This window comes from Balaenoptera musculus, chromosome 3, assembly GCF_009873245.2.
Source record: "Balaenoptera musculus isolate JJ_BM4_2016_0621 chromosome 3, mBalMus1.pri.v3, whole genome shotgun sequence".
Taxonomy (NCBI): Eukaryota; Metazoa; Chordata; class Mammalia; order Artiodactyla; family Balaenopteridae; genus Balaenoptera; species Balaenoptera musculus.
The window spans coordinates 93,114,171-93,186,259 of NC_045787.1; the positions used below are offsets into that span (position 1 = coordinate 93,114,171).

The 72,089-nt window shown below is 39.3% G+C and overlaps 1 protein-coding gene across 1 annotated transcript; it reads right to left on the minus strand.

Annotated features, from left to right (window-relative positions):
- Window positions 1-19,061: 19,061 nt before the first annotated feature.
- TRIM36 (tripartite motif containing 36) lies at window positions 19,062-54,926 on the minus strand. The gene is made up of 10 exons (XM_036847599.1): window positions 54,679-54,926; window positions 52,348-52,582; window positions 44,177-44,502; window positions 42,498-42,644; window positions 38,118-38,213; window positions 28,856-29,109; window positions 28,497-28,621; window positions 24,851-25,141; window positions 21,637-21,934; window positions 19,062-20,184 (listed from the first exon to the last, which is right to left on the minus strand). Exons 1-10 carry the CDS (start codon window positions 54,703-54,705, stop codon window positions 19,830-19,832), a joined length of 2,154 nt encoding a protein of 717 aa, XP_036703494.1. The 5' UTR covers window positions 54,706-54,926; the 3' UTR covers window positions 19,062-19,829.
- Between the last annotated feature and the right edge of the window lie 17,163 nt (window positions 54,927-72,089).

Genomic DNA, 72,089 nt, shown 5'->3' on the forward strand with positions numbered 1-72,089 from the left:
TGGAAGGGTGGCCAGGGCAAGCCCTTTGAGGAGATGAGCCTTGAGCACAGCCCTGCCTACAGTGAGGAGGGAGCCACCCACATGGCTGGGGAGGAGGGGAGGGGCTGGGGGAGCACAAGTGCCAAAGCTGGGAGGATTTCACTTGTCATGTCCCAGGAGCAGGAGAGGGAGGAGGGAGGGGCAGGGCTCGGAGCTGAGGGCAGAGGACAGGCCACGGGCCAGCCCATGCAGACCCATGGGGCCACCCAGAGGGTGGCTGGAAACACAGGTTGCTGGCCACCCTCAGAGCTACTGCTTCAATAGGTGGGGCCTGAGAATGTGCATTTCTACCAAGTTCCCAGGTGATGCCGATGCTGCCGGCCTGGGGACCACGCTCTGAGAGCCACTGATGTGGAGCCTTGCACATCATGATAAGGCTTTGAATTATGTTCTCAATGTGTCAGGAAGGCACTGGAGGACTCCAAGCAGGCGATGAAGGGAAACTGTCTGTACGGGGCAAGGGTGGAAGTAGGGAACCAGCTGGGGAGCAACGACACCAGCTCAGGCAGTGATAGTGAAGGTCTTGAACTAGGGTGTCTGGAGTGGGAGGGGGAGGGGGAAATGGTCAGACTCAGAATATACTTTGAAGGTAGGACTGACAGCACTTGCCAATGGACTGATGTGTGTGAGAAGCAAAGAGAGAAATCAAATGATGACTCCTTGGTTTTAGAGCAACCTGCTGAGTAACGGTGGAGGCATTTGCAAAATTGGGGAAGACAGCTTTGGGACTGGGGTTCATTTTGAACATACTGATTTTCTGAGATGAATCAGAAAATTTGAATCCAAGCAGGATAGCAAGTAGGTAAATAACTTACATGTCTCAAGCTCTGGGAGAGGTCCAGACCAGAGGTATAAATTTGGGAGGCACCATTTTCTAACCAGTACGTGCAATGACACGGCTGGATGTGATCACTAGAGAGTATAAACCAGCAACAGCCAGTACTGAGCCCCGCGGCACACAAAGGAGATGGAGAAGGAACCGCTGATAAAAACGAAAAACCCAGGAGAATATAAAGTTGTGGCAACCAAGAGAGAAAGTGTTTCCCTGAGAAGGGAGTGACCCAGTCCTGGTGACAGAAGAGGAATGATGAGTGGCCGCTGGGCTTAGCAACCCGCACATGGAGTAGTTGGGTGGTGGGAGAGACAGGGCTCAAAATATATGGAGAGAGAAATGAGTCTGTGCAAAGTTCCCATTTATAAGCAGGGTGTTCATTTTCATCAACACATTGTCAAAATGGAAATTCTCTCCTGTCAAGAATATACTTGATATTGCTGTGAAGACAATTATTAATATAGGCTATTTATTTGTTTTTTTAATGTGAATCATGTAAGATAGAGTTTATCAGAGTCCCTATGTTTGTTGGGTACAAACCTGTAGCAATAATACAAACGATGAAGGTACCTTTATGTCAAGTTGTATGTTTTATGTATCCCAAGTACCAATAATAAAAACAAATGTGGGCTTCCCTGGTGGCGCAGTGGTTGAGAATCTGCCTGCTAATGCAGGGGACACGGGTTCGAGCCCTGGTCTGGGAAGATCCCACATGCCGCGGAGCAGCTGGGCCCGTGAGCCACAGCTGCTGAGCCTGCGCGTCTGGAGCCTGTGCTCTGCAACAAGAGAGGCCGCGATAGTGAGAGGCCCGCGCACCGTGATGAAGAGTGGCCCCCGCTTGCCACAACTAGAGAAAGCCCTCGCACAGAAACGAAGACCCAACACAGCCAAAAATAAATAAATAAATATATAATAAAAATAAGTAAATTAAAAACAAATGTTGGTCAATTATGCTAGAGGAAAAACTAAACTGTCTTTATATTCTCTCTGTAGAAAATTATATTACAGAATTTTGTCATGTGAGGAAACAAAGAACATGCAGAACCAAGAAAGGTAAGGGACAAGTTATATAAAAGTGAGTCAGACACTTAAGTAATAAAAAAAACTTTTTTTGGATTTTGTAATGTTTGTGATCTCTACCAGCTTTTTAAAATTCTTAATTCGTTGTGACTTATTTTCTCATTCCACATATTTATTTTCATGCCTAGTTTTGTATTCATAATTTGATACTCTTACAGAGGCTTCCCCACCCAGAAAATTGTATAAGCTTCAGGTCCACAAAACGTGTATGCATCCCTGAACGGAGGGGACGAAAACCGGAATGGGATATGTTCAAGAAATGATGGGAAGCATAGAAGTACAGACAGCAAGTATGAAAGCTCTTCAGTGGCATAGGAGTAAGGCCGGTGGGCGAGGGCGGGGAGCGTGGAGGAGAGGTTACAAAAGGAAAGTTAAATCATGGGAGGAGTGCCTGGGAAATGACACCACAGATGTCTCACATCAATTGGAGATCCTTGGCTGTCACATCTTCTGGAGTTTTCAGTGATGGATAACAAGGGAGTTGGGAGCTTGGAAGATAGACCACACACAACTGGGCATCACCAAAGAGCCTGTATCTCCAGAATTTCTCCTGGTACCAGCCTTACACTCTGACCTTGTGTGGGCACCAGAGAGAAAGGGAGGTTTGGCAGGAGCTGTATTCTAAATCACCTCAGGCACACAATTTCAGTGGGTTTTTAGCCATTGTTAAATGGAATTTGATTTTTGTTTAAGTAAAAGAGCCTGTTCCATCAAAGTCTTATGGGCATACCCAATATATATCAGAGATTAAAACACAGAGATCAAGGAGCTGCCAGATTTGGTGTCTGATGAGGGCCCACTTCCTGGTTCATAAACAGCTGCCTTCTTGCTGTGCCTTCACACAGTGGAAGGGGTGAGGGAGTTCTCGGGGTACTTTTGTAAGGGTACTACCCTCATTCATGAAGGTTCTGTCCTTTTTACTCCTTACTAGCCAATTCCCTGTTACTCCAACCCCCAGTAATAGTTAATATTTACGCTTAACTTTTCCTTTTCAAAATACTATGTGGTCTTTGTCTCCCGGTTGGACCCTGACCGATACAGGTGCTCAGAGGGAGGAGCCATTCTAATACACTCGCTCTCCCTGATAACAAAACCCAGAGAAGCCTTCAGCCTGGCCAGTTTTCCAAATTAAAAAAACTGAATCCAACATCCTGATGTTGTGTATAGAATCTGACACCAGCGATATTTAATACAAGGTACATAAAAGGTATAAAAAAGATTTTCTTCCATGAAGAACAATAGGTTCCATATCCTAGTGGCAAAACTCATGCCACAAAGTAAGCAAACACTTATCACAAATGTGAAAGAAAACCTTGTGAGCCGAAACTCATCTCTGAAATGAGCTGCTCCTCCTAAAGGTGCCGCCATCTCTTATACTCACAGGAGATCTCAGTCCCTGGAAATGTCCACGCTTGGGTTCCAACCAGTACCCCAATGGGCAATAGTTACTGTTAGTTACAGGTTTCCCTTACACCGCATAATTATCATTAGTTCTTTTGAGCATCCACTAATAAGTCAAAATCAGGGCAATAGTCTGGGTCCTTGGGCAAACAAGAAAAACTCAAAAGTGTTCAGCTGTGGTTTGAGGAGGGGGCACTCCTGGCTGGGCTACATTTCAGCACTAGGGGGCACTATCCTCATTTAGAATCTTCTCTCCCCTTAAACACACCTAATACATCTTTGTTGTGGCTTTATTCCTCCCAGTTAGGGCATTTGTCCAGTTAAAGGGAAGAATCCCAAGAGTAAAAGAAAATAAAAGGCCGTTCAGAGTTCACTTGGGGACTGTGAAAGACTTGCTCTCCAACTAGTTTCAAAACTCCCAAGAGTGGTCACTGAATTCTGATTTTTACCTGAGCAGTTAGGACATGTGATTTCCGCTGTGAATGACTCCTGGTCTTACCCATTCAGCACTGCCCCCGCCCTCATCATAACTTGTTCTGCTAACCCCAAGGCACCCCTGGCTCCCACCTAGCAGGTACATGGACCACAGTTTCAGTTCAACTCCCATTGTGATGATGAGGAAACTGAAAATCAGTTACTCTTCAGAGCTTCCAGATCCAGCTCTGAGACCAGAGCCAATGGTCTGGAGAATCCCCAAACACTGCTCGTTCCAGTGAAGTTGTATTTAAAAACATCGTAATAGAGTTGACAGAAAACGATTCCTCCAGGTGGTGTAAAAAACTTCTCCAACAGAAAGAATTGAGGCTCTATTTCCACCATGGTAATTCAGCTGATTGCTGGTACACGGATCATGTTTGGAGGGGATAGCAATTTGCATCTATATCACGGCAGTTACACTAAACATTTACTCTTTGCCAAACGCCAAGGCGAATGCAGAGAGTTCTGCAGTTCATTTACTGCACAGCAGTACTCAGCTCAGGGGCCCACACTCAGCACTGCCTCTTTTGATAACCGACACAATGGTGTCATCTGCTCACCAAGCTGTGTACCCCGCAAGGCAGTGTCTGTGAGGAGGAGGGTGCCTCTTCTAATTCACACAAAAGCACCCCATGGACTGGCAGAGGGCCTCGCAGTGGAAATGGCTTACACGGTTTATCTTAACCCTCATTTAATTACTGCAGCCTCATGAGGTGGCTCTTATCATGCACACTCCACAGCTGAGGAACCCGCCTCGTTCTAGGTTTCCCACATTACACAGCCAGTAGGTGGTAAAGCAGGAATCGAACCCAGGTCTGCAGTGCCTAAGCATCTACAAAGACGTTCTGGTGCAGACGATGAAAAGCTGTATGGTTACCGGTGTCAATCTGACCTCACAACATTTACATACAGTCCCAGGGAGAATAGTCGCCATGGGATCTTCCCCAAGTCCCCGTGTGCCCCTTCCTCTCAACTATGCGCCAAAATAAGCATGTAAAAATGAAACCAAATAAATTGGAAGGCTGTTGCATTAGCTATTTCACCGTGAAACATCACATATAAGAAAGTACATAAAACAAATGTATGTGCCACTAGAGATGATCATACTAAGTGAAGGAAGTCAGAAAGAGAAAGACAAATACCATATGATATCACTTATCTGTGGAATCTAAAATATGGCACAAATGAACCTATCTACAAAACAGAAGCAGACTCACAGACATAGAGAACAGACCTGTGGTTGCCAAGGGGGGCGGGGGGAGGGAGAGGGAGGGACTGGGAGGCTGGGGTTGGTAGATGCAAACTATTACACTTAAGATGAATAAACAACAAGGTCCTACTGTATAGCACAGGGAACTATATTCAATATCCCATGATGAGCCATAATGGAAAAGAATATTTAAAAAATGTACATATGTGTATAACTGAATCACTTTGCTGTACAGAAGAGATTGGCACAGCATTGTAAATCAACTATACTTCAGTAAAAAAAAAAAGAACAAATGTATAGTTTAAATAATAAAGTGAACACTCCTATAATCACCACCTAAGTCAAGAAACTACCAGCACTTCCGGAGACACCTTCCTATTAGTTCCTTCCCAGTCATAACTTCTGCCCACATCCCTAGAGGTAACCTTCCCCTGACTTTTACGTTAAGGGTTTATCTTTTTTGATATCCACATATACATACCTGAACAATATGGTTAAAGTCACTTGGGCCAGAGTCTCTGTTCTAGGCATTTGAAATGAGATCCTTCCCCTCATGGGGCTTATGTTCTAGCAAATTTGTGTCTGTTTTTGAACTTGATACAAATATCATGCAGACATATAGCACCGTATTTCTTCTGCACAACATTGTGATATTCACTCACTTTGTTATATGTTAGTTGTAGTTATCTTTCATTGCTCTCTATAGTATCCCACATACAAATGTTTCATAATTTATGTCTTCATTCTGTTGTTGATGGACACCTGGGTTGTTTCCAGTTTGGGACTATGAGCTTTCTCATACATGTATCCAGAAGGACATGAGAATGAAATCTCTAGTACATAGACCTATGAGTAGAATTGCTAGACCATTAGATATGCAAATCTTCAAATTTATGACATAAGAAAACTACTTTCCAAAAATGGTTGTACCTATCTACCATCTCACCAACCATGTATGAGTTCCTAGTAATCCACAATTTTGCAAGTACTTGTTATTGTCAGACTTTAAAATGTTTGCTAATCTGATGTGTTAGTGATATCTCAGTGTGATCTTGTTTTGCATATCTCCAAACATGTATTGTTGGATTTCCTCTTTTGAGAAGTGTCTCTTCTAGTCTTTTGCTCACTGACAGTGAACTACAGAAGCAAACCTGATCTTGAGTATACGTCTGATACTGTCAGTCTACAGGCTGTCATTATAATTTAGATGGTTGTTTTTTTTTTGGCCACACGATGTGGCACACGGGTTCTTAGTTCCCTGACCAGGGATCAAACCCTTATCCCCTGCAGTGGAAGTGACGAGTCTTAACCACTGGACCACCAGGGAAGTCCCTAGATATTATTGTTGACATGATGACAGTTATACCACAGGCTGATGGGGTCTAGAATTTGCTGAGCACCTACTATATGCCAGACACTATGCCAAGGAAGCTACAGTGGAAACTCACCTCAAAAGGTAATTCCAAGGTAATTGTAAATAGAAACAAAACAACAATGTAAAGACAACTTTTTATCATCTAATTCAAGATATTAGTCTCGCTAGAAAAATAAAATTGTTAAATTACAATGAAAAAAATTCATTTTTCTTTGAACATACTCTATTGATAGGACATTTGACTACAGGAGAACAACAGCAACAACAAAAAAAATGGAAAACAGAAGAAAAACATCTTACTTCCTCAATCTACCAAGATCAAAAGAGAATCTCATGTTATCGAAGGGAGCCAATGAGTATATTCCACTATGTGAGAGAATTATAGAGAAACCCAGGGGCTTCTAGAGAAACTGGGACTTTGTGACATTTGCTCCCAGTTTGTGAAAGTAGGAGGGAATTAATATTGTGTATACACCAGGCATACATTACTTCATCTAATCTTCACAAACACTACAAGACAGGTGTTTTTTCATCTTATACGTGAGGAAACAGTAGTTTGAGGGGTTATGACACTTTGCGGAGGTTACTCCCTAAAAAGTAGTGGATCTGCGAATTGAACTTGTCTACCTCGCTCCAGAGTTCTTTACATGTCACCACAATCCCTAGGCAGTGGGTCCAGAAAGCATGCCAAATGAGGACATTGTTGCCAAAGTCCAGGAGACCAACTGAGTCAGAACTTAAGCAACACTGACAGGAGGCGGGGAGGTGGGGAGAATTTACCACAGAAGCCATTATTCTTTACAATTTATTAGGCTTTCAGAAGTGGGATGGCGAATTCCTGACATGATTTTCTGGTGCACTTTGATGAGCAGTTGAGGATACCGAAAGGACCCTCTCTCTAAATTATCTCTCTAACCCACTATTCTATCTTTTTTAAAAAAAAAATTAATAGCTCTCCTTTTAAAATGAATTGCCTAGTTGGGGAGAGCAAGGGTCAAGAGCCCTGGGAAACTGCAGCTTAGTTTTGAGAAACTCTTGAGACCTCCAGTGTCCATGGCAAGTAGGCGGTTATATAAATGGATTTGGGACACAGAGGAGAGGTACAGGCTGGAGAAAATAAACTGTGGAACCATGACTGAAGTCACGTGCAAAGATGAGAGCACCTAAGGGATTAGGATAATCCCCAGGGCTCCACTATGTTCCTAGTGTTAATCAATTAATAGGCTGGAATTGGAAAATCCTGAAACACCAAAAGCAAACACAGATGGTCGAAAATGACTCAAGATCCTCTCCCAGAATGTCAGTAGGAGAAAAATGCAATGATCTGGAGTCTCTATTTTTCCTCTAAAGACTTAACTGTTTCTAAGAGATCTGAGCTCTTCAAATTTAACTCATTTGCAATCCAGTCTCTCAGTACAGGAGACCAGGATAGGCAGCCTAATTTCAGTTATCTTTTTACAGTAAGAACCTAATCCTTCAGTCTGCATTTCTTTGTCATGCTGCACCCATGTCTTCTATTAATACAAGTGTAGATTCCTCAGATGTCTAGATCCAAACCTAAAGTCATCTAACTGCCAAAGGCTGTTTCATGTCCCTATTCACGGGGAATCTAGGTTGGAAACACTTGGAAATATCGTTAGAAAAATGATCATTTGGGCAAAAAATGTCAAACTCATGGGCCAACATAATCCAAGAATATTAAAAGCCATAATTTAAGTCCAGGTGAGTCAATTACATTCCTAGATAAATTAGGAACTGATGCAAATGATTCAAATAATTGCCCTTTATTTCATTTACCTCCCTCATCAAAATATTTGGACTATCTTCGATGTGATTATTTTGTTTAAATCAATACTTTTTTCACTTCAGTTGCCCCTAAATTAAACTATACATCAGTGGAATGCCAACATATAGAGAGAAGGAAGTTAATATAGACTGGAAACCTTTCTAGTTTCACAAATAACCTTTTAAAGTATAAAGTAATTTTACTAACTACATACAAATGAACTGTGAACAGGTTGGAAAACTGGAGAGAAGTGGTTGTGGCTCTTGGTTGAATTAAAACTGATGAAACAAAAAAGTCTTTGGAGGAGTTAGGGAAATGATCTCAAAGAACTCAACTGAGACTATTCACAGATTAAATTAAAATCTTTTCTGAAGCAACTTACATTTTAGGGAAAAGGCAAAGGGTACTGTAGACTAAGCAAATAATAAAGACAGATCTGGGGACTCTCACCAAGGTACACACATCTCTAATAATGGCAAGGCAAGGTGCTACCTAGAATAAATCTAAACTTTGTAGATAACGAGATTTTCCTTAACTGGAATCTAATAACTCCATCCATTTTAGAATTGATTATATAAATCTGAAAATTGTCTATGAAAAAGATTTCTTACCACCAGAATCCTTGCCAAACCATCTGCATTACAAACTTCACGGGTATGGTTTCTCTTGAAAATACTTAAAAGCTGAGTCTACTAAAGATACTGAAAAGATAGAGAACTTCTCATCTTCCCAACTGACAATACATCTCTTTAAAACTCTATGTGAGCCTTGAAAAACTCAAAGGCTTTCAGAGGCAGGGCAAGTTACAAAGGTGAGAAGTGATCCTGAAATGGAAGGGTACATGCCCTGCCCCAAAGCAGAAAGGCGTTCAAATTCAAGTTTTGTTTTGTTTACAAGATAGGTATTTTTCCCATTTACAGTTGAGGAAACAAAACATATACAGGTACATTCCTCCTGGAGTGGCCACTTTCAAACCCATGTAACAAGGACATTCTCCGAAGCATTATGTACAAGAGACTAGAAAATCTAATGACCCAACAATTAAATTCTATGCAGTCATTTAAAACTTGTTTTCTAAGAGTTAATGATAGAACCTATTTTTTCAATTTTTGTCATCATTTTACTTGCAAACATTTCTCAGTATTTAAATGGATTTAACAGGAAAGTTGGATACTGTTTCAAGAGTTAGATTTTGGGATAAGTTTTGAATTCAAATCCCCCCTCTGCCACCAATTAGCTTTGAGACCCTAGGGAGGTTATTTAATCTCTAAGTTTCCTCACCTGTAAAATAGGTAAAATGATACACTCTTGTGAATGTTATGAGAATTAAAATAAGATCTACATAAAGCAATATGCATAAGTTCCTATAATACAGCAGCCAACAAATGATGATAAATAATAAATTCTAACGAATCTTTTAGCTAATCGTGGTTATATTTCGCAATTACCTCATTCTGGTATTACCAAGAATTACCAAGGACCAAGGGTTAGGATCAAGCAAATTCTATACAAGACACATTCTGGCAGATATATGTTGAGATTGGTTGGTTTGTTTTAAATAGATGTGTTCTATAACCCCTACACTTAATTTGGGACGTCCAAACTCACTCTATTATACTGTATGACCCAGTAGCTTGGAAATTTCAGTTGAATGTTTACCCAAGTGCCTGAGCTGATTCAAAGCTTTTTTAAAAGATAATTTTGGTCTTACCTGTAAATCTCATGAGGTCAACCTCAGATGACAGTTCCCATTCCACTCGAGCTGAGACTGCTAAGTTTACACTGCAAACTTTATGCTGTCATACCTCCTATCCCAGCTCCCCAGCCATACACGCACAGAGGAACCGTCCTGCTGTCTACACCCCGGCTACTCACACTGTGATCTATAGATGAGCACTGTTGGCTTCACCTGGAGCTAATTAGCAATGCAGAGTCTTAAGCTCCCTCTCAGCCCTCCTGAATAAAAATCTGCATTTTAACTAGATCCCCAGGTGACCCATATGCATGTTAACACTGGAGAAGCACTGCCCCACAGTACCTGCTGCTTTTTAATTAACAAGATCATCAGCAGGTTCCAGGAGCCACTGAGAGATACGCAGTGAACTGAGTTTATGAGACCCTGAATAGGTGACACAGACTACATGTCCTTTTCCTTTGTGTTTTATGTTCTCTTGCTCATTTTTATGTAACAGCAAAGAAACACACCTGGACCATATTATCGTGACCTCACAGAAAACTGAATTGTCTGACTGGCTGAATTATACCTCAAGTTAATTATTCATATACAATAGTTCCCCCCTTATCCACAGTTACACTTTCTGGTTTCAGTTACCCGCAGTCAACCAGAGTCCAAAAATATTAAATGGAAAATTCCAGAGAGAAACAATTCATGAGTTTTAAATTGCGCGCTGTTCTGAGTAACATGATATCTCACGCTGTCCTGCTGCATCCTGCCCAGGACCCTCAACCATTGACATTGTCCACTCCTGACATCTAAGATCAAGCACGATATGATCATGGCTTGATGATCCAGGATCACCCAAAGCAGATGATCCTCCTTCTCTCGTATGGTCAGAAGATCAATAGTAGCCTAATGATATTCACAACGCCTGCGTCACTCACATCACTTCATCTCATCATGTAGGCATTTTAACATCTCACATCATCACAAGAAGGATGAGTCTGTAAATAATATATTTTGGGAGACCACATTCAGGTAACTTTTATTACAGGATAGTGTTACAAATGTTTTATTTTATTATTGTTGTTGTTAATCTCTTACCGTGCCTAATTTATAAGTTAAACTTTATCATAGGTATGTATGTATAGGAAAAAAAACATAGTATATATAGGGTTCAGTACTGTTTGCAGCTTCAGGTATCCCCAGAGGGTCTTGGAACATATCCCATTTGGATAAGGGGGGACAAGGGGGGACTACTGTACCTCTCCAGTTTGGTTTTGGACATTAAAAGAAAATAACATCAGTTGAAAACTCTGAGTCCCCTAGTACAATTTTGTATTCAAATATATTCCCATCACTTGTAAAAGATATCTTATGAGGTTAAATACTATTTTCAGAAATGCTATTTAAAAGCAGAATGTATATGTGAAGTCACCATATAGTGAGTACTTACTATATACAAGACACTGTGCTAACTATTTTGTATACATTATCTTATTTACTTAGGTACACAGTGCTAGAACTATTTCACAGATAAGATGAAGCTCACAGGTTATGAACTTGTCTAAGATCACACAATTGCTAAATGACAAACCTCAGCTATAAATCCAAACCAAAACTTCATACTAAACACTACTGCTCTGTCCATGTGATCCACAAAATTCTCTGTGAGACTGAGCCATGTAGGCAGTAAATGCTGTGAGAATTCCTGCAGTCAAAAACACATCAAATATCTAATTTTGCGTAATGGAGTATCACCCAAACTTATTTGCTCATGGAGTCCCCTCCTTTCCCCCAAACCTATAAACTACTGTTAGATCACCCTTTAGACATGTACCACAATGTACTAACCTTTACAACATTTTAAAATGTTTTTAGAACTCTCTGTCACTCAACAGTTTTAAGGCGTATTAGGGACGCTCCAAGAAGGAATTCAAATGCTTACATGTCAAACATATGGGCAGAACTGGTAACCCAAGAAATTTTACCAGGAAAATAACTTCTGGAATACAAATATTTCCACTTAGTCAGACATGCTTTGTTTAAAATATGGAGGGACTATCTAGGGCACAAAGAATCCAAATGGGAAAACAAATTAAGGTGTCATACAGCACCTTAAAACACTCAGATTTTATAAAATACTGAATCTACTCACCAAATACATGTTCAATTTACCACTGATTTTCCAAAAAATATCTTCTACCAAACAAAGTACATCTATACACTATACCATAGCGCCATCATTAAAATAAACAAATAAAACCTTAAGAGTCAAGGAGGGACTTCTCTCGTGGCACAGTGGTTAAGAATCCGCCTGCCAATGCAGGGGACATGGGTTTGAGCCCTGGTCCGGGAAGATCCCACATGTTGCGGAGCAACTAAGCCCCTGTGCTACAACTACTGAGCCTGCACTCTAGAGCCTGCAAGCCACACCTACTGAAGCCCGTGTGCCACAACTACTGAAGCCCACGCGCCCTAGAGCCCGTGCTCCGCAACAAGAGAAGCCACCGCAAGGAGAAGCCCGTGCACTGCAACAAAGAGTAGCCCCTGCTCACTGCAACTAGAGAAAACCCACACGCAGCAACGAAGAACAAACGCAGCCAAAAATAAATAACATTTAAAAAAAAAACTTAAAAAAAATGAGTCAAGGAGTTATTTTCTAGAGCATTATAAAATGAAGATCTGAAAAAGATACTAATTATATGGATCCACCATTCCCAAAATAATACTTTATCTAGTTTCAAGATGGCAAAGTCCTATCCACCGCCTCCTCTTGAAAATCACCCCCAAAATGAACAAGAAACTGAAAAGCAAACTCAACTACAGTGCAACTAGGAGACATTATAACTGCAAACTATAATGAAAAGAGAACAGATGGAGGAATGGCAAATGCCTTAGTGAAGGAAGGTCAAATCTAAATGCTTGCAGAGGGAGCAGCCCATGAGAAGCAGGCTGATTAACTCACACAGACCCCAGACGGGCTCAGGAATTGCAGGGACCATGTACCACAAAGGCAGAGGTGAGTCACAGGGCTGAAAACCAAGGGAGACTCAAGGTGCTGGGATCCAGCAGTGATAAAAACTGGGTAAAAATCCTGCCCTCGTGAAGCTGCATTAGAGGATGCAGGCAAAAGTTAAACTTAAAAGTGCTTTGGAAAACAAAGCAGGGAATGAAAAGTATGGGGGGGGTGTGGGCACAATTTAAATAGAATGGTACCTGATTCTCATTGAGAAAGTGACATCTAAAAAAAGACAAAGGTAGGGAAGAACGTGTGGATACCTGGAACAGCAGGAGTAGTATGAAATGCTTCACTTTTTTTCAAAAGGCTTATTCTGATTTTTTAATCGAGAAAAAGTAACAGTGTGAGGGCTTGAGGTATAACATTGTTAGCCCTCACTCATATCGGTTGTCTTCTTCCTGAGCACTCAGAAGATAACACGCCCATGCCTATTAGTTAGCACCATGCAATTAGTTCTAGCCAATAAAACATGAATGGAAAGCATGTACTGAGGAATTATTATCTGCTGGGACTCCTCCATGCTCTTTCCCTGCTGTAGTAACTTTAGAAACCGTGAGCTCGGAAGGTGGTGTCACAGAATGTAGGGATCCTGATCCCTGTATCATCAGTGGAGGAGAGCTTTACTGATCTACAATAGATTTTGTGAGAGCAAGAAATAAATTTTGGTTAAATCCAGAGGTTTCAGGGTTTATTAGTAGTAGAACTTAGCTATCCAACTAATTCTTGGCTAAAGAAAGAAGACCTGTTAGGAAAATATTATAATGAACAGGTTAGAATGTTGGTAACGGTGGAGGTGGGAGAAGCTGGATTCTGGGTATTCTGAAAGTCGAGCCAACAGGGACTGCTGGAAAATTAGTATATATAAGGAACAGTTAAACCCCACCTTCCAGTTTCCCAGCTCCACCATATATTATCAGATGATGACCCTCTCTCCCACCTCTCTCCTCTCCACCTGAGCCTCTACCACCACCACCACCAATCACTTCAAAAGAAGATAGAAGAGAAAGTCTCTGAAGAAAATTGGAAGAGTTCCTTATTCAGGGACAGTAAGTCCTCAGTTCCTAAGGACCACTATTCCGACAGAAGATTGAAGAACTCTTCTTTGGAGAAAAATGGATATCCCCAGAAGAAAGACCTGCAGAGTGATTTGGGGGATCTGGGGGGTGGAATCCAACAAAAGCCACCTCATCACTTGATTAAGTGATAGTGAAGTCCAATAATCAATAATCAGCCTTTAGTGCTTCAATCTTTAATAGAAATAGCCAAAAACATGTAAACAATTGAGAAAATGCTCTAACAGGGAAGTCAGGAAAAAAGAGTGGAAAACTCAAAGGAATAGAATAACAAACGGAGGAAAAAATTTTTCAAAAAAATAATTTAAAGTCTAAGAGTAGTAAAAAAATACTGTGTCAGTGAAACAAGAACAGGAAGCTATCAAAAAGAATAAGAATATGAAGTAGTCTAATAGTCACTAGTAAGACAGTTGCAAAAAGGTAGTGATATGAAATTAAGGGGAAGAAATCACCAAAGAAATAATACAAGAATGCTTCCCAGAACTGAAGGAAATAACCAAATTTCCAAAACATGGAACAGGGGAAAATAACACACACTAAGAAACATTATAAATTTTCAAAACAACAGAGAGAAAAACAGAAGCTAAAAGCTTCCAAAGAGGAAAAACAGGTCACAAACAAAAAAATCAATAATCAAAATGGCATCAGACTTTAATAGCAAGACTGGGTGCTAGGACACAACAGAACAATGCCTTGAAAAATAGGAAAATGATTTCAAACGGTTAAGTGGGAGGTTAGAATAAAGAAATTTTAGAATGCAAGATTTCCAAAAATTCTACCTTCTCCAAACCTTTTCTCAAGATACTTACTGGAGAATATGCTCTCTAAAACTAGGGCATAAACCAAGTCAAAGAAAAACATAGGATCCAGGAAATGGGGTTCAACTCAGAAGAGAAGGATGGGTTATTCCTGGCATAAGGGCAAAAGGAAGCCCCAAGAGAGCTATGCAACAAGCTGAGGAACCAACTAGCCCATATTGGAACAGGATGACAAAGAGCTCTAAGAAAGATTCCCCAGGAAAAATAAAAACATAGAAATATGTTTGATCTGTGAAAATGCCATATTAGAGGCATTTTATAGAGCTTATGGAAGATGTAGGACAACTTAGCTAGAGAGCCAAAGAAAATTACGTAAACAAAATAGGCACTTATTAACTCCAAGGGAAAAAAGAAGTTGTACAAGAAAGGTAGACATAACAGACCTACTTAGCTGAATATTGAACAATATTTACTTAGAGAGTTAAACTCCTCATTTAATATTTTAGGATGTTGGTAAGTAATGTCTAAAATTATTAGGAGAAAATGAACATTACTATAAATGCAGAAAAAACAAGTAAGAGTTAATGTCACTGACTCTAGGGAGCTGGAAGGGGTAGAGGTGGGGGATTGGGAGCCCTCTGTTTTTTGGTATGCATCTTTTACCGTTATTGGGCTTTATAAACCCTGCATTTATTATTTTGGAGATATATAGATATACTATATAGATATTACTTAGAAGAGATAAAATACTTTTACAGCAGCTAACAGTACCCACCACTCTACCAAGGAAATAAAGTTAGAAAATCAATGTTGCTCCAATAGTCTTAATAACACATGACAGGTGTACTATTCCAAAGGACGTTAGCTCTGCGCTTAAAAGACTTAAGGTCTTTTAAGGAGACCAAGACTTAGAAACAAAGAAACCAGATCTTCAGAAGCAGTCATATAATCTGGCCAGTGAGCATAGATTCAAACTCATCTGAACCACATTCCAACATAAACAAAACTAAGGAACTTTTTTAGGTCTTCTAAAAGCATGCAGTATGGCATTTGAAAAACTAACAAACCACTGCATTCAGATAAGATAAACAAAGGAATCTAGGGGAAAAAAAGTATTTTTTATTATCCACAGGCCGTCAGACTATAGTCTATAATTCACTTAGGGCACATTTCAATTTTATTTTGACAGTATGTTACAAACTTACTTCTACATGCAGGCATCAGTCTAGCCAGAACTTTAAGGGCACTTTGTTCTTAACCATAACACTTATTCTTCTCTATCCGAAGATATTTCAGACAAGAGATGGCAAACTCAGAAAAGAAGCAAGTCCATTAGTCTCAAAGATGAATGATCTCAGCATAGAATGGCCAACGGGGAAGAGACATACTAAAAAAAAAAAAAAAAACAAAGCTAAAAGGAAAAAGTGCATTAGCTTTCTAAATCTTTAGGAATCAAAATGCTTCCTTTCATTTTTATGTGTTTTAGCATTTCAGAACATTATAAATACCCTCATTTAAGCAGCCAGCCAGCACAATGGCCCATAGCCTCCCTTCTTTTCCCTCAAATACACCAAACTCCTCCCCAATTGTCCCAGTTATCCTCCCTTTACGCCACCCGCACAACCACCACCAGATCCCTGCCTTCCCATCTCTGCCCCCAGGAAGATGATCCCTGCTGTGTGCATCTCTAGAGAGCACTTGCTGACTGGCTGCCAGTTGGGTTTGGTCAGCAGGCAGCCCCAGCAGATCCAGTGGAGGATCTTTCTTTCTGACTCCCTCCCTGTCTTGGGCACCACATCTTTGGCAACCGCTGCATCCCACGGCAACCCTTACTTCCTGTTCTCACTCTCCCTGAGATCTAGTAACACTATTTCCCCTTGTCCCCCTTGCTCTAGAGGCGGTAATGGCTTCAGGCTGTGGCTAGTCTATCCCAGCCTTTCACCACTGCTCGTTTCTTCCTTTCAGGCTGCCCATATCTCTAAGCAACTCTTCCATTAACTTCTTTTCAATTGAACCAGCTAGGGTAATTCTATTACCAGCCAGAACTCCGACCAATTCATTATCTCAAAGCCTTTTTGCACTTCATGTTCACTATACCTAACATGTTCTTCACTTAGCCCTTTTGTATACTGGCTCCTTAGAGATCAGGTGTCAAACTCCTATCACCCTCCTCAGAGGGGCTTCCCTGACCACCAAATCTAGTATTAGCTCCCACCTCAAGCACTCTCTTAGTCCCTTCCATTTTTATCATCTCTCTTTCCTAGAAACTAAGCTCCTAAAAGTAGGAACCTAACTAGGCTGTCTTGTTCACCTTTTACCCAGTGCACAGCATGGAGTCTAATAAGAGCAGGAGTTAAAAGACTTCTTGTGAAATGAGGTGGTTTCAAATCAAACTTTAAAAAAAAATTCCTTCAAGTTTAATTTTTAAAGCAAAAGAGTCCCAAGACAATCTCCAACTCTTAAGGGATGTTATTCCCATAAGCAGGTAAAACTCATTTAAAATGAATGCAAATGTTTGGTAGAACACCATTTCTTAAGACTATTCCCGCCTATAACACTAGTTCTAGATTGTTTTCTGTAGCAATCCAATGATTGATTATATTCCCACATGGGATACACTGTCAGGGCCTATCAGATAACGGGGGCTAGTCCAAAGATTTAACAGGCTCAGATGGTGTTCAATCCCCCAAAGGTAGCTCTAATTCCTACTACTTTCAAGAAAGCAATTGTGAATATGAGGATTAAGTTATTATACAGTATCATAGGGATATGCATGAGTCAACTCTTATTTTAAAATTAAAACCCATCAAGCATTTGTAACAATTCACTGCAATTCAAACTTAACTACCAGAGCCCCATAACCCAAGAGTATGAATGTGAACTAAAGGGCCACTCATCTAAACCAAAATCTGACCTATGATGGATCAGAAAAGAAATATTAGACAAACAGATCAGTTTAGACAGTTGATCCTTCTACAACACAGGTTTAAACTGCATAGGTCCACTTATACGTGGATTTATTTTCAGTAAACATGTTCTACAGTACTACACAACCCCCGGTTGGTTGGATCTTCAGATGTAGAACCGAGGATGCAGAGGGCCAACCATAAATTTATACTCGGCCTTTCAACCGCATGCAGGGTGGACACCCCTAACCCCTGCATTATGCAAGGGTCAACTGTAAATTAGTTTCATGTTACGCTTTTCTAATGATTATCTCCACAAGAATTAAAGCTAGTAAATGCCCAAAATAATTTTATATAGAACTTTAGCTCTAAGTTAATATATTCAGTCAAACATCTTTTCATAAACTGTTCCTATTTTCCATATAAACACAGAGAATTCCTGGAATGCAGATTTCAATAATTATACTTAACTTACTTTAAGTTTTTATTAAAAATGAAAGAAGTCCAAGAGAACAATTTATATGCAACTATACAATGTTTTAAGTGACTTTCCTATTCCTATTAAAGCTTTATATTTAAAATGTCTACATAATATGTGCTTCACAGGCTTAACACTACCAAACTTTACCACACATGTGACTTTAGCAGCTTTATTGCACAATGATCCACGTTAACACTGCATATTTGCTTAGTTCACCCTATGTCATAAAGTGCTATTCATAGGTGGGAAAGGAACAAAGCTTACTAAACACTGAAATTCTCCATGATATTTCCTACCTCAGTCAGGGAAAAGAAAGCTAATTTAGTGTTACCAACCTGAATAGCAGATTTCCATTTATATACGTATATAACCAGAAAGAAAAAAAAAAACCAGATCTAAGAGTTTTGTTTAGTCAATTAAAATATGTCAAAAGAATTTCAAGATGATTAATGCTAAATGCCTAACAGTCTAGTTTCTGAATACTCTAACTTTAAAAAAACTAACCAGTTTAAATAAAACCACCCAAGAAAGAATCTTTCAAAAATGAAGATAAAATTTAGATATAATGAGATTCTTCAAATTCAAAGAACTTTTGACTTTAAAAAAGGGTACACACAGACATTATGATTTTAATTATTATTCCTAAACAATTAAATTTGTATTTTTACTTGCTTATATGACAAATGCTTATTACCAATGAGCCATAGAAAATACCATACAACTGACCGGATAGTTACTTCACATTTTATAATATGTTTAATGACACTAAAAATGTATCAAGAACTTTTCAAACATGTAAACATAAACCAGGACAATCTGATATATAATATTTGTGCCAAAGAATGAAAATTACAAGACACAAAAAGAAAGCAAAAGAATATGACAATTATCAGTGTATCTTCACTAATATTTATGAAAAATAATGATTTGATATAAGCGCAAATATTTTCATAGAGAAACTAAAAAAAAAATTGAAGAAAAAAATTTCCCCAAAAATCATATGAAGTGAAAACCTTCGTGTGTTAGCCAAGAATTTTGTGTTCCCTGCAAGAAACCATGTTTCCTACACATGCAAGTATGGGCATTACAGCTAAGAGAACTCTTAAAAATGTCCTTAAGAATACAGTTTGTGGTCTTAAAAAAAACCCAGCAGTATTCATTTTCCAGGCAATATATTCTGAATATTAAATACATAATTTTCCATTTAAATATACTACCGTTTCTATGGCCTTTTTTTACCTATCTATACCTTTGTTTTCCGATTAAAAACGAATGCACAACACAATGCTTAGTACTAATTTCTATCCAGAAGGCATTTAAAAAATATCTTCTCTTAGGACATAAACATGATATAAAAATGAAAAACCAAACACAAAAGAAGCATAATAAATACTTTTGTATCCCTTCCCCCAACCCCGAAACAAGGAATGTAAGTATCAGCAACACAAGCTGACATAAATAAATTAGATTTCCCGGGGGTAAGAAGATAATCCAGTTAACCATTTCAGTGTTAACTATGAAAAAAGTATCTTTTTCCCGGTGTTTGTAAAAGGCAGGAAGCCTGTTTAGGCTTTCTGTTTTAAGAAGAAACATACACAAAAAACAAGTGTAGCGACCAGATACTTAGATGATATGTAATTAGTTACACAGGTTAACACCAAGGCATTACTTTGCTCACATTTTTTATCCTAAGTCACATCAGATGCTTAAACTACATGGTCTCTTGGTATTCTAGATATGTTGCTGTGATGGGTTCTTCAAGCTGAATTCCTCCACTGCCCATTAATGCAAATGCTGGATACATAGTATGCGAACAGTCCACTTGGCGCTCATAAAGGCATTTCATGTGATCCATATCATAGAAACCCACTTTGCCTTTATCGTAGTCGAGGAAAACCCCTATACTTGTTGGCATGGGGAGAACTCGATTTTCAGGTTCATTAGAAGAAGTAGGTGACCTGGGAATAAAAAATTTCTTCATGCCTATAGTAACTAACGTAAAGGGTTGTGAAGAATCAAAACAGGTATCCTCACTTCCGCTGTCATGCCCACTGTCTTGCTCGTATCTAAAATACAACACAAACAGACAAAGCAGAATCTTATCTGTATCAGCACAGGCTTTCAAGTAGCTTCGAGACATTTTCACAAGATAATATACATTGAGTTAAAATTAAAATCAATTGTACATCAAAACCTTTCTGGTAAACCATAATCAATTGAAAACATAAGGACTTCACATTGCCACTAAGAATTACGCCACAAACTCAGCCCCAAATTCTGTCATTAAGTAGCATCCATTTTTACCTATATACCTGAGAACCTAAAAGTAATAATTTTGGCCTATCAAAAATAAAGCAGGGGGAAGGGAACTGAAGGGACTTGACAAAGATTAAATATTTCTTGCACAAAAATCATATATAAAAAAATTAAAAACCAAGACAGGCCCCCTAATCCAAGGAATTTTCAGACTAAGTAAAATAAACGGGCACTGCAAAATAATGCAGGACAAAAAACCATGTTTCATTCTCCTGCTAAGAACTATATTTCCTGGTTGGGAGTTCTACATGGATCTATGATGCAAGCAAGTATTATAAAGGTTTTTTTTTCCCCCCCTTGATTATAAAACAGTAACACCTTGAAGAAAATTTTGATACAAAGTTCCTTCCATTTTTTCCCTATGCATAGATTGCTTCTTATATATTTGTGATAATACTACATCAACAACTTTAATCAGGTCTTTTCACTTCTAATATTTCTCATGTTGTAAACTTTTTTAGCATTATTAATAATAATCTACCAAGTAGACATGCCACTATGTTTAAGTGACTATTTCCCTATTTCAATTTTCGCTCTTATTTCAATTTCTCATCTTAGTGCAAAAAGTTTTTCCTATCACTCAGATTGTTAATCTGGGATTTCTGTAGACATAAATGGTCAAAAATTACTTGCCTGGACTAGTGCACACTATACCATCTAACAAAAATAAACTGTACAGTCTCCACTAAATAGTCAAACTCAAGAAACTGGAATTCTCTGCCATGGGAACACGTTTACCATGACCCAATTTTGTAAGTACTTACAGGACAGTTTAAAGAATTGTATCCCTTAACAAAAGAACAACTTAATATCAATTGTGAAATATGGCATTTAGAGGCATTTCACTATTTATGCAATTTTATCACATCATTAAGGTAACTGATATGAAAGACTTTGAAAATTCTAAATTGCGAAGCTCTACCATAATCAAGAGGTGTACCCAAAACAGACTTATTTCCTCACAGCATCAGAAATTAACTGCTGAATCTCATTATTCACTGTGTGAATACAAGACAACCTGACTCCTTTTCTTAGCCAGCCACATAAGCACAGCCAAAACACCTGAGTCTAAGAAATGTATACTCTAAATACTAAATACTCTAAATGCAACAAGTAAATCCAAGTCTATTTTCAGTCTCACCTTGCTAAACCAGGATGTTTACTTCCTAAAGAACTAAAGAATTATCAGTAGGAGAATCTACCTTGGACTGACTGCATCCCGGGGAGACCGGAGCCATTCTTGTAGTTTATCACTGGAAGCAACTCCCACTTTTACCAGGTATGAATATGGTTCTACACGGAAGGCCCAAAAGTGTTTCCCTTTTGTAATTCCAACATCTCCAATGATGTAGTCTAAGCTTGTGAAGTAACCCACTTGGATCCGCTCCGCAGCAAGGAGAAAATTAAATCCAGCTCTGCTCTCTACACGGTCTCTCTTCAAGTTCAGCAAGAGGTGTTCATTATTATAGCCACATTTTTCATCAAAAAGGAAACTGAAAACTGTAAATAGAGCAGAAAATTAGGCTGCAAATTATTAGCATTTCTACAATCTATGGTTACATTTAACAGGTTTTTCAAACAGAAATTACTAAAAAGATATAGGAAGAGGAATATATCATTCTACCCTACACAAACTATGAGAAAACAAAACCCCAACTTAGAAGTAATTTCCAGTAAATTCTCTGTACCTGAAAATCTTCAGAAATTTCAAAGCAGAAGAAACATTTTAAATGCATGAGAAATTTATGAATGTAGTTCCTTGGAATAGATATAGCAAATCTATCCTAAGTATTTTACAGTCTTGAATCTGTCCTTTTATCCCTAAAATAAGGGGCTGTACATTTTCAAAAATATCTATGTATTTTATTAAAACTTTATTCCAAATTTTATAAATATGGAAACTATTAGCAATTTTAGTAAGGTCTTTTCCTTATCAATCAAGATGGCAGACATGAGAAACAGTGTACAGTGTAAAAAAAAAAAAAAACACACACAGGCTTTGGGTTCAGAGAGACCTGGGTTTGATGCCTGGCACAAGCATTTAACTAGAGTTTAACCTAAACTTTGATTTCCTCAACTACAGAATGGAGATAACGTTGCCGGTGAATTTAACGTTCTTTCTTCGTCGCGAAAGAATTTGGAGAATTCCAAATTCAAGAAGTGGATTTATTTGGAGAGAAACACACTCCACAGACAGAGTGAGGGCCATCTTGGAAGACAAGAAGCAAGAGGCCTCGAAATAGGGCGTGGTTAGTTTTTACGGGCTGGATAATTTCATAGGCTAATGAGTAGGAGGATTGTTCCAATTATTTTGGGGAAGGGGCGGGGATAGCCAGGAATTGGGCTACCACCCACTTTTTTTTTTTTTTAACATCTTTATTGGAGTATAATTGCTTTACAGTGGTGTGTTACCACCCACTTTTTGACCTTTTATGGTTGGCCTCAAAACTGTCATGACGCTGGCAGATGTGTCATTAACATGCTAATGTATTACAATGAGCGTATGAGGCTCAAGGTCTACTGGAAGTCGAATCTTCCGCCATCTTGGACCTAGTTGGTTCTCACTAGTTTTCATCATGTACTATGGCTATGTCTTTCTTTTAAAGGTTGTGCCCTGCCCCTTCCCTCCTGTTTCAAGAACACTACTCTTCTATCAACTTAAACCCATTCAGCCTAACATTTAGTGGCTGCTAGCCCAAAAAGTGGAAACATTCCAAACGCCCATCAATAGATGAATAGATAAAGAAAATGTGGTATATACATACAATGGAATACTATTCAGCCTAAAAAAGTAAGGAAATTCTGATACATGCTACAACAAGCATGAACCTTGAAATAAGCCAGTCACAAAAGGATTATGTGAATCCATTCACATGAGGTACTTAGAATAGGCAAATTCATAGAGGCAGAGGTAGAACAAAGGTTACCAAGCTCTGGGGGAAGGGTGGATGGGGAATTACTGTTTAATGGGCACAGAGTGTCAGTTTGGAAAAATGAAAAAGTTCCAGAGATTGTGAGTGGTGATGGTTGCACAACACTGTTGAATGTACTTAATGCCACTGATCTGTAAAAATGGTTAAAATGGCAAATTTTAACTATATAATACCACAATTGTAAAAAACTGTCGGCTAACAAGCTAAAACTATTCTCCATATGTGATTTGACCAGTCTTACTGGGAATGCCTATTGCCCTGGCATGGCAATTCACACTTTCTCTCAATCTCAAAAGTCTCCCAGTTTGCAAAATAAATTTAAATGGTCACCCTATTCATGTGGTTTCTCTTGGAGAAAAGAAAGACAGCTTTTAATGTTTCCTTTCCTCCATCCCCCTTCACTTTGTCACTGAAAACAGTAGCTACTTTCAGGTTTCCTTTTTCTTCCAATTTCAATCAGAGACTAGAAAAGAAAGCGGAAACTGCATAAACAGTAAAATATTTACTTAATACTTGCAAATGGATCCTAAAACTCTCTTTTGGATTTTATTAAAATTCAAGAAAAATAATTTGAGCCAACCCTATTTATTTGTATTTCTTTTTAATTAGTCACAATGTACATGAAAAACAGAGTGAATAGTACACTCTGGACAAAAAGGGAAGGATGGGCAGAGTGCACAAAATATGGGTACATAAGCCAGTAAAAATGGGCAGGAACAATGAGGTCTAAAAGCCAAATGAAGGAACCTCTGAGGCCGTGACCAACTGGGCAGAATGATTTCCTGCTCACCAGGATGAGCACAACTTTGGTTCTAAATGTCCCTTATCCATGGAGACACTGTAGTGAACATCAACTAACGTGTAAGTCATTCTCATTCTATAAAAATTTACAGGTGCTGTTTAAGTAGTACCAGTGGTTATTAACTTGGAAGGGGGAGGGAGGATTGCTGGGCAGGAGGAGCTTTTAGTGTAGGAAAAAGCTATCCATGTGGTTCTAATACCTGCCTTCCATCCCCATGTGCTCGTAATTACTGAGTTAGAAAAGCCAGACAAGTCAGAATTAGGTAAATTAAAATTATTCTTCACGTTATTGTACCAATAAATTTTTAAAATATCTGCCTAGATCCTATGTTAATAGAGATTTCTATAAACTGATCAAAAATACAGAATTATACTATTTAATACTTGTAAGGTAGCATTTATGCTATTTTAATCCCAAATTAATAGCCCTGCTCACTCAAATGTCATGTTTTTCTGTATCTGATGTCAGTCAGAAATCTAATCCTGTTCTCAGCCTAGATGGTGAAATTCAAGTATTCAGTCTATTTCTAAATCCTAGCTGGGTATGGAATCTACTTTTCTAGAGTATTTTACAGATGAGAGGTGGTTTTAATGTAGGTCTGCATGGACACATTAACTGGTTTATTTTTTATCATGGTCTCTTCCAACTCTATGCTTTTCTTATTCCCACTATTCACAATACCTGGAGCTGGAGGAGTATGAAGAATCAATTCCCTGCTGCAAGGACTGCAGATTGAACCCTTGTAGGCTCTTACTCTGAAAGCATAGTTACAATTACTTTCAAGATCAGAAATGACTTTACTTGTGCCACACACTTCTATCTCATTCCAAGACAACATTTCCTCATCTCTATTAATCTTCCGATATTCGAGGACATAGCTATCAGCTTTATCCTTTTCTGGATGGTGCCAATTTATCAAAGCATTGTTATAAACTTTGCTCTGTTCCTCATTGATCTCTGGCACATCTATGCCTGAAAGAATTATGAAATAGAAAACAATGTTAAAATATTATTTCAGAACCTTTATTTTTCCTTTTATTTCAGTAAAAATGATTTATTGAAAATACTTAAAGGATTTCTCTGCTGTTCAAGAACTTTCTACATTTATAATACTGTATATAAGAAAAAGAATAAATCCTGCAAATACAACAGGATGTTGGACTTTGAGGACATGCTAAGTGAAATAAGTGAGACATAGAAAAACAAATGCTGACTGCGTGATTCCACTTTCGTGAGGTATCTAAAGTAGCCAAATTCATAAAATCAAAGACTGGAATGGTGGTTACCAGGGGCTGAGGAGCAGGAAGAAATGGGCGCTTATTAATCAACAGGCATAAAGTTTCAATTAAGCAAGATGAATAAGCTCTAGAGATGTGCTGTACAACTTGTGTCTACAGACAACAATACTGTATTGTATACCAGAAATTTAAGAGGCTAGATCTCAGGGTAAGTTTTATCATAATAAAATTTAAAAAGGAAAGTAAATTGAGATTTTAAAAGGTATATTTATGTTTATAACTGAAAGGGGAAAGAAGAATGAAAAATAAGACAGACAAAATAAGTAAAACTCAATTTTAGCTTTACATATTAATTCTGAAACACCATAAATTAAAATTTTTAACCACATACTCTTCAATTTCCATCTACTGAATAACAACCCTAGACTTGAAATTTATAATATGTGTCCTCCTATAAATTATTTTAATAAATACTTTTAAATCTAAGTTTGGTCAGTATAATAATAAACAAACTTCAATAAAACATTATATAGTTCTCTTTCATATTATCTTCCACAGAGTTGCAAAGCAATTTATTTATTTATTTTAAAACTTATTTATTTATTTATTTATTTGGCTGCACCAGGTCTTAGTTGGGCATGCGGGATCTTCGTTGCAGCGTGCAGGATCTTTAGTTGCAGCATGCGGGCTCTTAGTTGCGTCATGTGGGATTCAGTTCCCTGACCAGGGATCGAACCCAGGCCCCCTGCATTGGGAGCATGGAGTCTTAACCACTGGACCACCAGGGAAGTCTGGCAAAGCAATTTAAATGACTTTTTCTTGGTATAAACAAGATACATTTTTTTTTAAGAAAATCAGAAACTACATAAAACACACACAAATTAAGTAACTCAAAGATTATCACTACAATAATTTTGTGTAGCTCCTGCCAGTATTTTTCTCCCAGTGGCACAGTGGCATTCCACTGTAGCAACATTTAACTATTTTCAGAAACATGTTTCTAATTTCTCACTAAAAATACAATGATTAAAATATCACAGCTAAATCTTTGTGCATATTCATAATCTTTTCCTTAGAATAAATTCCAAACAGCTTAACTGCTTTGGTGATATGGTAAAAATAAGCTATAGGAGTTACACATGCACATGCACACATAAATAAACGCATATTTATATCAAATCACAGAGAAATGCACGAAATGAAAAGCAGAAGTCTCCCTCTTCTCCTTATCCTCCAGCTATGTACAAGCAATGTACAGCATAGGTATGTCTATGTGTGCATTTGTGCAACTGAATGTTATGCAGCCATGGGATCTGAAAAGCCATCCAAACTACATTTTAAAGTTAAAAAAAAAAAAAGCTAGTTAAAGAATAACATGACTGGAATGCTCTACGTGCATGCAGGAAAAAATGAGGAGAGCATCCACCAGTAGGAAGCTGGGTGACCAGCAGCTTTCCATTCTGACCCACCCGTTTTACTGGTCCTTCGTTACGCACTGGTATAACCCGAGATTACCCACACTCAACTTCCTTTTTCCAAAGACTGTTTTGGGACCCCCAGGGAAGGGAGGACCTTGTACTCCTAAGTAAACTAGCGTGTATATAAAAAACAATTCAAGTATACATTTTGGAAAAAGAGGAAAGTACAGTACATGAAATAGAATCAGCATTTCAAATATCACCACATATTTGGAAAAACAAGATCATCATAATAGACAAGAAAAGTATGTACCTGACAGAGATTCAGGTATTGATTGGAAGAGAAAGGTGGTCATAGTAATAATCCTCCAGTGTGTTTAACTTTTAAACAAGACAAATTTCCTTTGACTGAATACAAATCTATGCATCTATACCTGTACAGTAATTAAACTGTAAGTGTACTTTTCCAAGGACTGTAATTGTTCACCATTATTAGAAGAGAAATCTGAGGGAGATGAACAAGGTGAGAAGAAAAAAGGAAAGGGAGACCTCCCTGCTGCGGAGCAGCAGGACACAAACACAAGCAAATGTTAGGGGCCGAGCTGTCCGCCCTAAAACTCATATGTTGAAGTTCTAGGCCCTAGTACCTCAGAATGGGCCTTTATTTGGAGAGAGGGTCTTTAAAGAAGTAACACAGTTAAAAACAGGTCGTTAAGGTGGAGCCTAGTCCACTATGACTAATAGGACTGGAGTCCTTATAAGAGGAAATTTGGACTCAGATATGTATAGAGGGAAGACCACGTGAAGACACGAGAAGACGGCCATGTGCACACCTAGGAGAGAGACCTCAGAAGAAACCAACCCTGACGACAGCTTCATCTCAGACTTCTAGCCTCCAGAATCCTAAGGGAATTCGCTGGCGGTCCAGTGGTTAAGATGTGGGCTTTTACTGCCAAGGACCTGGGTTTGATCCCTGGTCGGGGAACTAATATCCTGCAAGCCCCAAGGTGTGATTGATAGATAGATAGATAGATAAATAAATAAATAAAACCTTTTACTGCCAGAATCCTATGAAATTAAATTTCTGTTGTTATGTCACCCAGTCTGTGGTATTTAGTTTTGGCAGCCCTGGCAAACTCATACAGCAATGTAAACACTTAAACATCTTAGAGTCATTTTTAGCCTGGAGATATCATTTCTAGGTTTCTGCCCTAGGGAAACTCATACACACGCACAAAGAAACACTGACAAAGATGTTCAGTAGAGCACTGCTTACAACAGATAAAAAAACAGGAACAGACTGTCTCTCAGTGGGAAACTTACTTACATAATGGAATACTGTAAAGTTAACATATAGCTGTAAACCAGAACTTCATGTATTAACAAATATTTATATTAAACTTAATTTCTCAAAAAAATAATTTACAAAAAAAAGATACATACAATGTGGTGCCATTCACACAATGTTTAAAAACATACAAACCAAAAGAATCTAGCTTCTGTGCATAAAAACACGGTTATAAAAACATAAATGGCATATGATTTTAGCGTATGATGGTCTGGGCAACTGAGATGCTGCATTATAATGTCAAACTGAAGAGAATTTGTGTTTCTCCTACACAATGTGAATTCAAACTAAAAACATGAAGGTATGCTGTTACTAAAACTCACCACTAGAGAAAAAGGACAATTCTCCAAGAAGTTCTGTTTGTTTAGATGTATTAACAACATAGTCTTCAAAAGAAGTCTGAGCCGCAGGTCTAAAGCTCTTCAAAGATTCTGTAGCTTTCTGTATTCTACAGACAGATATAAAATATTTTATACAAAAATGATTCTTTAAAAAGGCAAATCAGACTAAATATTTTCAATGAGATTAACAAAAGAAAACTTCACTCAACATTCAAGCTAAGAGTGAAGCAAGAGATACTGCACATAACACAGCACTCTGAACCACTCAGAGCTACAGCTGAAACATAAAGCAGCATTTAATGACACTGCTAGAGAGAGACTGTCAGTTCAAAGTTAAATACCTGAGGTGGAGCTGTTTTGCGGTCTGAACAAAGCAAGACTGATCTGTCTCCTTCAGCACTTCTTGAGCGTATCCCACGAGTCCATTGTTCTCTAGCAGCCCCTGATACTCTTCCATCTGAGTCTGAAATTTGTCTAATCTTAGTTTCTTAGAAGCATCAATTGCCTTCAAAACAGATGATTTCCTCTCTCCTAGGATTTCAAAGAGCTTTTCAAAATGTGTAATTGCTTCTTCTTTAGCCCGCTCTCCATTACACTATTAAAAAACAAGCAAAGCGTTACCTCATCTGCTAAATCCAAATGTCTTTTCAAGAAAGAGTCGCAGTTCAACAAAACGAACCCAAATACTGGAAAGAAAAAGATTTTATCTGACTCCTTGATGTTTTCAGAACAATAATTTGGCATCAGATATGCTTACTAAGGAATGATCAGTAACTTTGAGACATGCTTTGTAATTTTATAATACTGTATTTCCTTAAGCTTTCAATCTCCAAAGTCCAGCAATAAACAACTTATTCAATGAAATAAGAAAGCAACATTCAATTTGTATACAAAGGAACTTGAGGCAGAAATGAACTGATTTAACCAAAGACACAGGAAAATACAATCTTGCACTTATTTATTTTTATTCATTTCTAATTCAGGAAATTTTATCCTTTCTACCATATACCAATTTTTTAAAAAGTTAAACAACAGCTATGAAACTCAAAAAAATTACATCCTATACTAAGTAATAAAAATGTAACTCTTCTCTTCAAATTAATATTTAGTTATATATAATTATAATTAAGCTGTAATTTAATTAATATTGATTTAATTATAAGTTATGCAAATTAACTTTTTTATGCTTGAGTTTTTCTTTTCTGAAAACTAGGGGTAAGAGAGACCATTTAGGTTTTTCTGAAGATTGAAAAAGATTATTTACATAAAATGCCCACCACAACATCACATACTCTGAATAAACATTATTTTCACTGCACACATAGCTATTCCTGTACTTTGCCAAAAAATGATCCTCTCTATAGTGCTTATTAAACATTTTGAATGTCCACAAAATCACACCTTGACCTGATTTTGAAAATAAGACCAGCAAAGCACTTACAAGCATTTATCATAATAGACTCATAGCAGCAGCCAACAGAAAAGAGTCTTCAAGAACATACTTAAAAGCTGACAATATATGGTAGAAGTGCATTGCGCATTTTCCAATGGCTTCTGGCCAACATTTAAAATGAAAGGAAATTTTTTCCAGATTTCCTTCTCTGATTCCTAACCTCAACAGCCAATTTTTTAAAAGGAGGATAGGAGGAGAGAACAGAGGGTGGTGACATTCTGGTAGTATTTCAGTGACATATCACATTAAGTTCAGAAATATCATTATACGTAGATCAAGAGGAGACTTTTTTCCAGCTAAGTATAACTATAGATAAAAAGACAGTGTCACAGTCTTCACTGAGTAAAATTCAAGAATGGAGATAAATTTTCTAGTGCAGAAGATTCTTACTGATAAGCCTACAAACGCAGCTTAGGTCAAAGGTACAAGAAGGAGTTAAATAATTTCTCCAGAATCCCAAGGCATCAATGCCTACATGAATACTTGATGCCTGAGTTCCTCAGTTTTCAACCTACTGAATGACAAACTCAAAAACAAGCACTGGGTTTCCTTATCACAGAAGCAAAGGCAGCCTGACTGAGAAAACCAATAAAGACAAATCTAAAATAACCACAGACACAATCCCTGAAGCAACCTACTATCTAGATGATAATGTGCTATGTGTTCAGGGATTATAGTAAACTGAGAGAGTTTGTCAATCAGATACAAATGCGAGAAACAGAATCCTACTTTTAAATTACATGAAAATGCAATCAGTGACTATCAGAAAAATAATATTTAAAATATTAAAGCAATATTGGTAATATGGAGATTGGTTCAAGATGGCGGAGTAGAAGGATGTACTCTCACTCCCTCTTGCAAGAACAACAGAATCACAACTAACTGCTGAACAATCATCAACAGGAAGACACTGGAACCCCACATCCAAAGACAAAGGAGAAGCCACAATGAGATGGTAGGAGGGGCTCTATCACAATAAAATCAAATCCCATAACTGCTGGGTGGGTGACTCACAAACTGGAGAACACTTATACCACAGAAGTCCACCCACTGGAGTGAAGGTTCTGAGACCCACATCAGGCTTCCCAACCTGGGGGTCCAGCAAGGGGAGAAGGAATTCCTAGAGAATCAGACTTTGAAGGTTAGTGGGATTTGATTGCAGGACTTCGACAGGACTGGAGGAAACAGAGACTCCACTCTTGGAGGGCACACACAAAGTAGTGTGTACATCAGGAACCAGTGGGAAAGAGCAGTGACCCATAGGAGACTGAACCAGACCTATCTGCTAGTATTGGAAGGTCTCCTGCAAAGGCGGGGTGTGGCTATGTCTCACCATGAGGACAAGGACACTGGCAGCAGAAGTTCTGGGAAGTACTCCTTGGCGTGAGCCCTCCCAGAGTCCGCCATTAGCCCCACCAAAGAGCCTGGGTAGGGAGGCTCCAGTGTTGGGTCGCCTCAGGCCAAACAACCAATGAGGAGGGAACCCAGCCCCACCCATCAGCAGAAAATCGGATCAAAGATTTACTGAGCTCTGCCCACCAAAGCAACAGCCAGCTCTACCCACCACCAGTCCCTCCCATCAGGAAACTTGCACAAGCCTCTTAGATAGCCTCATCCACCAGAGGGCAGACAGCAGAAGCAAGACCTACAATCCGGCAGCCTGTGGAACAAAAACCACATTCACAGAAAGATAGACAAGATGAAAAGGCAGAGGGCTATGTACCAGCTGAAGGAACAAGATAAAACCCCAGAAAAACAACTAAATGAAGTGGAGATAGGCAACCTTCCAGAAAAAGATTTCAGAATAATGATAGTGAAGATGATCCAGGACCTCGGAAAAACAATGGAGGCAAACATCAAGAAGATGCAAAAAATGTTTAACAAACATCTAGAAGAATTAAAGAACAAACAAACAGAGATGAACAACACAATAACTGAAATGAAAAATACACTGAAAGGAATCAATAGCAGAATAACTGAGGCAGGAGAACGGATAAGTGACCTGGAAGACAGAATGGTGGAATTCACTGCTGCGGAACAGAATAAAGAAAAAAGAATGAAAAGAAACGAAGACAGCATGAGACCTCTGGGACAATATTAAACACAACAGCATTCGCATTATAGGGGTCCCAGAAGGAGAAGAGAAAGACAAAGGACCTGAGAAAATATTTGAAGAGATTATAGTCTAAAACTTCCCCAACATGGGAAAGGAAATAGCCGCCCAAGTCCAGGAAGTGCAGAGAGTCCCATACAGGATAAACCCAAGGAGAAACATGCCGAGACACATAGTAATCAAATTGGCAAAAATTAAAGACAAAGGAAAATTACTGAAAGCAGCAAGGGAAAAACAAGAAATAACATACAAGGGAACTCCCATAAGGTTAACAGCTGATTTCTCAGCAGAAACTCTACAAGCCAGAAGGGAGCGGCATGACATACTTAAAGTGATGAAAGGGAAGAACCTAAAACCAAGATTACTCTACCCCCAAGGATCTCATTCAGATTCGATGGAGAAATCAAAAGCTCTACAGACAAACAAAAGCTAAGAGAATTCAGCACCACCAAACCAGTTCTACAACAAATGCTAAAGGAACTTCCCTAAGTGGGAAACACAAGAGAAGAAAAGAACCTAAAAAACAAACCCAAAACAATTAAGAAAATGGTAATAGGAACACACATAGCGATAATTACCTTAAAAGTGAATGGATTAAATGCTCCAACCAAAAGACACAGGCTTGCTGAATGGATACAAAAACAAGACCCATACATATGCTGTCTACAAGAGACCCACTTCAGACCTAGGGACACATTCAGACTGAAAGTGAGGGGATGGAAAAAGATATTCCATGCAAATGGAAATCAAAAGAAAGCTGGAGTAGCAATACACATATCAGATAAAATAGACTTTAAAATAAAGACTATTACAAGAGACAAAGAAGGACACTACATAATGATCAAGGGATCAATCCAAGAAGAAGATATAACAATTATAAATATATATGAACCCATCACAGGAGCACCTCAATACATAAGGCAACTGCTAACAGCTATAAAAGAAGAAATCGACAGTAACACAGTAACAGTGGGGGACTTTAACACCTCACTTATACCAATGGGCAGATCATCCAGACAGAAAATTAATAAGGAAACACAAGCTTTAAATGACACAATAGACTAGATAGATTTAATTGACATTTATAGGACATTCCATCCAAAAACAGCAGATTACACTTTCTTCTCAAGTGCACATGGAACATTCTCCAGGATGGATCACATCTTGGGTCACAAATCAAGCCTCAGTAAATTTAAGAAAATTGAAATCATATCAAGCATCTTTTCTGACCACAATGCTATGAGATTAGAAATCAATTACAGGGGAAAAAACGTAAAAAACACAAACACATGGAGGCTAAACAATATGTTACTAAATAACCAAGAGATCACTGGAGAAATCAAAGAGGAAATCAAAAAATACCTAGAGAAAAATGATAATGAAAAGACAACGATACAAAATCAATGGGATTCAGCAAAAGCAGTTCTAAGAGGGAAGTTTATAGCTATACAAGCCTACCTCAAGAAACAAGAAAAATCCCAAACAAACAACCTAAACTTACACCTAAAGGAACTAGAGAGAAGAACAAACAAAACCCAAAGTTAGCAGAAGGGAAGAAGTCATAAAGATCAGAGCAGAAATAAATGAAATAGAAAACAATAGCAAAGATCAATAAAACTAAAAGCTGGTTCTTTGAGAAGATAAACAAAATTGATAAACGATTAGCCAGACTCATCAAGAAAAAGAGGGAGAGGACTCAAATCAATAAAATTAGAAATGAAAAAAGAGAAGTTACAACAGACACTGCAGAAATACAAAGCATCCTAAGAGACCACTACAAGCAACTCTACGCCAATAAAATGGACAACCTGGAAGAAACGGACAAATTCTTAGAGAGGTATAACCTTCTAAGACTGAACCAGGAAGAAATAGAAAATATGAACAGACAAATCACAAGCAATGAAATTGAAACTGTGATTAAAAATCTTCCAACAGGGCTTCCCTGCTGGCGGAGTGGTTAAGAATCCGCCTGCCAATGCAGGGGACACAGGTTCGAGCCCTGGTCCGGTAAGATCCCACATGCCGCGGAGCAACTAAGCTCATGTGCCACAACTATTGAGCCTACACTCCAGAGCCCGAGAGCCACAACTACTGAGTCCATGTGCCACAACTACTGAAGCACGCACACCTAGAGCCCGTGATCTGCAAAAAGAGAAGCCACCGCAATGAGAAACCTGCACACCGCAACGAAGAGTAGCCCCCGCTCGTCGCAACTAGAGAAAGATTGCATGCAGTAACGAAGACCCAACGCAGCCAAAAATAAATAATAAAATAAAATTAATTAATTAAAAAAAAATCTTCCAACAAACAAAAGTTCAGGACCAGATGGCTTCACAGGTGAATTCTATCAACCATTTAGAGAAGAGCTAACACCCATCCTTCTCAAACTCTTCCAAAAATTGCAGAGGAAGGAACACTCCCAAACTCATTTTATGGGGCCACCATCACCTTGATACCAAAACCAGACAAAGATACTACAAAAGAAGAAAATTACAGGCCAGTATCACTGATGAATATAGAGGCAAAAATCCTCAACAAAATACTAGCAAACAGAATCCAACAACACATTAAAAGGATCATACACCGTGATCAAGTGGGATTTATCCCAGGGATGCAAAGATTCTTCAGTATATGCAAATCAATCAATGTGATACACCATATTAACAAATTGAAGAAGAAAAACCATATGATCATCTCAATAGATGCAGAAAAAGCTTTTGACAAAATTCAACACCCATTTATGATAAAAACTCTCCAGAAAGTGGGCATAGAGGGAACCCACCTCAACGTAATAAAGGCCATATATGACAAACCCACAGCAAACATCATTCTCAATGGTGAAAAACTGAAAGCATTTCCTCTAAGATCAGGAACAAGACAAGGATGTCCACTCTCACCACTATTATTCAACATAGTTTTGGAAGTCCTAGTCACGGCAATCAGAAGAAAAAGAAATAAAAGGAATACAAATTGGAAAAGAAGAAGTAAAACTGTCACTGTTAGCAGATGACATGATACTATACATAGAGAATCCTAAAGATGCCACCAGAAAACTGCTAGAGCTAATCAATGAATTTGGTAAAGTTGCAGGATACAAAATTAATGCACAGAAATCTCTTGCATTCCTATACACTAACAACAAAAGATCAGAAAGAGAAATTAAGGAAACACTCCCATTCACCATTGCCACAAAAAGAATAAAATACCTAGGAATAAACCTACCTAGGGAGAAATAAGATCTGTATGCAGAAAACTATAAGACACTGTTGAAAGAAATTAAAGAAGATACCAACAGATGGAGAGATATACTATTTTCTTGGATTGGAAGAATCAATATTGTGAAAATGACTATACTACCCACAGCAATCTACAGATTCAATGCAATCCCTATCAAATTACCAATGGCATTTTTTACAGAACTAGAACAAAAAATCTTAAAATTTGTATGGATACAAAGAAGACCCCAAATAGCCAAAGCAATCTTGAGGAAAAAAACGGAGCTAGAGGAATCAGACTCCCCAACTTCAGACTATACCACAAAGCTACAGTAATCAAGACAATATGGTACTGGCACAAAAACAGAAATATAGATCAATGGAACAGGATAGAAAGCCCAGAGATAAACCCACGCACCTATGGTCAACTAATCTATGACAAAGGAGGCAAGGGTATACAATGGAGAAAAGACAGTCTCTTCAATAAGTGGTGCTGGGAAAACTGGACAGCTACATGTGAAAGAATGAAATTAGAACACTCCCTAACACCATACACAAAAATAAACTCAAAATGGATTAGAGACCTAAATATAAGACTGGACACTATAAAACTCTTAGAGGAAAGCATAGGAAGAACACTCTTTGACATCAATCACAGCAAGATCTTTTTTGATCCACCTCCTAGAGTAATGGAAATAAAAACAAAAATAAACAAATGGGACCTAATGAAACTTAAAAACTTTTGCAAAAGAAAGGAAACTACAAACAAGACGAAAAGACAACCCTCAGAATGGGAGAAAATATTTGCAAACGAATCTACAGACAAAGGATTAATCTCCAAAGTATATAAACAGCTCATGCAGCTCAATATTAAAAAAACAAACAACCCAATCCAAAAATGGGCAGAAGACCTCAATAGACATTTCTCCAAAGAGGACAGACAGATGGCCAAGAAGCACATGAATAGCTGCTCAACATCACTAATTATTAGAGAAATGCAAATCAAAACTACAATGAGGTATCACCTCACACCAGTTAGAATGGGCACCATCAGAAAATCTACAAACAACAAATGCTGGAGAGGGTGTGGAGAAAAGGGAACCCTCTTGCACTGTTGGTGGGAATGTAAATTGATACAGCCACTATGGAGAACAGTATGGAGGTTCCTTAAAAAACTAAAAATAGAATTACCATATGACCCAGCAATCCCACTACTGGGCATATACCCAGAGAAAACCGTAATTCAAAAAGACACATGCACCCGAATGTTCACTGCAGCACTATTTACAATAGCCAGGTCATGGAAGCAACCTAAATGCCCATTGAGAGACGAATGGATAAAGAAGATGTGGTACATATATACAGTGGAATATTACTCAGCCATGAAAAGGAACGAAATTGGGTCATTTGTAGAGACGTGGATGAATCTAGAGACTGTCATACAGAGTGAAGTAAGTCAGAAAGAGAAAAACAAATATCATATATTAACGCATATATATATGCATTAACCTAGAAAAATGGTACAGATGATCCTGTTTGTAGGGCAGAAGTTGAGACACATGTAGAGAACAAACGTATGGACACAAAGGAGGGAAAGCAGCCGTGGGTGGGGGTGGGGGTATGATGAATTGGGAGATTTGGATTGACATGTATACACTGATGTGTATAAAATGGATGACTAATAAGAATCTGCTGTATAAAAAAATAAATGAAATAAAATTCAAAAAAAATACTGGTAATATGGTGCTAATTCACATAATTTTTCAATGATTTTAACCCATTTTTGAAAAAAATTTGTAAGAAATGACAGTCTCATACTAGCCAGAATATTTTTACATTTAATTACAAAACATAAAGTGATCAAGGGTAATGGCTCTTCAGTTTATTTCAAATAGAGAAAAGAAATAGGGATCAAAATCAGTGAAGACTATTAGGAATTTTAAAATAACCCAGTTCTATCCTCTCTTACTATATTTTTAAAGTGCTATCAGTTTTTAAAATTTTTTACTGAAGTATAATATGCAAAGAGGAAAATGTACATGTAAGTGTAAGGATCAATGAGGCTTTGCAACCACACCCATGTAACCAGCATCTAGACTGAACAATATTACCAGTATCCCAGAAGCCACCCTTATAACCTTTCCAGGCACTAATCCTCCCTCTCTTCAATAACTCCTATCCTGAACAACACAGTCTAGTTTCACCTGTCTTGGAATCACCCAGCATGTACTCCTTTGTATTTCGCATCTTCCTTTCAATATTAGTGCCAGACTTATCTACATTGTTGCACATAGTTGTAGATATTCATCCTTCACTGCTATTTATATTCCACTGTTAATGAACATTTGAGTACTTTCCATTTTGTGGCTATCACAAATAATTCAGCTAAGAACATCTTAATACATGTCTTTTGGTGCACATATGTGACAGGAATATATTTCAGAGTATCCGGAAACTTAAATAAACCTGGTCCTACCGACACATAGTACATTTTTCAAATGCAATCTGTTAGTTTTATAAGATACAGATAATCATAAAAGTTATTATTTTCCTTATATTGCTACTTTGGAGAACTCGTTAACTGCCACATAAAGAATGTCATTCTTTCCTCTGTGTTCCAATATCAGTTACTCACAACCTCTATCAGCACTGATCACATAGCATTATTTTTTACATTTGTTTTCTTAGTCCCACAAAAGCAGGAGTGAAATCTAACACAACTTTGTACTCCCAGCTCAAATAATACCCTCTGGATTTTATGAATGAATAAATGAATGTCTAAATGAATAAATGAAAAATATGCAAACCAGCTTATCACTTACCTCCGTTTCTTTCATTAACAAGTTTAGTTCAGAAATCTGACTCTTCACCTGGCTCTCCTTGCCAATAAGGTAATCAATATCTTTTGAAAGCTTTTCCTATTGGAATATATTAGAAACAGAAATAGAAGTGTAACAAAGGCCTTCCAGAATTTCTTTTAACACAGTACCCTCTTCTCTAGCCTATGATGAACAGACAGTAAAATCAACAATGGTGATTATCATTATTAACCCAGGGTAAACAGTCACTGGCCTTGAGCACACAGGCCTAAAGATACATGAGGGATTAGAAGCAGTTAGAAAAAAGAACAAGGTAGTGATGCTCAGGTTAGTAAAAACTCCTGAATACACAAATGGCATATTTTTGTTGTCTCATCATCACTCCCAGAATGCTTCCTCCCCAGGCTTCTAAGTAAATGGAAGGGCAGCAATCCAAATAGTGTTGTCTTCCACCAGATTTTATAATTCACTCTCACATACACACACCCCACACACAACAGGAAAAACAACAAAGACCCTTCCAAAATAATCTTCATAGTCCATCCCAGCCTAGATGTTCATTAAACAATTATACAATACACAATAATGAAAACACAGATTTATAAAAATAGGTAACTTCAAGAGCTTATTGAACAGTTTGTTCATAAAGTAGTCATTTTGAAACTGGTATAGTTTATCATAGAGATAATGTCATAGATTTTGGTGAGATCACTAGTGTAGCCCAGAAAACATTAATATACCTGAAATACATCTAAAAACAAACAATAATACCCTGACGCACCACGGGGTACAAAGTAGTAAGAGACAATGTATCCTGAGACTAAGAATAAGAACATCCAGAAAACACCTCCCATGCTGTAGCCCTGACAGGAGGATCTGAACATTTCTTGCTCACAACTGGTGACTAAGGGTTGAAAAGAGTTAGGAAGAAGAGGGGCAAAGCTCTTAGGAATTAAAGAAGTGAGTCTCCTTCTTATATCATCGTCCTCTTTTTTTACTTAGACCGTGTTACAGGGTAAGAGAACGTATGCAGAAATCAAAGTGACAGGTCTCCAGCATGGCCCATCTTTAACTCTTCGGGACACCCAGCAATCAGACCCAGGGAGTTTCCTTGATGGCTCACTGGAGGGACAGAGGAAAGACCTGTTAGGCAGAGGGACAAGATTTCTGAGAACTCAAGGCACGACGGGACCAAGAAGGAAATCATAGGATGTTAAGGACAGGAAGAGACATTAAAATCCTGCATTTTAATCCAGCATTTTACAGATGAGGAAACCAAAGCTCACTGAGTACAAATATCACATAGTCAACAGCTGAACTAGAAACCTCCTCACCACACATTAACCATGATGTCACAGGCTGAGAGGTGCTTCCTCAGCACCAAGCTGTAAGGAAGATGATAGTTCCTCCGATACCACCGCTGTCAGGCCCATGTTAGGACCAGACCGTAGGTATGAGAGCTGGCACTCTTTTTAGCTATAGTAGCAAAGAAAGGAATTTGGCCAGTTAAACTGAAGTAGGGCTTAGTTCTGAAACAGCTTAAGTTAACAGTGCTAAATAGGCTAGAGAAGAATAGAGGACAGAATTCAGAAACACCGTCCAAGGTCTAAGTGGTTCCAGTGAGCTGTGATGCTTAAACCAAGTCTCTGGCCAACCACAGCCTTTATCTGAGACGGCTCCAGTCTTCTCAGTCCCCTTAAACTTAGGCAGTCTGTGTTAAGACTAGATCTGTCTTAACCAAGAATCAGTGGTCCATTTATTCATAATCCTCCAAAAAGTATATGCACCAGACACTGATACTAGGCATTTTATCCAGGAAGTTCATCTAACGTGAGAAGCAGGTTTAAATCCTTTAGTCCTATTAGGACCCCAGTTCTCTAGGAACTGATCAGAGGCTAAATTCTCAAGGACCCCAAAGTTGCTCAAAGCTTCCTCTAGAGCAGTGGTTCTCAAATGCTGGTGTGCATCAGTCTCCTGAGTGTCCATAAAGAACACAGAGGGGCTTCCCTGGTGGCGCAGTGGTTGAGAATCTGCCTGCCAATGCAGGGGACACGGGTTCGAGCCCTGGTCTGGGAAGATCCCACATGCCACGGAGCAACTGGGCCTGTGAGCCACAATTACTGAGCCTGCGCGCCTGGAGCCTGTGCCCCGCAACGGGAGGGGCCGCGATGGTGAGAGGCCCGCGCACCGCGATGAAGAGTGGCCCCCGCTTGCCACAACTAGAGAAAGCCCTAGCAGAGAAACGAAGACCCAACACAGCCAAAAATAAATAAATAAACAAAGTAAACAATGCCTTAAAAAAAAAAAAATTTCAAAAAAGAACACAGAGGCCCAAGGTCATTAAAGTAGTACAGGCCTGGCTTCCATAGTTTTACCAAGCGTTCCAGGTGATTCTAACACCCAGCAGAGTTTGAGCTCTCTCCCTGCAACACTCAAGTGAGTAAAAATGAAAATGATATTATAAACCTATGTCACCTAGATCATGAAGGCCTCTGGCTTAAAATCTAAAACAAGTAAAAAGGAAGATCTAAGGAGATCTGTTTGCTACTTTCAGCAAAACTGAATAATTTTACTCTTACTAAAAAGTGAATAAATTGAAAAATCCATTATGGAGTCTCATTTTTAAAAGTGTGAAACATAAATGGGAGAAATTAACAACAAGGCAAAGGATAACTTAAGTGTATGCTATTGTCAAATATTGATTTCAAGTAACAGAAAAGAAAATTTTGGACAACTTATATAATATCCAACCAATAAGAAACAAACAAAAAAGGTGTCAAAGTTAAAATTAGCAAACAGTGTTATTGCCACTGTGAGGCACAACAGAGAAACAAAGACTGGATTTACTCACCCACTTGAAACAACTAAAAAAACCTAACAGAATAAATGAAACAGCTCTCAAGACACTGGACATCAAGAAACAAAAAACAGTGTCCCTGAGGGATGGGAAACAAGATGAGCCTATGATTGCTCTCAGCTTATTGTCAGGAGAAGGCTTCCCAGGCCTGGTGCAGAGAACTCAAATGGGGCCCAGGATCTCCCGTGAGATGAGGCGATGAAGCTGGGAGTCTGGGGAGGTCAGAGTTTATAAAACATGACACCTAAGAACAGGTGGCCATAAAGAGAAAGAACTCCAGAGATTTACCAAGCAGCCCCCTTGCTTATTCATATGAGCTTTGATCAATTTTTATGTGTGAGGAAATTGCCACAGGCCAGGGCAAGTATCACCCAAAAGAATTAAAAGGAACAATTTCAGAGCTCACACATGCCGGAAATAGTGCCTGTTCCCCACCAGCCAGACTAAAACAAAAAAAAAAAAACCCTCAAAATTCATAGGGCATTGGGAAGAGTAAACAAATGGCTTTACTTCAATAATCACATAAAATTAGTCCTAGAACAAAATGCTGCTCTGTCCTAACAAAGCTTAACAGCAAGACCAAAAAGGAACAAATTGTTCTAACTTAATCACACAACAGAAGAAAACTCAAGAATATCATTAGGAATATAAAAATATCCACTGCCCAACAAGGTAAGCTTTACAATACCTGGCAGCCAATCAAAAGTTGGCAGGCTTGCAAAGGAGGAGGGGAATACAACTCATAATGATAAGAAAAATCAGTCAAAATTGACCTAGTAATGACACAGATAACAGAATTAGTAAATGAGGACAGACAATAAAACAACAATACTTGTAACCCATGTGTTCAATGTAGAGGGAGGACTGAGCATGTCAGACATACAAAATACAAAATATGAAACTGTATGTATAGATGCAGAATAGATACAGGTCAAAAAATGCATACACATATTGTTAAAGGAATCAAAAATTTAAATGGGTAGTAGATTTATAAATGAATTGATTCCCTTTTAAAAAGGAAAAAAGAATGAAACAAAAAAAATAGCATTATACCACTGCCTACTTGGCTGTAGATTATCAAATTTGAAAGTTTTAAAAGGGCCATGTATAAGGTTAACAGACAGTAAATAGTTTTAGCTGGAACCCACCAGAATAAACAAAAATGTTTATACTAATTCTATTGGCAGCAATAAGAATCAAGTGTCTTAAAACAGCTACTACCCTTCAAAGTGTGTCACTCCCATAACCACACTCAATGTCATGGCATTGGGCTTATGTAGGGATGGATCATAATGAAGTGTCCTTCATCCCTCTCTTTCCTCAGAACTAGATATCAGTAGGACAAAAAGTTCCCTGGTCAGAAATACTAACAACCTAATATTAATAGATCATTAAGTAACACTTTAGATTATTAACTCATTTCAGTAAAACAGACCACACAATATGCACAATATGATTTTATACAGAAAAAGTTAAAGTTCTAAAGTTATATAGGATCAAAATTTAGTTCTAAAAATAAGTTCTACCTTTAAGGTTTTGTAGGCACTGCTCATAGTGGTTACACGGTGGTTGGAATGATTACCACCCAACTTACAGAGATGACAAACTGGCCTCCTACATAATTCACAGTACATATTTATTCTCTCCGTTTCATGTTCTGGGCACATTAAAATCTATTGAATAAAGAATAAAAGTGGGATTAAGGGTCTTCATAGCTTACATGGCACTCAAAAGATTTCAAGTAATTGGATAAAGTCCCAAAACACAAAGATTTGCTTTATGATATCACTAAATAAAGCCATTTAAAGTAATGAAAGTGTAAAAAGAAATAAAAGCATTTGGTACATTACATGAGAATTCTCTACATTAGAATTACTGTTTTTCAATTTGAGGGTTCAAATGGTCAATTAATTATGTGTTATTTCCTCTAAACTTGGTGATAAGAAGGGAAAATTTTACTTCCTATAAGACTTAAGTGAAATGCTTAAACAAGCTAGAAAGGTCCACTGATCATAATGACTACGTAAATTCTTAATGATCATGATCAATATTTTTTAAGGTATCATAACAAATAACTTATGAGGACCCATAGCCTCATTATCCTCACAAGAAATCTGTTACTAAGAGAGTCTTGGAACACTTTATAAGCTTCCAGATGTTTGCTTTTACATATTGATTGCACACACATTGACCAAATTTAGAACTGTGTTCTCCTGATTTAAGTTTCTACCTTTTTGTTTACTCTGTAAACTATCATCATAGTTACACTGAATTTTTACATAATATAGCTGTTTTCATTTGGAAAAGAAGGAGGATTCTTTTAAACTAGTGTGTTAATGGAAATCAAAAAGCTGCCCATTATTCCAAAAGATTAGATTTTAAGCAACTACAACTGGTCTGATAACTTAGAGAAATTTTTTTTAATTCCATTATAAAAAGTCCTAATACCAATGTGTAGCTCCAGGAGAAAAACTGGAAAAGATTTCAAATTTCTAAGCATGTCCACGTTCCTACATTCTCAAAGCCATTACATTTAAAATAGAATAAAAAGTCAGGCTTTCTGCAAGGAATGCAAGAACTCAAAATTATAAGGCAAATATTCTATAGGATGAGACACCTCTTTAGAATTTGACTATAGTGAATTACACTATTCACTATTTTGTTTCATCTATAACTTCATTCATTCATAAAGTTCTTCTGTACGTTACTATAGAAATTACCCAGAATATTTAAGAAATGCAAATTCCACTTCAAATACTATATAACCATTATATCATAAGCTTCAAACTATTAGGCTGTAGTTACTCTTATTTATTCATAATACAATTTTAGGTAACCAAAAATGTCAGAATGTTTCCCAATCACATCTTTTAGACAATTATGGATTTATTAAAGCTTTTTAACTTTAACCATTTCAATCTTAGAGAGTATATCTGACATCACCTTTCCTCTCTTACTCAGTTATCATTACAAACATTCATGTATTGTATTGTATCACAATGTATTGTAATAGAGTGAACCATAATATTGCCTTCTAAGCTCTGGGGATGTTTAGCAACATACTAAATAACTCCAACTACTAGGCCTTAATTTCTTGTTCCAGCTTTTAAAGTTATTTCCCTTCTTACTGTCAGGTTCTAGACTTGTTACAATTTATCTTATCATATTAAGTTTAATACTCTAACTTAATAGAAACTTCACTTACCTTGGGTCTAAAATTCGTAGTTGGGCCCACATACTCATGCTGCGCTTTTACAGTACCCCAAGGATGATAAATTTTGAAGCATTCATTGCAGTAGCTTGCACTACAGTCCATGCAACTTTTTGTGGATTCTTGAGGTGGTGGTTTACAAAGGTCACACATAATGGCTGTGGCTGCCCTGGCTGCCTGACGATACCTTTCAACAATAGTTTCCAAAGTGAAATTTCGAAACAGACCGTTGATTCCCCGTTCTCCAAGATCCACATCATGTTCACAGCCAGGACAAGGAAAAGTAGTTGTCCTAGGGGTCAATGAATTGCGCTTCCAGCCTGTGTAATTAGTTAAGTCCTTGTTTAGTTACATCAGTAGGAAAATGGATAGAATGAAAACTAAGGAGTCATGTTTTGGAAAGATACATATCTACAAATATATTGCAAAAACATAATACTCAAAGTGGCTCCATATAAATCAATTTATGTACTGAAAATGCTTTTTTTTTAAATGGCTTTTCCTTGGCATACAAAAGATAAGCCCAAGTTATTAAACAGTGATCAAATTAAAAAGGAATGAAATTATTCTATAATAAATCCCATATAAAAACCATATTAAATCAAACAGATATGTGGACAAAACATATAATACAATACTACACAGGGTCAAGATCTTTTGAAATTATACAATTAACATTTATAGATAATTTCATATATCATTCCCAAAGGAATTTGGCTTGCATTTAAATGAACACAGCCTTGGCTCATTGATAGGAACTGAGTTTATACATAAAAGAGCAAGAGTCCTTAACCCAGCCAGGGTCCATTGACTGACTCCAGGAAGATTCAAATAGTTTGGTAAACTATTTGAAATTATATGCAAAATTTTGCATGTATGTATCCACACATATTTTCTGGTTAAACAACCCATAGCTTTTATCAGGTTCTCAAAAGAATATGTGACCACAAAACTGTTAAGAACCACCGCAAGAGAGGGTATCCCACTGTAGTATTGTTTTATCTAGAAAATTCAGTAGGCAAAATCATTAGTTAATTGAGTGCAATCTATAAAAGAGTAAAAAGCTCATTCATAGATCTAGAATCTAGTGACTTTAAGAGGAACCAACCATTTAATATCTTCTTACGACCTGAAAAAAAGAATCATTAAGATTATTTAATTCAGTAAGCCAGAAGATACACCAAAAAAATTACAGATAACTTTACAATATATAAATAATACAATGAATGACCTTAAACATCACACTCTTCTTCAGTATTATCCTGATTTTAACAAATCAAGAAACCAAGGCATGACAGTCCTTACCCACAGGTTCACAAGAATCTGGGGTGGTCTGTTTAACACAGGTGTATGCCTATCATGTTCCCTCCTCTTCTGTATAAATTTGAGTATGTAGCCTTGGTTGCCCACAAAATAACTTCCTAAATATAAACACAAACTTTTTAACCTACAGCCTTCTTTCATACTACTATGTATCCAGTACCAAAAGTGAATGGTTAAACTTAGTATATGACATTTAGAAAAGGTCTCTAAACAGCTATATTAATATTGCCTTGGCAACATTACTATCATCACTGAAGACTGTCTTAAAAGATGTCTGGCATATCACTACATAAATCACTACAGGTAAAATTTAGTGATCAGCCCACGATATTATTCATTTGAAGAGACTTTACACCATGCAAAGTGGCATTAGGCCCCCAAAGCTACTTATGCAACAAACATGCAGCTGCACTATTTTAAATTTTAAATATTTTCAAAATATTTAAAGATATTTTTAACCTTCACATTTTAAAATATACCCAAAAAAGCATACAAAAAAAGCTGCCCCATAAAAACTTGAAAATCCTACATAAAATATACTCTTGTAATCATTCTAAAAACATGCAATACAGTACAAGATATTTCACAGCACAGCAGGCACATAATAAAATAAGCAGCAGAGCTACTTTTAAAACACATGCCAATGAAAATTTTGTTTAGTGAAAAAACAAGCCAAATAATTCTGGAAGTGATATAGTACAGTGGTCAAGTTTAAACAAATGGAAATTCATATTTAATTGCATGCTTCCACACATGAACTAGGTGATAGAAATTAAAATGTATAACTAATCTCAACAGTCAATGTTTTTAAAAAAAATGAATTATTGGTTTTATGAATAGAAGATTGTGATCAATTAAGTAATGGGGAAAAACAAAAGTAAATTATGCCAGTAAAATCACACTTTAACACTATACACTGGTGACACCCAGATTTTGGCCTCATGTTCAGAAATTTCAGAAAAAAAGTTTTATCCCTTTTCTGTAAACCTCTTTTAACTTGTTTTTATAATAAAAAAAAAACAAGGTGTAAAGCATCACACTGAACTTCTTATATCAGACAAAATATTAAATCAATATATCTGCTAAAGAGCTTTTATTTCATCTGTCTTAACTTCTACCATTGTTTTCATAAAAACAATCAACAGAATATATATTCAGGGCAATAAAGAAAACAGGACAGATCTAAGGATACTCTGGGAAGTAAGCTGGATGGAAAAAAATCAAGACGGTAGAACTAAGAATAAAACATAACAGAATCAATATTTCTCTATAACTCTGCTAATATAGTAAACATTAGCCAAATGTGGCTATTTAAATTTAATTAAAATTTAATTTAAAATTCATTTCCTTAGTTGTAGTACCCACATTTAAAATTCTCAAGAGCCACATATGGCTAGTGGCTACCATCTTGTATGGTGCAGGGTCAAACATTTCTATGATTATAGGAAGGTCTATGGGACAGTACTACCCAGTAGCATGATATAATGGGGAAAAAAAGTAATGATGTCTTAGAAAGGTAAAGAAGCAATATAGGCCAAGCAATGCAATTTTCTATGTCAAACTCCATTTGCGGGGTCAATAATAGTTGCTAATTATCTGAACACTGCCACCTCACAGAATCAATTCTTTCCCCCATACCTTTAACTTCAAAGACAGATTAAACTAGTTAAGCATAAACCATGACACAATTATAAAATGAAGACGCCAAAAAAATTTCAAACTCGTTTATAGCAAATCCCCCCCAAAAAGTCAGCTTTCCATCATATGTTTTACCGTTTAAATGATCAAAGAGAATAATAAAGTATTTCAAAACAAAGAGAGTCAATTCCTAACAGGTTCCAAACCTGTGCCAGCTGCAACTTCTCCCATATCCTGGCTGCAAACAACTTCCCCACTGTTACCACCTGGACACGTTAAGTAGACTATTTCTCCTCATGCTGGACCCTCATGTTGGGCTTCCTGGTGTTGTGCATTGGGCTGATGCCTTATGCTTCCACCTTAATGCTTCCACATTCTGACCATCTGATGCCTATGAGTTACATTTACCCTTTGAGTATTAGCATTTTCAAACTGCAAAAACTTTTTCTCGACTACCCTCTGAATCAAAAGTAGGTAACAAGGTAATTTTTTAAGCAAACTGTTCCTATCTTTCCTCCTAATTATTAAATTTCAACACTTAAAATTCTCAGGGACTCACTAAAGCCTGTAAGAGAATGGATTACATGTGGCTTCTAGAAGTGGCTTCTGTAAGATTTTAAAATCGAGGCATGTAGAAGAAGGTGAGGAAACCAGAAAAGGGATACATTTCAGGTGTTTATTTTCTCCACTAAAATTTAAGGTATCACCAGCATTCCTGAAAAAAAGTAGCCAATTTTACTTTAAAGGTCAACTGGAGTAAAAAAAAAAAATTATTTTAATAAAATGGGTTGGCCCACCTTTCACACAAAAGCAATGTACATTATTTACCCACAAGTGAGACCTGACGGTTAAAACTCTGATCCCAAATACCTTAAAATAAAAACAAAAAATACACCATATGCACAAACAAGCAAAGATTATGGTATTAACTACAAAAATTATCAATACCTTTAAGTAAATTTTTAAATACAGAAGAAAGTACTGGCTTATTTAACCTCCCAAAGGGTAATATGGCTGTTAACGTAAGCTTTGTTCCACTAAGTAAATGTAAAGCATTTTTAAGGTAACATTAAAAAAAAACAGGGGGATGTCATTTTCTTTAAAAATATCCCATCATGGATATGTGTGTGTGTGTGTGTGTGTGTGTGTGTGTGTGTGTGTGTGTGTGTGTGTGTGTGTGTGTGTGTGTATACATGGCAAAATGCAAGCACTAATAATCAGAGCTCCATTTTAAAACATCAGAAATTGCTTGGAAATTTAGTCCTGTTGACCTTTAAGTCATGCCAGCCAAATTTGTTCACTTTCTACATGATTTTGAAGACTTGACCACTGATGTTTATTTTTAAAAAAACTTTATCTATATAAAGTTATTTGATTTAAATCTAACACTATACTGCCTGCGGCCACACAAGCAATAAAGCATTTTCTACCTCTCCACCCCAAAGATCTCCGTTGTGATGCTGTGAACAATGAACAGAAAGCTGGATTTAGAATTTAATTTCAAAGAGAAGATTCACAACCTGTTAACAAAAGATAAAGCAGTAACTGTGTCCTACACATAATACAATTATTGAATTAACAGTAAAAAAAAAGGTTTTTCCTGGTACACATGGTATTTATATAAAGCCACCAATGTAAAACAGTCATCAAGCTTATCCTATCACAGTTCAGAATTAATCACTGTTGGTGCATCACTTAAGAGACCTATACTTTATCCTATAGATTTGTATTTTTAAACAATCATACTTCTGGAAACTGTTGAATATATAAAGTAAAAATCAAGCATCTTTTTTTTGGTTTTTTTAAGTGATCTAAATCAACACAGTAAGTAAACATTACTAACAATGATTGTATCTTAATGACAACAGGTAATACAGAATGGGAGAAAAGCTTGCATATATATGACCAAAAGTGAACAGTTATATAGCTCTTTTATTTTTACACAATTTAACATGCTAGTGTTATACACACAAATCTTACTCTCCTTTCAAGGCGTCCTTCTATTTTAAAATCTGTCAAATGACCCATGCAATGCTATTTGAAAGGAATATGTGTGAAAGTGTAAGCCACATACGTCATTTTACATTTTCCAGTAGCCACAAAAAAGTAAAAATAAGTGAAATTAATTTTAGTAATACATATTTAACACAATATATCCAAAAACTATCATTTTAAAATATAATATAAAATTATTAGAGATATTTTATATTCACTTTTTCACTCTAAGAGGTACAAGTGCATATCTCAATTCAGACTAATGTGTTTCAAGCACTCAACAGCCATATGTGGCTAATGTACTGGACAGATCTGGAATTTTTGCTGTGAAGATACCCAGAGTACTACTACTCTTCCACAAGGCAGCCATCATATTCTGCAGTCATCCCTTCACCAAGTTAAATATTCTTATTTCCTATAATTGATCTCCACAGAGAAGTTTTCTAACTTGCCCCCCATGAGGACATAATACAGCTTAACAGGGTTCTTCCTAAAGAAGAGGGAGGAACATCTCAGTAAATCTATTTCTGATCTCTTGTTCTGGAAAAAATGCCATCATCGATAAATATAAGCCATCATGGCATGCTCTGTACAAATCTTATAGCAAACGTTTGTCATTCAACATCCACTCAACACATATTTATTAAACATCTACCAACTACTGTGCTAGGTAAGTTCCTGAAAACAGAAACAGTTAACTATTTTTCATCTATATTTCATTCATACTTTATATCGATCACAAAAAAACTAACCAAATCTTCAGATTCAAAGCCTATATAAAACACAGAATTTCATGAAATACACATGTGACCTCAATCTAATGATCAGTAGAAATACTAGTATTTAACTAGAATTTTATTTAATGGTCTGTGCTGAATATTAATATACAAAAACTGAATCTTGTTGGTCAATCAAGCCAGGGTCCCTAATTATCCAATGAGGATCTACCAACAGAATATGAATTTTTATCTGGTAGAATGATTTCAAGCTATCACTGTCTTTCCTCCCCTCCTCAGTATGCCAGTTTCCTAACAGGGACGAAAACATAAAAGTGATGACTTCACAAAGAGCATGACCCTCTCCAACCTCATACATCCTGCACTCCCACAGTTACCTAATGCTCCCTTTTTTGTATATACATATAATTTTTATGTGTGTAAAATATCCTCCAAGGAATTGGTGATTACCATTTTTTAAAAAATCATGTTTTTAAAATACCATAATACCACTCTTAGAATAAATCTCCTCTTATCCACTCTCTGATGGAGCACATAGACACAAATATTACCCAAGGAGACTCCATATCCCAGCATGGACCAAAAAAGATGACATTCTCTAAAATGCAAATGAGGAGAAAAAGATTCTTCTCTGACTTAAAAAAAAAGGGTTTTTTTTACAATATTAAAAAGTTACTCCTACACTAAGGAGGGAGAAATGGACAGAGTGGACAAAAGGATTAAACTGAAAACCTCAAAGCCCAAACTGGGCAGAGCTGAAGCCCTGAAGTCTGGTGCTCATGGCCGCTCGAGGACTCTCCTCCATAGGAAGGAAGTGCTGAACATGATGCTGTAGTATTTCTACCCAAACCTCTGCCTCCCCTTGACCCTTACTGCTGATTTTGGCCCTTAACTTCCCAGTGGCCCTGTTCCCAATGATTTTAAATTAATTTTGATCTACATTAATTCTGCAATAGATATTCAGAAGAAAGAAACATCATCCCAAGAGGAAAAAATTTAAACACTGGCTATATAATAATAGTATAGGACTTCCCTGGTGCCGCAGTGGTTAAGAATCCGCCTGCCAATGCAGGGGACACGGGTTCGAGCCCTGGTCTAGGAAGATCTCACATGCCACAGAAGCAACTAAGCCTGTGCGCCACAACTACTGAGCCAGCGCTCTAGAGCCCGTGAGCCACAACTACTGAGCTTGCGCACCATAACTACTGAAGTCCGTGCGCCTAGAGCCCAAGCTCCACAACGAGAAGCCACCGCAATGAGAAGCCCACGCACTGCAATGAAGAGTAGCCCCCGCTCACTGCAAATAGAGAAAGCCCGCGCGCAGCAATGAAGACCCGATGCAGCCAAAAATAAATAAATTTATTTTAAAAAAAATAAATAAATTGGGCTTCCCTGGTGGCGCAGTGGTTGAGAGTCTGCCTGCCAATGCAGGGGACACGGGTTCGAGCCTTGGTTTGGGAGGATCCCACATGCCGCTGAGCAACTGGGCCCGTGAGCCACAATTACTGAGCCTGCGCGTCTGGAGCCTGTGCTCCGCAAAAAGAGAGGCCGCGATAGTGAGAGGCCCGCGCACCGCGATGAAGAGTGGCCCCCGCTTGCCGCAACTAGAGGAAGCCCTTGCACAGAGGCGAAGACCCAACACAGCCATAAAAATAAATAAATAAATAAATAAAAGAAAGTCTTTAAAAAAAAAAAAAAAAGAATTGCATTCATTTAAAAAAAAAAAAATCTCACTCTGCTTACCCCAAATCATTTAAAATAAATAAATAAATAAATAAATTTATTTTTAAATAAATAAATTTATTTCTAAAAATAAATAAATTTATTTTAAAAATAAATTTATTTTTAAAAGTAAACAAATTTATTTTTAAAAAATAAATAAATAATGGTATAGTACATGTGCTATACATCTAATTAGATCTACTTCTACATACTACTACAGAATTCCACTACTGTTTAGCTGATGTTCAAAATCCTTATTTTAAAATTTGGATTAAAAAATGGCTGAAGAATAAAATGGAATAAAATGATACCAAATAACATTCCTCTAAAAAGTCTTCTAGAACTGGGCATTACGTAGTCTCATCCCTTAATTCTGCATATTTATTTACCTATTACCATACATAGATGGTTCCCTAGTAAGTACTTCAGTAGTCCATTATTTCATTCCTCATATAAAGGACTTCACAGGGTCAGAACACCCCCTAAAATACAGGCACAGTTAATAATGGGTTTAATACAAAATTCGTGTTCAATATCCAATATCCACTTTAAATGCATACCAAAAGACAATAAAAGTTCATTTTGACGTTTTAAAAGTTCATTTTAAAAGAGAGAGGGATTCTTTTCTAACTATAGTTTTAACTTATTCACCTGGAATGATTAACCCCCAAAACAACGAAAATAATTTCCCTTCCACAATTATCACTGAACATATAACCGAACTCCACCACCCCAGGTTCTACCACATACCTGGTCTGCTAATTCTGTCAATTTTATCCATGCTAGGGGAAGGAAGCCGAAGTCGAGGACTGCTCTGATTGGAGTTGTCTGATCCCACGTCATTGAATGAATCATCAAGCATCAGTAAGAGTTCTTTTACACATTTATGACAGATACTATGTTGACAAGGGAGAATCAATGGGTGGGTAAACAGCTCCTTGCATGCCGGGCAAATGAGCTCTCTTTCGATATTCTTAATGGTAACCTTAAGTTGAGAAAAAGAAATCAGAATCAAAGCCTTTTAGTGTGTAAATACATTAACATGCTTATACCTCTTGTATAAGTACATGTGTTTACCTTTCAAAAAAGAATTAAACAGATTTTTTTAAAGTCTGAAGTTTCGTTTTGGCTATGAAAGTCTATACCATTAATTATGTCCCCCTCATCATCCAATGCCTAGCAGTGAAGGGACATGAAATGGTTAAAGAAAAAAAAAAAAGAGAAAACCTGAAGTATGAGAAAAATTAGCATAAAGTATTAGGGGACCATAATATTTCATCAATAATTATTAAGTTATTCAAATCATTATTAATTAACTGATTTAGGAATTCAATGAAATCCTGAAAGTAGATTACTGCAATAAAAATTAAGTATATAGCACTAAGAATAGGATTATTCCTATTTAGCACATTAGCTCTGTAACTGGCAAGTAACAAGAGCTGGTAAAAACTGGGTTAGCCATTATGTTCATGGAACTCTACTTGAAATCTATTTACAAGCTGAATTATCAGCAACTTTCTACATTAAATGTGACCATTTTCCATGTGCTGCAACTGTAGTGTAGGTAAGAGGTTCTCAGGCTGCATATCAAAGCAGTTATCTTAAAAGCACTTTATGAATACTAAAAGGGTATAGGGGATTAGAAGGAACCATTATAAGCGCTCTCTCGATACTACAGGCTTGCAATATTTTCAGTGAGAAACATTTAGACTCATCACAACTAAAAAGGTCTGATGACCTCATACCAGTTTTCCCATCCTTTGCCTGTGTAGTTTTTCCCCACGGATCCCAAACTTCAGGTGCTATGAATCTATATTTAGCATTCCTGCAATTTTAATGATGGTATAATTTTAAAGTACTCATAACCCCGTACAATCATTTCAACTACTGGAAACACACAGAAAATTAAAACTGAATTAATTCACTTGTTTTAGTTAAATAAAAATGCATGCGAGTATTCCCCTTAAAATGACACCAAGTGCTTTAATAATCCCTGACAATAGCACTTCAGCCAACTGGCTTTATCACTGTCAATGGGTCTTGTGATGCAGTGTTTCTTGATGCACCACACAAATGTTTAAAAAAAGCCCACATCACGTCATAGTTTTGGTAAATTTGGAGGATATCCACACCTCACAATTCACATCAAAGAATACAGAATATTCATATCCTCTCTCATTTCGTAAAGAATTTGACATCTGATTCAAAAGGAAATTATTGTCCTGAATGTTCAAAACAGGCTCTCACGCCCCATTTTATGAGAGGTTTACTTCCCACTGAAAGATCTAAAATCATTTCCACTTTTCTTGTACACAGAGCAGTGCATAAGCTTTCTAATCACAATGGATATAAAGCAATTCTTACGCAAAAGAAAAATTTAGTGCTCATTTTACATTCACTGAGAGGAAACAATCTGATTAAGAGAAATGTGATGTGCTGGCTCCCCCAATTAAGCTATTTCAAAATAAATGAGGTTCGACGGGAAACTAGCAAGTTGGAAAGAATTGCATATCCGACCCCTTGAAACAAAAACACTTGTACCCCGACAGCTGCTGGAGGAAGCCCGCCTCCCGAGAGCAGGCAAAAGCGGGGAGGAGCCATTGCTCGAGGCGACTGCGGGCCAGGCCCGCGAGGGTCCGAGGGGGACTGGAGAGCCGGCGCCACCGCGGTCCCAGACAAAGGAAGGCGGGACACGCGCGGGACACGCGCCCCGGGCCTTGACGGGCACCCGACTCCCTAAAGCGAATTAATTCTACAATCTGAATACCATTAAAGAGCCCCGCCCAAACTCCCCCAGGTTCTCAGGTGAGCCATCAACGCACAGGAGTGGCGCACTCTTCCGGGTCCCGGTGACCCCGAGTCCGACCGTCCCCACTGAGGGGCAGAAATGGGGTGCCCCGGGCTGCGGAACACTGCCCGGGGCGGGAAAGGCGAAGAGGAAGCGGGGCCACCACACGTCCGCCCTCGCTCCTCCGAGGGGAGAGGGTCCCTCACGGCTCAGGGCAGAGGGGAAAGAGAAACCCAGGGGACCCGGCGCGCCGCCACCGAGGCGTTAGGCGGCCGTCCCTCTCCCACACTCACCAGCGAGTCTGAACCATCCCCCTCCATGGTAGCCTTCTGCCAGGTGTCATCAACCGCAGGATCCAAACAGGCAGACAGGCGGCCCCTGGCTGGGTCTGGTGGGCGGGTCCCTGTGGCTGCCGTGGAACCTCGGTTCGGAGCCGGAGGGCGAGCTGGTCAGCCGGACCCGACCAGCGGACCGACGCGGCGAGGAGGCCAGGGCGGGCGAAAGCAAAGACGCGGAGAGCCGAGCTTTGCTCCCTGCGATGGCCCCGTGAATCCCGCCCCGCATCCGGCTGCAGCGGCAGCTCCTGCGGCCTGCGCCTGGGCGGGCAGCCACGCGGAGACCAAGGCCAGGGAGCCGCGGAGGGCGGGGCCTGGGCGGGGCGGCGCCGTCGCCCGGGCAACAGCGCCCACCGCACAAAGGAGGAGGGGCCGCGGGCGGGTGGGAGACCCAGCGGCAGAGCAGCGGGCGGGGGTGTGGCAATCGGCGGGGTTCCAGCTCGCTCCGCCACCGCCTTTGCCCCTTCCCCGCCGCTCCATACTGCCGCCCGAGCCGCCACCTTCGCCCCCTGCCGGGTAGGAAGCCTCGGAGGGTCGGAAGTGAGGGCGGGGAAGGGGCGGTGGAGGCCGAGGGCCGAGCCGGGGCGGGGCCGCGGTGGAGCGGTCCGGCGGTGCTGCCCCTGACTACTGCCCTGGCCACTGCTCCGCGCCGACCCTCTGCTCTTCATTTTGCTTTCCGTGCGCTCTGCTAAAGCGCGGACTAACCATTCAGAGACAAGCTCCATTTCCTGACTCTAGCCGGGGCGGCGGGGCGAGGGCTGGCCCAGGCCGCCTTCCCGTGCCGTCGCACCCGGCACACAGAGTCGCGCGCGGGGGAGGCGACCAGGGCGAGACCCGGCTCACCCCACCCCAACCGGGGCCGGGGGTTTCCCCTAGAGGGTCCCTGTCCCCGCCCCGCTCTCCTCCTTCTCTTCCGGCCCCATTCGTAGCGTGAACTTCACATTCCCTGACTGGTCACCAGCCACTCGTTGTCTGCTTCTGCTTTTACACACCAGGGCGCCGCGCTGCCACGCACGGCACGTTCTTGCCAAGTGGCGCGGGGACAAGCCGCAGCGTAGGGGTCCCTCTCCCGGGTACTGGCCGGGAATTAGAGGCGGCAGCCCCCTGCCCCGCCTGGTGTTGCGTCCCGCCGCCGCCGCCGCCGCGCGGTTCCCACCCCCGGGCACAGAGGGTGCGGGGAAATCGGGACAGCTGGTTGGTCTTTAACGGCTCCGGCACCCACGCACCCAGGCGGTGGGCGCCCGCCCTGTGTTCAGGCACCGCTTTTCCAGCTCGGAGACTAGCCGCGTCAAATTCACCTGCTGCGGTTCAAGCGCGTTTCTTCCAGATTTCAAGGCAAACCGAAAACACATTAACGTGGGGTTGTTGGAAGCCGTATTGTTAGATCACGCCACCGCCCTCCCAGCTGGCTAAATAATTCCATCTCTTATGTATAGACTGAGAAAACAGAAGCTCTAAGCAGCTGGGCGAAGGGACCACAGAGCTGTATGTAGCGCGGCATCCCGTTTAGGTTTTGACACGCTTCCCACTTTTATTTCCCATTTGGGACAATTCTCTGTCTGTGGCAAGTTCCGCCGTCTTCCCACAGCTCTGTCAGCAGTAATAGCCTCTTCTCCAGCCGACGATTAAATAACGCTGTGGCAGTGTAGAATTAAGAACAGCAAGGGACCGTAGCAATTGTCTTTAATGGAATACCCTCAATTTACAGATGAGGTGCAGAGAGGATGAACACCTTGCCAAATAATGACTGGACTGTTCTGATCCAGATTAATGCCCGCTGCGTGGCCGAACATGCTGGAGTTGAGGCTGCTTCCTCCCCACGGGTTCTGAAGCGTCCTAATCAGAAGGGAACTGAGGAAGATAACAAATGCGTGTGTAATTTAGTTACCTATATGATGTCCTACACCATGTTCCCATATAGATTTTAAAAGGCTCGACCATTAAAAAGCATTATAAGTCGGTTTCTGTTTTTAATTCTGGTCTTTGGGTTCAACAATACCCCTTTGGCTGTAATCTCACATCAGCACACTTGAATAGTGCTTTGGTCCGAAACTAACGAAAGTACAGAGTAAAAGAGATTAGAAGGTTTCATAAACATGAACTAAAGAAAAAAACTGTATAGACAATACTTGGCTGAAAATAAATTTGAAAGCCCTTCCATTATGCAAATCAAATGACAATGAGTTATTTTTCACCTGATTCTCAAAGTTCAAAAAATATGTTAATACACTTGGTAAGAATGTGGGAAAGTAGACACTTTCAAACTTTTTTGTAACAGTGTAGATTGGTCCAGCTTATTTGAAGGGAAATTTTGTAAAACCTATCAAAAAATTTCAGTGTTTCTACCTTTAACTAAACAATTCCACTTCTAATAACTTTCCCACTGAAAGACTTGCATTGTACACTAAAACGTGTACAAAGATCTCAGGGGGACTTCATAGAAATTAAATATCAACCATCCATAATGTACATCCATGCCATGAAAAGTATTTCAGCATTGCAGCAGTTAAAATGAATGCACTGATGAGAAAGGATTTCTAAAATAGTGTCAAACAAATACAAAACCATATGGATTCTGTATGTTGCCACTTTGGGAAAAAAAAAAAAAGGTGAGACAGGCAGGCATATTGCTTACATAGGCAAATAAGTAAATAAAAGTAAGTCTGAAATGGAGCACAAAAATTGGTAACAGTGTTGTGGAGAAGTAAGGGGATGGAGTCAGGTGCAGAAGACACTTTCCACCCACATTGTATTGTATTATTTGCTCTTTAAAATATGTGTATGTTTTACTTCTAGAAACTTTTTAATGTAACTTAATCCATAAACTTTTAAATCCATATTTATTTAAACTATTTAACCCATATACTTTTAAAAGCAAAACGGTGGAGGGGGAATATTGGTAAGAAGATAGCAAATATGAAAACCACCAGTCTAAATGACCACTCTCCCATTTGCCTAGTCATTTCTCCCCCCTTGGCTGCCATGCTTTGGGGCATCTCATCACTTTCTCTCAACATCCATCCATCTCAGCCTCCCAGGTATCAAAGATACCAAGAGCCTTCCCAGTTCCTCAGCTTAAAATCTTGTGTGGTTTGGGTTTTTGTTTTTGTTTTTTTAATTCTTCTCTTTCCTTTCCCCGTACCTCTCTCTGACAGCCTTCAAATCCTCTTACAACAACTCAAAATGAAACTAGTATAGTATGGAGGGCCTAGAATTACTATGCTTCTTCTCTGTAGACATTTGAAGGCGTTTATGTAGGAATGACATGAAAGATGTGTTTTGTTTTGTTTTTTAAATCATTATTCCCCCAATTTGTATTGCATATACCATCCCTTGGTGCCTGCCCCTCCCCAGTTTGGAGTATCCTAGCACCTTCTTTTCCAGTAGTTTCTTTTAAAACATGGGTCAAAATTCAACACAAGGAAGCCTCTTCCACATCTATCACCCCCTCCAGTCCACAGACCTTCAATACTCCTGCCTATATTATATCTTGTGCTTGGTGGTGTTGTGTAATTGCTCTTCTATCACAGGGGTGTGAGCTGTCTCAAATCTATCTGCTTCATGAAGTCCAAAAGGTCAATTTCTCCTCCTTCACCTGCCATCAACCACCACTCCCGAAACACACACACACACACACACACACACTATTCAGGTCTGGTAAAATAGACGTTCAATAAATATTCATTACCTCACACTTAAAATATAAACCTGATACCCTTTAGTTTCTACACTATTCACTAAACTGACCTGCTCTTTTTCCACACTGACTCCTAATACCCAACAAGAGCTTAAATTCCTGGCCAAGTCAGGTCCTAATGACCCTGGTGCATATTTGCGTCAGTGCCGTGAGGCACCACTGGCTCTTAATCTGTTTGGTCTGAGGTCAAACAGCCAGGGTACTGTTCTGTTAGTATAGCTTGAACAGAACAAGCAACAAGGTCCCATGGCCAGCATACTTCTAAACCTTGCCCCCTGGTGGAAACAACCTGGGTTTTCAATTAAGAGAGCCCCTGGACTTAGGGGAAGTAAAGAAGGTGGCGATGAAGTCAATCACAGGGTTTCACAGTAGACTGGCACATGCACTGTCTAAGCTGCTGGGGATCAGGAGGGACAACAAATGACATTTACCAATTATTGACCCAAGCATCTGACAAGCCAAGCTTACCTGTCATAAAGTGTTTCTGTGGGAACAACCTCAGGGGAGAGGAGTCCAGCAAGCCAGGAAGTTCGGATTTCCCTTGCCGAGCCAACTCCAGCTCATCTTTCAAGGTGCAAATCTAGAGCCTCCATCCTCATTAGTCTAGTTCTCATTGATCAGCTCCCTTTACTCTGAGTTCCTCTAGCACTTAGAGTCTTACCGCTCAGTTTAACACCATTACATGCTCTCATTTCGTACACTCATTTTTGATGTTTTGTAAGCCTTATCTTCCCATCCATTTCAAGCTTTTGTTTGTTTAAGAGAAAATCCAGGAGGCATTTATCTGCTAACTGGTAACACCAGACCAACAATTTGAGAGTTGATGAGAGATACAGTGCTGCTCTGGCAGACGTTTCCCCATTAAAGGCAGGAGTGTATTGGCTGCACAACTGGTGGGCAAAGGGGTCCCTTAGCCAACTTGGGGTATGAACAATATCGATAATATTCAGAGGTTGTTAGCAGGTCCCCTTTGACCGCATCTTATTATTCCTACACTTAGGGTTGCTAGGTTTAGCAAATAAAAACACAGGACACCCTGTTAAATTTGAATTTCAGATACATAATGAACTTTTTTAGTATATATCCCAAATATTGAATGGGATATATTTACATTAAAAAATCTGTTGTTTAACTGAAATTCAAATTTAACTCTACATCCTGTATTTTATCTGGCATCTCTACCTCCCATTGTTAATGATCATAGTTTGCATATAAGGTGTCTCAAGACCCAACCCTGTTGTCAAAGTAGCTAGATGTAATAGCTTTACTTATTGAAGGCCTACTATGTGCCAATAACTGTATTAGGAACTTTGCACAAAATATTCATTTAATCCTTGCAATAACCCTGTGAAATAGGTATAATTCCCTTCAGAGGGGACATGTAACAGTCACAAGTCCTCTCCACCTCTATCCGGAGATCAAGTAATACCCTCAAGGTCACATGGCTAGATACCAAGAGCCAAGATTCAAACCTGGGTCTCACTCCAGCATCCCTACTCAGGCCCACAGGAGTGTCTAACATGCAATTTCAATGTCATAGAAAATATGATTTAAACATTCTTTGACAAAGGAGTTTCAGAGACAGTTTTTTCCCCCAAAATTATCTTTCGAGTAATGTAGTAAAAACATCAGAGGAAAATTCTGATATTTATAAAATTAGCTACATTCAAGTGATCCTGCTATCATCTAAATCTTCTCTTCGCCTTTCCTCCTCCCCACAACACACACACTTTACCCAATCCCAAGATATAAAAAAATATTTTAAAGGATACTTTGCAGTGGGCACAACATTAGTATTATCACCCAGTTTAGATTCAGTTGTGTGAGCAACTATCTATTGAGCCTTCTGAAAAAGATCATTTGGTGGTATTTTTGTTTTGGTTCCAGGAGATGTTTAAGACTTTACGTTAGTCGAGATGTGAGGATTTTCTAAATGTAATTCTTTCAGAGTATAAGCATCTTCTTGAAAGCAAATTTTGTGTTTATAAAAGTTCTTGAATCTTTTGTGCCTCAAAGACATTCAAAGTTAAAAGTAATAATTCACCAAGTAATGGAATCATCGCCTGTTTCTCTATTAAAATTAAATGTAAGCTTTCCAAAGCCTCTTTATTTTGCTCAAACTATTGTACTCCTTGGATGTGCCTGAACAGTAACTATTGAACCGTGGGAAACAAGAAGTGCTTTCTGGCTGTGAATATATAAAAATAAGTATGTTTAAATGCTAAATAAGGAAGCATACTGAATTTAAATTCTTCTATGTTCCTTGTCATCAAATCTTCATTATATGATTCTAGAAAAGCGTGTGACAGTGTGAAGAAAAGAAGTGTATGAAGATGATAAAAAATTAATAAGATAAATCTTTCTAGAGACCAAAACAGTTTGAAAATACTGCTTTGTGTAATCCTAGATATTGATCACAGAGTTGGAAAGCTCTCTTTTAGCCCAAAGAGATGAGTTACAAAAGAAAAACCAAACCAAAACAAAACAAAACAAAACAACAAAAAACAAAACCTCAGAGAGCAGCTTCCAGAAATGGTACAAATTTCTGTATTTCTGTGATAGTGAAATATAAGCAAGTCCATTTACATTGATTTTTTAAACCTCTTGAGAATTATCATAGGTATTAACCATACTCATAGGGTATTGTTTGATGAACAGAAAGACCACAATGGTAGAGATCACTGTGTACTTTAAATATTAAAGTAATCATCACAATAGAGTAAAACTAGATGATCAACTTTGTCATGTGGGTTTTATATTACTCTAAGATGAAAGGCTCACCTCCCACATTCAAGAACACAGCAGTAAGCTAATTTAATTTGAAATAGACACACAGCAAACTGCTGCCACTGGGAAATGCAGTAGATTGGAGGTGGAAGTGAAGTTCCACCTTTTACTCTGTAAAATTTTCTGTAAAGTTTGAATATTTTGCAATGAGCATGTATTAAACATTGTAAAATTTTAAAGCCGTCAGAGACAAGTGAAAGAAATTATGATGATGGTCAACCCCTCAACTTTGAAGGAAGGGAAGGAAAGGGCAGGGGGTTAGGAAGACAAGAGCCTCTGCTCTTTTTTTTTTTTTAACTCCATGAGCTTGGTGTAATTAGATCAGTTTCACATTATTCTTTACCTTACCAACTTGAGCTACAAAGTGGAACCTAACTTCTCAGAGGAAAATAAAGCAAGTCAAAGGTCCGCTAGTCCATGGCTAATACTCAGCGAGGTATTCTGTGTTCAAATCCTGTATAATCACATATATAAGCAGGGTTTTAAATAGAGTTAGGAGGCGGAGCTGTGAGGAAAGTGGGCAGAGAATAAGCTTGAGTTGTAATGGTTAGGAGGCTACTCCTGACCCCTCACGCCCCACCCCGCCAAATAAAAGGCAGAGGGAGGAACTGTCCTAAGATCTCACTGTGAGAGCCTACTTTCCAACTCAAGACATTTCACAGGGATACCTGCCTCTCTAACTTTGGAAGTCAGCTGAGCTCCTGTTCCTGCTTTTGCTGCAGGCCCATTACTGAAACCTAGTGAAGAGGGTCCGCCTAATGGAGAGCGAGGCAGAGAAATTCAGTGGATGAAGCCAGAAGGTTATTTGAGTTTTGTTTTGTTCATTACAGTGAGCATATTGTGAAACACAATGCTAATTCTGAGAGGTTTTTGTTCACCTGACTTTATTATAAGAAGTTTTAAGGGTTCACTAATGGTTCTGCCCTACTCGCCCATTTAGTATTCATGAGAAGTTCACCTGCCTGCTTCATAATCACCTGGGATGTCAACTTGCAGATCCCTGGGTCCCACCTCAAAACTATTCTCTCCGTATATCAAGTGTTGCCTGCTATTGAAGGAAAGTATTAGCCAACTAATACAATTCTGGCTTTCTCTGAAGAATGTCTGAGCACCACGGGCCTAAACTCACCTCTCCATCATCCTATTCCCGATCCCATCAAGAGTGGTACATTTATTTTGCAATCAACAAAAGGCATCCTCTTTCCCTCCCCCCCCCCCCCCCCCCGAGTTCCTAGGCAACCAGGGTCCTGCTGTGTGCTTCAGAGGGCCAGTTTCTGGCCCTCTGGCGGCAAGCCTCCTCGCCCAGAGCCAGCACTTCCTTCTGGACTTCTTTCTCCAGGGTCGGTCCTCCAGAGGGTAGAGAGTGCTGTAGTACGCATCCCAGACGGGGCGGAGAGGGGGAAGGTGCTGGTGGCCAAGGGGAAGCTGTTTGGGGCGACAAGGAGCTTGGAGATACTGGTCAGGATGTCCCTATGCATGTGCAGGAGGCCCCTCGAATTGTAGGATGGAGCCCCAGGATTCGAAGAAAATTAGAACCAGGGTCCTCCATTTGTACTTCTGGTCCGGGGTGTAAATGATAGGGATGGCCCGAAGCACAGCCTCGACCTTCGAAATGTTCATAAGTATTCTGTTTCGGATGAGTGTATTCCGTGTTTGCAGAACAGGAGAGAGAATTCAGGGAGGCTCACAGTTCGCCGGGGACGCTTCCGTCTGGGACGGCGTTAACCGGCTCCCCAGCCCCGGGAGCCGCGGGACTGCCTGGCCTGAAGCATCCACGGAGTTGGGGTTAGTGAGGTATGAGACTGGTGTTTCAGGTGCTCGCACCAGAGCTGCAGATCATCCTTCTCCTTTCTGATGACCTTGCGCAGGGCCTCCTTTTGTCGTCTGTGCCACAACCTTTTCTCGAAACTCCAGGTGCAGAAGACAAACGCGGACGCCGTTTCTCGCCTTCTAGCCACAGGCGAATCCCGGCAGGCCGCGCACCGCGCAGCCTTCGCATTTCCCGACACTTCCCGCCTGTAAACCAATTAGGTGCCTCTCCAGGCACTTTCTCTGATGCAGCGCGGAGGCCCGCCTCCCCGCAAGGCTTTCAGCTTAGGCGCGGCGCCACCCGGCCCGGCCGAGGGCGCGGTCACCACGCGCCACCGACAGCGCCAGCCTGGGTTTCTAAAGGGCTCCGGGACAGGTGCCTGGCTGAAATCCGGTGCCTTAGCATCTCCTCCCCACCAAAGGAAGGATGTTTGAAATGTTCCCGACCTGGGACAACGGCCAAGGACCTGGAAGGAGTGCTGATAACGCCAAGGCTTGGCGAACGGGGGTTCTGCTCCTATTTATCCGCCACAAGGTCGAACTGCTTGCTGAACCCGATCCCACCCTCCTCGCCTATTCACCGTCTGGTCCGACCCTCCCTCCGCGCTCCGCGCCTGGACGGGCGAGGTCAACCCCTCGATGTCACCACGCTTAGGAGCCCTGGAGGCGTCAAGGAGAGCTCCCTGGCCAATGCCCGGCCCTCCTCCCCATCTTCGCAGGCTGAGATCTTGACCCTCGCCGTCCCGAGAGCCCCCGCGGTCGCCCAGCGGGCCAAGTGCCTTTTGGCTCGTTTCAGAAATGCCGCGCAATTAAAAAAAAAAAAAAAAAGAAGGCGTCTACTTTGCGTTCTGCAGCTGCTGGGGCGCCCTGGCTGAGAGCGCGGACCTGGGACTGCAGCCCCGCCCTCCCCGGCGGCTTCAAGGGCCCGGGACGCCTACAGCCACAGGCCGTGTAGTGCCTGGAGTGGGGGCCCAGGCCGCGGCTCCGCGCGCCCCGGCACTTACCTTGCCTCTGGCTAGCAATTCCATGATGTAGCCAAATTCACTTATCTCCCCCGACTCAGACATGGTTACGACCCTTCGCAAACTCGGGAGGAACCAGGCAGGTGCATCGAATACGTTCTTTTTCTCTCTCTTGTTCTGTTTTTAGTCTGAGTTTTGCCAAGCGCCCCGCCTGTATGCTGTTAACGAGGAAAAATGAGAAAGCGGGGGGAAAAAGCAAAAAAGGGGTTGGGTGGGATGAAGGCCATAGAGGGCTCCTGGGCAGCCACGTCTGGCGTTCTTAGCTCCGGGCAGGGCGACGTAACGGAACAAACGAGGGCGGCGGAGGCGGTGGCGACCGTGAAATCCTCACCGGGCGGAGCAGGGCGCGGAGGCCCCGCCTCCTCGGGGGTCGCGGCCCGCGCCTCCTGCCGGGGGTCGGACGGCTGCGGAGACAAACACCTACACAAAAGCTTGTCTGCTCCCGGCGTGGCGCCGCCCCAGCCCGGACACCCACTGGATAGTTAAAGCCGTCCTTTATGCGATGGCTGAGACGGTGGCTGTCTGGAGCTCTCAGCGCAAAAAGGACCAGGAAAAATCCTCATCCCACTGTCTGGAGGTGCGAGGGCAGAGAGAATGAATGCAGAGCAGGCACAACAAAGGATCTGGCTGACAGCGCCGGAAAAAAAAAATAAGTGAGGGCCCAGGAAGCGGCAACGCCGCATCTCAAGTCAGCCTTCCTGAAATCCAATAGGTAACAAAGACCAAGCCAGCGCTTCTGAGACGAGAACAAACACCAGGATTGTATTTTAAACACTCTAAGTGTGTAAGGTCGATTGTATCTCTATATCCTCTTGATACTCAACTTTCCTTTAATTTGAAAAAAAAAAAAAAAAAAGGACTCCTGCCAGCAAGATTCCTGGACATTCTCACCCCTAGTTACTGACTAACTCACTTTCCAATTATTTATTTCATTGATTGAGTTAAACATTCAGTGCATGTTTCTCACGTTTTATACTTCTTTTTAAAATAGCAGCTCCCCTAGGAGGCTGCAGCTGAAACGGCCTCTTAGTCTTCTCCCTGCTTCACTCATACCTGACTATCTTTGCTTCTCTTGAGAAGAAAACTTGGCGGAACAAAGTCAGGACTACTCTATTCCTCCACTATAGGCAGCCTCTTATCGTTCCTGAAAAGGAGGAAAGTGATAAGGGCATGAGCTTTTCTTTAAAAAAAAAAAGAAAGAAAGAAGAAAAGAAAAGAAATGCCAGCTATGATTAGATTAGACACAACTATAAGATTTACTGCAAGAATGAAACCATTTTCCTTAGGGATTTTTCTTGTTTGCCTTTTCTTTTGGTCATTTTCTGATTTCTCTTCTCTGGTCCAGAAATCCAAAAGTATATAATGATTTCTTTCTTTTTTTTCCTGCACATAAAGCTCCAATAATGTTGCTCCTTGACTCTTCTTCCACTAGAACTTGGCTCCTTCTTCAGTGTGTTAACTTTTCTCTCTGAGTTGGTGCCGATCGCCTCTTACAGCAAGCAGCAAAAGTTAATGTGTTGGGTGTTCGCAGTTGGGCTCAGTAGGAGATAAGACAAAATCATAATGCTTCTTGTTTAGAAGCTTCTTGTCCTTCTCAAGTTCTGCAGAACCTTGTGTATGCCCTTTGCTTCCATAAGGAAAACTAAACAAAATTCAAGTAAGGTCTGTAGCATCCATGAATGCATTCCTCCCCAATATTAGCAATACTTGACAGATTGCCAGAAAGAGGTATTGCTTTAAAAGAGAAAGTTTTTCACACCCAGAAAGAATTTGGGCACATAATAAAAATCACGATGTTAGAGCCAAACTAGTCTTATGTCAGGCATGACAAGCAGGAAGAAGGGAGAGACAAAGGAACAAAAAAAGCCAAATGTTTCCCCTTAAAAAGCTTTCCCCCAAAACCCCATCCAATGACCTCCACTTACATCTCCCGTGTGAGAACAAGGACATATGTCCACCCATAGTTACAAGGAAGGCTGGGAAGGTGATTATTTTACTCTGGGAACATTGCCACTCTAAACAAAATCAAGGATTTATTAGTGAGGAAGAAGAAGAAAGAGATATTGAGCAGGAAACTGTTGGTTTCTGCTACCCCTGGGGTAAGTCCATTCAGTTTCCTGAGTTTCTTTCTTCTTTTTTTTCACTTTTTTGGCTGCACCACGCGGCACGTGGGATCTTAGCTCCCCGACCAGGGATTGAACCCGTGCCCCCTGCAGTGGAAGCGTGGAGTCTTAACCACTAGACTGCCAGGGAAGTCCCAGTTTGCTGAGTTTCAATTTTCTCTTCTGTAAAATGACTGGTTTTGAACTAAATGGTGTTCCTCTTCTGGTTTTGAACTAAATGGTCTAACCTCTTCCTGCTCTTAATGCTAATGTCTCCAATCTAAGGATCCCTTTACCATCTGGCAGCACTAGCTGCTCCTCTTTTCCCTGAATAAGTTGCTGTTACAAAAGATCTGTCCACCCAATCACTTGCTATTAGGAAATACTCCAGGCAAAATATGCTTAACAGTTGCCTGGATTCCCACCCAAGGCCAAGATGGGGCTGGGGGCAAGGGTGTTAGAATCAGCTGCTGTAGTGGCAAGAAGTGGAACTGGCCATGAGAGTCCAGATAGGTGCCCACAAGTTGGACACTGAGCATTTACTCAGATGCCTGGTGGTACTTACCACTCTTTATTTAGTCACTGAGTGAACAGCACTATGGAGCATTAAGAACCTTTCAAAGATGACAGGCATACAAAATGAAGACTCCATTAACATTTCCCTTGAAATTCTCTGTACAGACTTCAAAGACACAGGATCAGTCAGTAGGTGCCAAACAAAATTTGCTTTATTATTTCTCTTACTTCTAAGAACAAAATAAGTTTAATATCATACAGATTAATATCTAACTTCATTCCCCATAGGAACCAAAATTAAGAAAAAAGTTAAGTCACATTTCTCAAAAATAATAAAAGTAGCATGACAGATGCTGCTTCACAGGGAACTTCCCCACCTAAAAGAAGATATTTAATAGCGGGATTACGTGATGTGTGAATTTTTCACACTGAGAAGTCTAGCAATATTAAAGAGTCCCTCACTGTGGGAAATCTAATTGTCAGTTTCCATCTAATGGAGAAAACTTTTCAATATAACTGCTTAATTGCCATGCGGATTACTGAAATAACTCTAACTTATAGAGAGCCACAGCTTTTGCCTTCATTTTCATCCATGACACCCTATTTTCTCCTCCTTATAGTAAACAACATAACACAATAGTTTTAACAAATAACACACAAAATACACATTCCAAGTTTTTCTTAGCTGTGGACACAAATAAATAATTGTACAAATTTAGAAGTTGAAATCTATGATGATGAATGTTTAGCAGTTTAAGAGTTAAAGACTGGAATTAGTAATATAAAAATATCCTGGTTTTAATAGACCCTCATATTTACTTCAACAGTCTTTATTTCAAAATTGGAAACATAAATGTAGCTTTCTGACACAAATGCATCCTAGCACCTATATCTAGAAAGGTCATTTAAAATACCTAATTTTTTAACAGCTTTATTGAGGTATGATTTACATACCATAAAATTCACCAATTGTAAGTGTACAGTTTAGTAATTTTTATTAAATTATGGAGTTATGCAATCATCTCATAATCCAGTTCTAAAACATTGGAATATCTCTCCATTTATTGAGATTTTCTCTTATTTCTCTTAGCTGTGCTCTATAGTGTTCAGATATATTGCACTGCTTTTGTTAAATGCGTTGCTAAGTATCTTATTATTGTGAATGAACTTGATTTCTTAATTTCATTTTTGGGTTGTTTATTGCTTGTACACAGAAATGCAACTAATAATTGCATAATAAACTGTATCTTGCAATGTTGTAAAATTCAATAATCCGTAATTAAAGAAAGTTTTACTTTTTCCTTTCCAGTCTGTATGCCTTTATTTTTCTTGCCTCATAGCTCTAGTTAGAGCCTCCATTATAATACTGAATAAAAGTGACAGGAGTTGACATCCTTGCCTCATTCCCAATAGTAGCAGAGAAACAGTCCATCTTTAACCATTAAATATTGGTTTAGCTACATTCCATAACTTTTGATACATTGTGGGTTTGTTTTTATTCATTTAGAAATATTTTCTAATTTTTCCTTGTGACAGGCCATCTAGAAATATGTTGTTTAATTTCCAAATTATTCCAAATTTCTAAATAATTTAGATTTCCCATATTTCTTCCTGTTGATTTCTAATCTAATTTGGTTTTAAACAAAGACCATTTTTAAAATTTTTTTCAATGTTTTTAAAATATATTGAGGCTTTTTTACGGGCTAACATGGGAGTTAGCAAACCTTCTCTTACTGGGTGAGATATTAGTTAAACATTTAGCACTTGCAGCAATACAGTCTTTTTGATGAAAGCACAGTCAACAATAGATAAACAAGTGGGTGAGGCTATGTTCCAATAAACATTTATTTATAAAAATAGGCAACTGAATAAGCACATGAAAAGGTGCTCAACCATCATTAGTCATTAGGGAAATGCAACCCAATACCACTTCATACCTACTGGGATGCTTATAATTTAAAAGAAATGGAAAATAAGTGTTTGTGATGATGTGGAGAAATTGGAAGCCTTGTACATAGCTGATGGGAATATAAAATGATGCAGTGGGAAACAGTTTAGTGGTACCTCAAGAAGTTAAACATAAAACTACCAGCAATTCCACTTCTAGGTAGATACTCAAAAGAACTGAAAGCAGGGACTCAAAGAGATACTTGTTTGTACACAAGTGTTCATTGCTGCATTTTTCACAATCAACAAAAGATATAAACAACCCAAGTGTTGATCAACACATGATTGGATAAACAAAATGTAGTATATACATATAATGGAATTTTTTTGTCTATAATATGGAATGAACTTCTGATATATGGTACAATATGGATAGACCTTGAAAACATTAGGCTAAGTGAAATAAGCTAGACACAGAAGGACAAATACTACATAATTTTCTTTATATAAAATGTCTAGGATAGGCAAATTCATAGGGACAGAAAGTAGATTAGACAGACCGGAGGGAGAGGGGAATGGGGAGTTACTGTTTAATGGGTACAGAGATTATGTTGTGGATGATGAAAAATTTGGGGTATAGTTAATGGTGATGGTTGCACAACATTACGAATGTAAATAATGCCACTGAACTTCACACTTAAAAATGGTTTTAAAAAATTAGGTATCTGGCTCTTGAGTTGTAGTTTACTGATTGTTTCCTAAAATATTATCTGTTTTGGGTAATATTCCATGTATGCTTAAAAGGCATGTGTATTCTTCTGTTGGGTGGAGCATTCCATGAATCAGCTAGGTAAAGTTGGTTTTCCATGTCTTAGGTCTTTGTTCTTCCTCTGTTCCTCCTCTACTGTATTCTTTTGCGTTAAATTTTTTTAGTGAACCTATTTCATTCTTCTGTTGATTTTAACAAAATTACTACTTCTTAATAGTTACTCTAGGAATTATGATATAAGTATTAACTGAGCGCAACCTACTTTAAGTTAATACTGACTTAATACCAGTAAAATACAGCAACTTAACAATACAGTTCCAATCCTCCTCCCTCAACTGCCATACATATTATGTATATATAACACCTATGTATGTTATAAACCCAAGAATACATTCTTATAATTACTGCTTTACACAATCTAACACAAGATTGCTGTGTTTTTAAAGAAATTAAGAGAAGATGAAAAAAATATATGTACACAATTTATTTATTCACAGTTTATCATTTCTGGTACCTATCATTTCCTGCTATCTGTAGTCATTTCCTTTCATTCTGAAGACCTCCTTTAGTATATTTGTAAGACAATGTGTTAGCAATGTTTCTTCAGTCTTTTAATTAATCTGTAAATCCAAAATAATCACAATAAAATTACTTTCAGGATTTTCTAGGAACATGTCAAGTTAATTCTAAAATTAATTCAAAAGACCAGTGGGTAAGACTCTGTACTCCCAGTGTAGGGGGCCCGGGTTTGATCTGTGGTCAGGGAACTAGATCCCACATGCATGCTGCAACTAAGAGTTTGCATGCCGCAACAAAGAAGTCCGCATGCCACAACTAAACATGCCACAACGAAGATTCCACATGCCACAACTAAGACCCAGTGCAGCCAAAATAAATAAATAATTTTTTTTTTAAAAGAGAGAAATGCACAAGATTGGCCAAGATAATTTATAAAAGTACAATGCTGTAGCAAATACAAAAATGAAGCCATAATAATTAGAACAACTGGTATAAGAATAGACGAATAGATCAATAACACAGAATAGAAAATCTAGATTAAAACTTATGATTAGATTTTACATGATTTCTGCTTATTTACTAAGTAATAAAGGTGATATTTCAAATCAGTGATGAAAGGGAGGAGATCGAGATGGCAGAGTAGGAGGATGTGGAACTCACCTTCCCCCACGAACACGTCAAAAATACAACTACATGGGGAACAATTCTCACTGAAAACTAACTGGAGACTGGCAGAAGGACTGCTGTACAACCAAGCCTGTAAGAAAGCTACACACAGAATCAGGTAGAAAGGGAAGAGAAAGAGTCAGGTTGGGACCTGCGCTCCTGGGAGAGGTCTCAGAGGAAAAAGGAGATTACACAGGTGGAGATTTGCCCTGGGAGTGAGTGGTTCAAGCCACATATTGGGCGCCTTGGCCCTGGGGTCCAACACAGGGAAGACAAGCCCGCTTGCCTGGTTGGAGGGCCGGTGGCACTAACAGGAGGGCTGTGGGAAGCCTGGACTCCACTTGTGAAGAGTGCACAAACGCTTGCTCTTGAAGCAGGGTAGAGACAGTGGATTGAGACGGCATACCACTGCCCCTGCATGTACCCCAGCCTGAGAAGAGTGATAGCTCCAGACACTTGCATCATGACACAGCTCTACACTAGGGCAAGGTCTGCCAAGGCCCAAGGAGAGAGCTCAGCAGTGAGACAAAAATGTGGCTGATGTGACGTCTGAGCAGGGCGGGGGCAGCCATTACTGGTGCTTACATAGGCAGCACATCAGAAGCAGTCTGGGTCTCTGACCCCAGCCGGACTGCGACAGGCCACACCCTGACTCATGCCAAGTGCCCACACTAGCCCCTCTTGCTCCAGCACTGCTTCCCTCTGGGGTGAGGGTACTGTTGCTGGGAGGGGCGAGAGCACACACTTAAAGGGAACAGAACCGGCTCAGACCCAATCCTCAAGACTTCTGCTCCAGTAACTTGGGACCAACCCCACCCCTGATAGGGTGATGATGGTCACAGAAAAGTCGGGAAGACCTAGCTCACACCTGGCTCCAGCCCTAGCCTCTCCATCTCAAGCCCCACCTCCTACCATGGTGATAGCTACCGGCACACCCTGGGGAAAGATGTGACTCGTGATCACATGAGATTCAGCTCCCCCCACCAAAGCCACTGGGCACACACAGACTGAGTGAGGATGCTCCCACATAAGGACACTACTTCAAGACCACAATAGGTAACTGTTTCACCCAATTTCAGAGTGACAAAGAAAGTCAAACAAAATGAGAAGACAAAGGAGTTTGTCCCAATTGAAAGAGCAAGAGAAAACCCCTGGGAAAAAACAAGAAATGAAACAGAAATAAACAATTTACCAGACAGAATTCAAAGAATTAGTAATAAAAATGCTAACTGAAGTATGGAAAAGGATACATGAACACAATGAGAATTTTAACAAGGAACTAGAAAACATAAAGAAGTATCAGTCAGAGCTGAAGAATACAATAACTGAAATGAAAAACATACTAAAAGGAATTAACAGCAGACTAGGTGATACAGAAGAACTCATAAGTGATCTGGAAGATAGAATAATGGAAATCACCCAATCAACCACCAAAAGGAAAAACAAATTTAAAAAATGAGAACAGTTTAAGAGGTCCCTGGGACAACGTCAAGTGTACCAACAATTGCATTATAGGGGTCCCAGAAGGAGAAGAGAAAGAGAAGGGAATTGAAAATGTATTTGACAAAACTATGGCTGAAAACTTCCCAAACCTG

What these genes read in the sequence shown, in the direction of transcription:
- TRIM36 (XM_036847599.1), bottom strand. Translation starts at nt 54,705, where the DNA reads ATGGAGGGGGATGGTTCAGACTCGCTG. An exon ending in TGTTAATGAAAGAAACGGAG is followed by an intron (nt 29,110 to 38,117) that starts GTAAGTGATAAG and finishes GTTTTTTAATAG; the next exon opens with TGTAATGGAGAGCGGGCTAA. An exon ending in GCAAAACAGCTCCACCTCAG is followed by an intron (nt 28,622 to 28,855) that starts GTATTTAACTTT and finishes ATCTGTCTGTAG; the next exon opens with AATACAGAAAGCTACAGAAT.